Source organism: Episyrphus balteatus, chromosome 4, assembly GCF_945859705.1.
Source record: "Episyrphus balteatus chromosome 4, idEpiBalt1.1, whole genome shotgun sequence".
NCBI lineage: Eukaryota > Metazoa > Arthropoda > Insecta > Diptera > Syrphidae > Episyrphus > Episyrphus balteatus.
In genome coordinates, this window is record NC_079137.1 from 53,120,876 (window position 1) to 53,177,941 (window position 57,066).

A 57,066-nucleotide genomic window follows, 5' to 3' on the forward strand; every position below is an offset into this window, starting at 1 on the left:
AATCGATTTTGAGTGTGCGTTCGCAGGGTGAATCATTTGTTCTTGAGACAAAATTCATCCCAGCGTACATTCTTCCAAAAAGGAAAGCAGATTGCCTTCGAAGGGCATCCTTTCCACAAATCGATTTTGAGTGTGCGTTCGCAGGGTGAATCATTTGTTCTTGAGACAAAATTCATCCCAGCGTACATTCTTCCAAAAAGGAAAGCAGATTGCCTTCGAAGGGCATCCTTTTCACAAATCGATTTTGAGTGTGCGTTCGCAGGGTGAATCATTTGTTCTTGAGACAAAATTCATCCCAGCGTACATTCTTCCAAAAAGGAAAGCAGATTGCCTTCGAAGGGCATCCTTTTCTCAATTCGATTTTGAGTGTGCGTTCGCAGGGTGAATCATTTGTTCTTGAGACAAAATTCATCCCAGCGTACATTCTTCCAAAAAGGAAAGCAGATTGCCTTCGAAGGGCATCCTTTTCACAAATCGATTTTGAGTGTGCGTTCGCAGGGTGAATCATTTGTTCTTGAGACAAAATTCATCCCAGCGTACATTCTTCCAAAAAGGAAAGCAGATTGCCTTCGAAGGGCATCCTTTCACAAATCGATTTTGAGTGTGCGTTCGCAGGGTGAATCATTTGTTCTTGAGACAAAATTCATCCCAGCGTACATTCTTCCAAAAAGAAAAGCAGATTGCCTTCGAAGGACATCCTTTTCTCAATTCCATTTTGAGTGTTCGTCCTTACAAAACGTACATTCTTGCACACAAGTTAATACAAAGGAAAAAGGATAACCTTTTATTTCTTATATATTTTCACTTGGAGTGTACGTTCGCAGGATGAATCATTTGTTCTTGAGACAAAATTCATCCCGGCGTACATTCTAACATGAAACCAAGATGAAGCATTCGTTTAATAGACTAAATTCAATCCAAAAACATCAGTTGAAATCAAATGTTCACCAATACAAAACACCTCAAAAACGTTTGTACATAATAAAAAAAAAATGAGTCTTCCATTAAAACTGCTCAAGAAACGGCAGCTATATCAGATCGATCACATTTTACATCGAATAAACAAAAAACGGTTTAGCAATTGAATAATAATAAATTGAAAAAAATACAAAGTCTTTCATTCACTTTCAAAGCAGATTCATAAAACAAGCTCAATAAATAAACTTAAGCAAACCAAACAAAATCAAGTCATAGAAAAATTTTCAGAGAGTATCATGCAGAACAAAACTGCTAGTACATTTACATCTACATAAATGTATGCATCTTTATTCTTTTTTATTGACTTAAATTTAAATATGATAGATTTATTTTGCAAGAGCAATAAATTTATCTCTATTTTAACTGGGTTTAAAAAAAAAAAAAAGAATACCTTTTTCCAAAATTAGTATATGCAAAATTGAACAACCAGCAATTGCTTATAAACCTTCTAAACTTTAAACCTTTTATTTTGAGTGTGCGTTCTTACAAAACGCACATTCTTTCAGTAAAGCAGATTGCCTACGAAGGGCATCCTTTTCACAGTTCGATTTTGAGTGTGCGTTCGCAGGGTGAATCATTTGTTCTTGAGACAAAATTCATCCCAGCGTACATTCTTTCATGAAAACAATGAATCATTTGTTCAAGAGACAAAGTTCAATTCGAAACCATCAGTTCATATTATAAAACAAAATATTAAATACTCAAAACATACATTATTTCAAACATTCACATAAGGACATTATAATATACATTCCTTGATGTAGGAAGCATGACTAAAAATTATGTTTATTTTCTTTTCTTTCCGAGAATTTCCAACTAGAGAAGTGTCTGGGAACACCAACATCAATCAATTCTCTTGATTCTGTAGAATCAAAGTGGGCAGGGACATCTGTTCATGCGCAGAAAAAACCAAACACGAATGAAACAGTGCAATTGATCAATGCCAGCAAGTAATCATGTCACAACTGTTAACAACAAAAGCAAGAAGCTGGTCTGTCCCAATAGAGCGGCAACTGAAGCATCAGCAAGAGCAGAAAAAACAGCAACACCAGCAAAAGCTGCAAGAACTTCAAGAACGAGAGCACAATAGCAACATGAGGGTGTGACATAAAACATAAACAACCATGTGCACAACAATAATAACCATTGACGAATATAGTTTGCAACGAGCTTTTCCCAGCAGCTCACCACCCTTAATCACCAATTCAAATGCATCAATTTTTCATCAATTTTTCAATACCAAAATTTGAAAATTTAAAAATTTTAAACACTCGCTACGCTCACATTGTTTAGCCGACACTACAAGAAAACAACAGAACATCAAACAAAACATTAGAACATCAATCACAAATAAAGGACCACATCAAATCTCCAAGAGAATCAACAGATTTTTGGTCTGCCAACAGTCAACTATAAGGTCTTGCGAGCAAAGATCCCCTCAGTCAATTCTCTACATATGTATTACCCGAATCGACTTGGTTTTTTCCATTGGCATTTACAAACACTCAGGGGCGCCAATGGTTTTCCCAATGTCCTTGAGCAAATGCTATTCGGAAGAAGCCCCCAACGCATCGAAGATCAACAATCATCAAATATTAAACCGAAGGTTTAAAGTGGGCAGGATGTTAAATAATCCGTGCCTACCTGCAGGAGAAGCCTCTCAACGCACACAACATCTCAAACGAACAGGCGATCAGCGATCAGCGTGTGTGTATCTCCTTTTTCATTCCTTCCTTCATCCTCAACCAAAACTGTCAGTCGCAACAAGATATCTGAGTAAAGAGGACGCGCAGTCCAATTAAGAACAAAAATAACTTTGTGTTTTATTTATTTATTGAAGATAATATTTTTACAGTCCACTTATGTATAGATTATTGTTCACTAATTTTGTAATGCTTAAAAACAATTTCGATTTAAAAAAAAAGTAATTTAAATATTTTTTTTTATCCTACATATATGTATTATTATCAAAGGTTATATATTGGAAATTACGCTCAAATATTCCATGAGAAAAGAAAGTTACTGACTTTTGAGACGCCTAAGGCGATTTTGCCCACTGTGCGCCGATGCACATTGAACCGAATATTACTCGAAGAATCTTTCCTCTGTAAACTATAACAAGCTCACACTATTTTTTATTTTCTTAATTAGTTTTTCTTTAAATCTGGTCAGTGAGATTTTTTGTTGTTACAAATAAAAAAGTTCAAAAAAAAAAAAAAAAAACAGCAAAACAAAGAAAATTGTTACCCTAATGAAACTTTGCCTAAAATGTGCTTTTGGTAGGTACCTATAAGAACCAAGGATCAAAAAAGTCTAAAAAAAATTTGGTCAAAGTGTGTTTTGTTTGTGGAATATAATCATATTGCTGGTCGAGGATTATAAGGTTGCCCTGCAGGCATACAACCCTATAATTCTCAGCCAGCGATATGACACATGTTTTTAAGGTTTTCATACAAAATATTTAGGTGAAAAGGTGTTTTTTCTTTAAGAGACAGTAATATCTCTAATTGGTCCCAAAAAGCCATATCGTCGCCCTAGAATTGAGTTGCCGTATAGGCTATTGAAAACCTATGTATATACGGCAACCCAATTCTAGGGCGACGATATGTTAATCTAATAGACTCTTTAGATTCTTCTTTCTCATATCAAAAGTAACATAATTGCTGAATTTCAATAGGGTACCACTATTATTGCTAAGTTATTCCAAAATACCCACATTTTCTGTACACCTTAAAAAACCATCCTTTCGCATGACAAAAATGTATAGACTAAGCAATTTTATTCGTAATTTTCATGGGAAAGACAAAATTTCGTAAGGGTACTTTTTATACCATTGATTTTATCGAACTTATCGCGGATTTCCCTTATTTAAAAAAAAAAAAACACCCTTTCACTTAAAATGCTTAGATTCTTAGTTTCTGTTATAAATGAAACATTTGTACCAATTTTCATTGGGGTACCATTTACGACCAGTGGCATTAAATACCTGCATATAGGAACTTTTAGAATTTTCGATGTTTATCTCGACGGATCTATTATATTGTTTTGTACGAATTTTAATTTTGTTCCTTTTTACTTGGTTTTTTATTAATTTAAAGACAATTATTAAGCTCATCATCATCTATTTAATTTGAATCCATCGATTAAAACACAAAATTGCTATTTTCTATTTTCTCGTGTTACAATAAATGGATTTTCATCTGTTGGACATTCGAAATGCTGAAAAGCAGGCATCCAATCAATTTGTTTCGTTCCTTCTGGTTGCATCATATTATTCCAAAGAGCATTAGCACCTGCAAAAAAAAAAGAAAAAAAAAGTACAATCATTTATGAAAAGTTAAAACCGTGTTGTTCGATCGTGTAAAAATGTGATATGATATTGATATTAATATCATAAAATATAAGAAAATCTGACAAAAAAAAAAAATAGTTGATAATGGTGTTAGGGTTGGACGTTGGAGTTCTTCTGGTAGTGGGAAGATGTATTGAAATCTTTTATATAGATACCTACTCCTAACCTCTTCACACTACTTTAAACTCGATTCTCCGGATCCATATTATTAAAAGGCTCTCTTTCATGTAACCCAATTTGAGATGAAGAAGATAAATTAATCGAAATAAAAATATAAATTCAAACATTATTACTGATTTAAAAACATTTAAAAGTTCTTGATGTCACAACTCAAAACAATTAACTTCTTTTAAAACAATTATCATTTATATGTTATGTATTTGTCTTTTAAAGATATAAAATACTTAAAAAGAATAAATAGAAAATTAATTTACGCCAATAGACCTTCGTGTAAGAAATTATTTGTATTCCTACGTCATATAGTTTTTCCATTACCTAAGATTAAAAAAAATATACCAATTAAAATAATTGTATCTAAAGTGGCGGCTTTTATATTTGAACTTGTTCAATACAACAAGCATGCTAAAAAAATGTCAAGTCAAAGAACAAAGAATGAAAAACAGTAAAATAAATGAAATTCCGCTTTCCTATAATATTAAGATTTCTTACTTGCTCTTTACCATTGGCAAATTTTGGAATCACAAAAATCGAATACAACCGATTTTTTAATTGATTTTATTTTTTGATTAGGTAAGAAAAATTTATAAAAAAAAAAAAAATAGTTTTTGGAAAAAAAAAATTCAACTTATTCAACTTAACATAAAAACCTTTAAAAAAAACGGCTCCCATAATTTTGAAAATTTGTTGTCATCAAATTGCATAGGTTCCTGGTTTGGAGTTTAAAACTGTTCTAAGAATTCTTCTAGAATTGTTCTAAGAATTGTTTTTGTATACTTTTAAAAAGAAAATAATTAAAGTGCACGACTGGGTCGCACGAACTTGCTTTTGGAGTTCAAGTTGCTTAAATTTTTAAGACTTTTTATATACAAATTTGGGAAATGTCAGGTACAAAAAAAAAAAAAATAAAATAAAATAAAAAAAACATAATATTCGTTAAAAAAAAAAAAAAAATAAAACAAAATCTGAAATCAAATTGCCCTCCAAAACAAGTATGCAGTTTTATTTGATATATTAAGATGCATTTTTAGAAAAAAAATTTCAAAATCGTTAGAGCCGTTTTTTAAAAACCTAATTTTTTATAAATAATTTTTTGAAAAAAAAGTTTTAAAATAAAATTGGTATGCCATTTTGTAGAAATCACTAATCAACATCTAAAAACAACATTTCAAAAAAATACAATGTCCCGTTTTCGAAAATTCTAATTTTCAAAAAATGTTCAATTTTTTTTTTTTTATCCAAAAATTATTTTTTTCGAAATTTTATTTTTGTCTTATATTTGAGTTATATAAGTGCTTCTTCACAAAATTCGTTGAAATCGAATAAGCCGTTTCGGAGAATATTGGATTTAAAAAAACGGTTCTATGGCAGGTACCGAATTTTTTCATTTAAAGATAGACCTTGTCTTAAAACTTACATGTGAATTTTTTAAACAAAATCGTTGAAGCCGTTTTTGAGCAATTTCAACTTTACTAAAATCGATACATGACAAGTACCGTTATTTTTGGTCCAAACAAATTAATTCCAAAAACCCCTCTGGAAAGTCTCCATCCATTTAGGCTGTAGCTCGTTATACAGACAGACAGACGGACTTCCGGGAAAAATGCACTTAGAGCACTTAGAATCTTCTTGGTAGCATCTTGTGCAAAAAAAAAACATTTTAAAAGTAGACATTCTCTAGTCAGAGTGTGTGGTCCCCACCCTTATTAGGAAATATGGAAAGCTTGAGTTTTTTTAAGAAAAGGCGCCAAATACCAACAACTAAATAATATAGATTTTAAATTTTAGAGCAATACCTTGCAAAAAGTAGTGAAATCTCAACAAGAACATAAATGTTAAAAAAGAGCCAATTTCTCCTATATTAAAATAATTATGCTGGCACAAAAGCGTGTTCAAATAAAAATAAACTTACTCGCTGCTTGTCCCAGTTGGCTAAAATGGAAGCAGTCACTTGCAAAATATCGTAAGTCCGTATCTCCATTTGGTAATTCAGGCAAAGTAAAATTTTGTGTAAAAGGCTGTAAGCTCACGGTAAATGTCTGAAAAAGAAAACAACTTTTAAGAAAATCCTAAAAAATAACTATGACGCAAAAGTTTAAAAATGCTAAAGCCATTTTAGTAATTTACTAAGTTTAAAATCAGTCTGCTTTTTGACATAGTAACTTACTAAAATGACTTAAGCATTTTACTAAATCGTTTAAAATTTTGCGCCTATCTTCTTAACTTACTTTAGTATGAAATTCATCCTGGTAAATAATTTCCTTTTGTATTTTTTGCATTTCACGAGCAATATTTCCGTATCTCCTCAACATTTTTGGTGTTGCCCGACTACTGTACATACACCGACATTCAATTCTTTCTGCCATAAAACATTGCATTGGTACATTTTTAAATGTTGTCAATACAACTAGATTTGGCATAAGAACAAAGTTTACTAAAACCCTGGGAATATTGTCCCGTAAAAATCTCAAAGTTTCATAAATATCATCAGCATGTTCCTTGATTAGATCTTCCGGATTTGATAAATCACAAAGTTTTGAGCATAAATCATTGTTACCCAAAAAAATGGTTATCATTTTCCAGTGTGAAGTCATGTTGACTTTTGGATCTCTTTGCATTCGTTTGAGTAAAATTTTTGCTTGAAAGAGCAAATCTTCAAAAAGAGTCATAGGTTCTGCAACGTTAAATCTGAAATTGTCTTCTATCAAATCATTGTTGTTAAATTGACTCGATAACCTCTATAAGGCTTGTTTAATTTGTTAACTCTAACTCACTTGCTAGCACGATCAATCGATAAACTATCTTCAGTTGAATAACCATAAAGATCGTTATTAAATTCTCGCAAAATATTGGGTACCGTTAGATATTTGCGCCACTCAGCGCGTCCACCCGCTGTAAATGACAATCCTCGATTCTCATTGGCCAAACTATGAAGACCAGTTGATATTGCACCATTAGCTGCTGTCAAAGAATCACCAAGTCCAGCAATTATATCGATATCTCCTGGCCGAATTTCGTTGACAGATTCGGGAGGATTTAAACTACGCTTACCAGGTCCATTTTTAGCATCACAAAAGAATTTGCGTGAAGAAGGAACTAGGGGTTGAATTTTCTGGAGATATTTAAAATTAAATATATTAAAAAATACCTACTTTTACAAAATAATAGTTAAAGCTACAGCCATAGAAAATTAAATGCAATATTCTCTTGTAACAAAACGGCTCTCTGGATTTGATCAAGTATTTCACAATTTTTACACACACAGAAAAAAACAAGTTTTGATTTTTAAGAGGTTAGTAATTTGAAAAAGTGTCGGTTATCGAAAAAAAGGTGATGTAATTTGTTGGAATTACTATGGTTATTGGAGAAAGGTCTAAAATGTACTATTCGTGTACTGAAAAAGTAATCCTCACTCACCATTTTATATTTGTAGTTACTTTTGAAAAAGGTTTGGATAAATTTTACTAAACATGTAGCTTTTTTAGGGGCTGCTTTGCCATAGGGGCTGGTTTGCCATACACCAAAAAAATCAACGATTTTTGCACTTGAAAAAATATTTGTGTTTTGTAGTTTTTTATAATGAAATAAAACAAATCGACTTAAGCTTCTTAACAGGAATTTTATATATGAACTACATTCAATCAAGTAAGAATTCTAAGTTTAATAAATAACATTTGAGGCACAATGCCCACACCAATGAAATTACTTTTTCTAAATTATAAATTTAAAAAGGTCACTGTGGTGTATGCGTACTATTTTTTTTTTTGTGAGGTGGATACAAAATAATGCTTCTATAATTTTTAAACTAAGGGTGAATAGCGAAAATATAAGTTCGGTTAACTTTGGGCAAACAAACCACAGTGCAAAACCAACAAAAACAATTTTAACACTGAATAAAAAAAAATTATTTTTTGTGATGTTTGAGGTGAAAAAAAACTAAGAGTGCGCTAACGAAAAAAATCTTGGGCTTTATCCTGGTCAATCGAATCAGGCAGGTTTGAAAAAAAAAAAATAGCATTTGAAATGCCAACTTCACATGTATTTCACCCAATCAAATTAACTAACGCTGCAATACAGGCAGAATTCTTCGGCCTTGAAGTCTTAAACTATTATAAAAAACTGGTTCTAAAGTCGTTTGATTTCGTAATCTTCATATTATTTCGGGTTTATTTCAGCAATAACTTTTTTTGACGTGATAACGTCTTATTAATGGATGAACCATGGCAGCCACCACAAAAAAGTGACGCCATTTTCTCCCGTAGTGCAATTTTTCGCAGTGCGGCAAAAATTTCAATTAAAAATAAACTATTAAAGATACAGATATCTTTTATAGCTTATTTGAAAGATTATAACCTAGAGCTTAATACAAATGAAACATTTTTTAAAATTCCGTCATTTAATAGGGTAAATAGGGGTAAAACAAAATTGCAAAAAATTGGCTATTTTCTAAACGCGACAATGTAAAGAGTTGAATTTTTTTTTAATCGAAAGATAAATTTATTGCAAGACTGACAATGGTACATAGGTATTAAAAAAAAATTTAAAAAAGTTCAAAACCAAGTAATAAATGGTTTTCTAAAACTAAAATATGAGGTAGACCTTTGACAAAATGATGATTATATTTAGGATAAATTTTTTTTCACAATTTGAAAAATGCCATTCGAAAGATAATGATAAAAAAAATTAGGGGTCGAATACGGATTTTTTTTAAAGTCTCTGCTTTTCGAAGTATGAATTACTTTTTTAGGGTTTTTTTTTTGTGGTTTTTTATTTTTAGTAAGTTTTTAAGGATTTTAAAAAATTTCAAATTTATAGGACATATAGATATTTACCATGCGCATGCAAATATGGAATTTTAAAATGATTTTTGACTGAATAACCCCAAGTTTTTTTGGCCGTTTTTAACCGTTTTTTCTTTGTATCTTTTTTTCTTTAACATATAAATGAATGAAATTTATTTTTCAATCGATCTCGTATTTGATTTAGCTTTATTAATATACCTACTATTATACAACATAATACTACCTTTCATTTGATATATCACACATAACGGAACATTTATTACAAGCTACTACCGTAATATCAGTCAGAAATTTCGACATGGTTAAAAAAATAGTTAAAAATGACTTTTTTTTCTGTGTGTGATAGTGAATATTATGGATTTGGATTTATTTTTGACATTTTAATTTCTTTACATCCAGATGTATTTTTTAAACTAGTGAATAATATGGCCGTAAGTTATCGTACTCGAGCCTTGCGTTGATATGAATTTTTCACGAAAAAAAACACGTTTACGGGGGATATCTCGAAAAAAGAAGCTAATCCGATTTTGGTAAAAACGGATTATTATTGCTCAGGCCTTCAGCAACAAAGCCTCATTTTTAGTTTTTGTCGTCATTTTGGGTCAACCTTAAACTTGTTCAGGATCACTGTGAATAATATATAAAGAGATGTACATTTTTCCTGATCACCAGTGTCTTTTTCAATAAATGTTAATTTCATAAATTATTTTAAGAAATAACTTAAAAATTGTTCAATTTGTTAACTTGTAAGCATTTTCGCTGTCGAGTTTGGAGACTTTTCATTTCGCATCAGCTGGGCACTAGGCTGTACCTACTGTGAAAAGAAAGGTACAACGAAACTATTCGTTTATAATTTTGTTGTGTTGTTTTGGTATAGAATTTTACTTTTCACTTCAGCATACTAGTATTTAATGGCAAAAAGGACATAACTCAGGAAAACTCACAGAAACCGTTTTGAGTAACAGACTTGCACATCGTGTTTTTCAGAACTATGGGGACTGTGCATTAAAGAAAGTACTGGTAAAAATTCACATAAAAGAACGAAAAGGATGAAAATTGCTATTATATTAATAAATATCATTCGGTGTTAAAAAATCCCCGTATGAATAGTCAAAATGGCCGTTCAAATATATTTTACTTGTACACGCAGAAAAGAAGTATCCCCTTATGAAACAATTTTTAAATCCACCAGTATTATTATGGTCGTGGATCCTCATGAGGTCATTACAGATATAGTACTTTATAAAGCTTCTTCTTATCTTTGAATTTTATTTAAAAGTCCTTCTATGGCCGCACCTTAAAGTCGTACAATATAAAATATTACCCCCAATTTTTTGTTGAGTCGATAAATACTATTTATCTGATTTTGTGCAGCTGTTAAATTTGCCATAAAATGTCTAAACATTCCGAAAGGTCTTGCCAATTGTCGATCCAGACTGTATTGTTGTCCTTGTGTCTCAGATAACATGAAACACATCAACAGAACAAAACAAACTGCAAATTTGTACATATTTTCCAAAATGTTCCTTAAAATAGACAAAGGAGATTTAAAACCACTTTTATACTTACGTTTTGATGTAAGAATTTTTAGGTTTTTTTTAAAACTATTTTTTAACTTTTTTTTTAAGAACTTTAAAACACATTCAGTACTCACATTCAGTACAAACTTCTAATTAAGGAATCTTTTCACATCAAATCATACAAAAAAATAATAACCGACAAACTTTGTAATTGGTCACGGGGCTCACAGACGTTATAAGATGTTATTTGTACTAGATAGCAGTTACTTCTAAAATGACATTTTTGTTCTTACTCGCATTTTAGCCACCAAGATGCACTCTCATAATATTAAAATATTACTTTTTGATTGAGTGCGCGTCATTAAAGCCAAAACCTTGGACTTAAGCTTGAGCTTGATGCATAACTTGTTGTTATTAGCAAGAAGGTAAGGTCCATGGTTCCACCAGATGTGAATTAACACCACAATATGAAACACAAACAAACAAACAACATTGTAACAAGTTTGTAGAAAAGTTGTAATCAAGGTGAAGTTCAATCATAAAAACTAGTTGTCCGTGTCGCGAATATAAGTGCGGCTGTATGATGTGATGGTGACCTGTCGTTGATGAATGCATCATTTGTACCGGCATCCACGTGTTGAGAGATTGAGACGTACATGACAAGTAAGATGATATTATTTGGATTGTGCGTTGCGCCTTTTTTCACAACTCCTTGGTTATTTTATCACTTTTTAAGATTCTGGGAGTTACACTCTGAATCGAGTGAAAAGGAATTAGATTTTTTTGTATGTCTGTATAAAATAAAAATATGTCATTAAAGAATATTCAGGAAGAAAGGAATACATCAAGACGCTCTTGAAAACAGGGTCGGTCCAAGCTCTAAGATAAATATTTATTATATTAAAACCGTTGGAGTTTTACCATAGTTCGAGGATAGATGGATGATGTTGAATTGTTTTGAACATTTAAAAAAAAGAAACTCCTTAGAACTATTTAAGTCTAGTACCTACGTAGCTGAAGCGAAACGAAAATTTTTCTAAAGTCTCAAAAGTAAATAGCGAAAATGTTAACGAAAAAATACCATCGAGTAATATGTCGAAGTCAAAATAATAAAAATTAAAAAATTTAATTTCATTAATGATTTTGTTGTGCCATTTTCGTTTCGCTTCAGCTGTGTGCTAGACGTAAGAGTGACAACAAAGTAGATGAGTTTGTTGTTCATTTTTTGAGTGCAAGTGTCATTTAATATCGATTTGGAATTAACATTATTTGCACGTTATTCACGTGCACTGTGGCGTATACGTGCTCTTTTTTGTGTTTATTTATTGGATTTTTTTTTAACTGCATGTGATAGAGTGGGTGAAGAGACGACGGTTGATCTAGCTAGATATTTTATGTTCACGTTTTTAAAATTTCGCACAATGATTTTATTTTTCATACGAATAAAGAATCAAAAAAGTCTATTTTAATTTTTCACTTATTTTTTGATAGAATGAGAGGTTTTGCAACTAGTAGCAAAATATCCTATAAATAAAATCAAATATTTGTGAAATGAACTGCAGTTAATAACCAAGAAACAAAAGAGTTCATACAAATATACGAAGTGAAAGAGTGTTTTTTTTTTTAGAGAAATTAAAAGGTTTAAAAGGAATTTTTTTTAATGCTGAGATATATAAAAAACAACTTTTTATTTTCAAGATGCAGAATTTTTAGATTCAAGCCTAGTACGCTGCTGATGCGAAATGAAAAATTTTCAAGTCTCCAAAGTCGACAACGAAAATGCTAACGAAAAAATATCATCCAGTTTTCTGTCAAAGTCAAAATAAAAACATTCATAATTAATTTAAAATCAAGAAAAATCAGCAGAAATAAATTTTTAAAGCAAGAAATAAATTAATTAAGGGCCAATTTATTGAGCCTCCATTAAATTTTTAAATTTGTCGTTTTAGTTAAAAGCTTTGTTAATCTATTGACGTCTTTAAGTTTCCATCATTAAAAATTCATTTAATTCACTCTGCTTTAGTTAAAGTCTTTACTTTTAATGGAAACTTTAAATTTAAAACTCCATTAAAAATATCCCAGGGATTTTTTTATTTGTTGAAAAATTAAACTGTCAAAAGCTACATTTTTGTCAAATAAAATATATTTAAATTTGAAGATTTGAAGGATAAACAATATAAAAACTCAAAAATGATGGCCCTTAAGTATTTTGCAGCTAAAACGCCAGGCAAAAACCCACAGACAGTGTAACGATATACAATATAAACTGAAATATGTATTTTGCAGCACGACAACCGTGTTTTTTGGAGGTGAAGCAGTTGATATTATATGTGACAATTGCCCACGTACATGTTAACGAAAATTGACTAATTATAATAAGTGAATTTTCGTTTTTTTAACCCGCATACCTTCCCTTAATAGAGCCTCGACTCGCAGTTATTTAAAATAATATTACCTTTATGGCATTATTTTGAATATAAACCAATTCTTAGTAAGCAACGGCTCGCATGATAATACCAATATAATCGGCAATAGATTCGCATATTTGCAAGTGCATAGAAGCATAAATTCATGAAGATTTACCCTATTGAACAGCTTTAGCTCCATTAAAATAACATCACAAAATTTAAAATAAAGTTTTAGAATAATTTGGGGTAGGTACTTTTACCAATTACAGTTACCAAACGTTGGTCTTATGATATTGATTGAACACTTTTTCACCATCTCAATATTTCTATATTTATGCATATTTTATTTATTTTTAATTGTCAATTGACACTGAAACTTTTTTTAATAAAATAATAAATGAAATTCCATTTGACGCTAATGGAGAGTGAATAAATAGAAACCCTGTCTAAAACCTCCATTTGCTCTAAAAATCCCTCATAAAAGGTCGAATTTGGTGTTTTAACTAAAACGACTTTTAAATTTAATGATCAATTAGTTAATGATGCCAAACTTCAAAAAAGTCCTTAAAAGAGACTGAATTAAACGAATTTGGTTTTTAATTTTAAAATTCCCTTTTTTAATGGCGATTTAAGTTTAATGGAGAGTCAATAAATTGGGCCTAAAAGTGAAAAAACCGTCAACACTGCTCTTGGAGTCAAGAAAAATGCACAGGACAGTAAAAAGTAAGTGACAAATGACAATTTTTTCTGCTAGAGCTGCGTACTGAAATACGAAATTTTCCGTTCAGGATTTCGTCAACGAAATTTTGTATGGAAAATATCTTTTCGCTTCAGCAGCGTACTAGGCTGTACCAGGAAAATGTTTTAATTAAGTCCGCCATGAAATTTTACACAAAAAAAATAAAATACGAAAATTAAAAATTCACACTTGCCTTACATGGGACATGAACAATTGTTCATCTTAAAAAAACCAACAAGAAATAGGTAAAAATTTTGAAATAAGATGATCTTTCGCTTAAATTAAGTGGGAGATCATCTTATTCGCGAATTCAAGAAATAAAGATGCTTTGCCACCTGAATTTAAGACGGAAGTCATCTTAGCAAAAAACCATGTAGAAATCCGTTTAATTTAAAATGGGATCCACTTAATTTTAGGTTGTCTTCTTTCTCCGTGTATGGTTTCTTTTTGTCCATTCAAAGATGGTTTAAATATTAGTGAAAAACTGTTAAAAATGTCTCTCTGGTACCCCACAAACAATTTTGGTTTTATAAAGCTTTACAGATGCAATTGATGCTTCTGTAAAGCATTATAGAAGCAAAATTGTTAGTAGGGTAGTTATGTAAAATGTAGTGCAAGTGTTGCAGTTGAAACAAAAGAGTTTATGCAAAAATTATATTCTTCTACAAAGAACAAATTTGTATATTTTGTATATTTTCTACGGACAATGGCTTTTCGAGCTAGATTATTCATTAGGGTTAAACATGAGGTCAAAATTCTGTATGTGCCAAAATTAGGTTTTCAAAATTCTGTACTCCCTAATTTTGTATTTTAAAATTCTGTAAGTTCAAAAATCTGTATTTTTTAAATTCTGTAAATTCAAAACTCTGTATTCTAAAATACAAAAAAAAAACAAAATTCTAGATTTCAAAATTCTGTATTCCAAATTCTGTAAATGATAAAGACTGGGTACGCTATGTTCGCGCTAAATTTTAGCCGAGATAAAATTCCCATACAAGTTATCGATAATTTGTATGGGATCCATTTTAGCTGAGATAAGGCTTAGAAGAAAAATTGTTTTGATAATAATAATAAGTGCGCACTTTTTATCACTATCAAAAAAGTGGATATTGAATACAAAATTATGTTCATACAGAATTTTTTACTTGCGATATAGGTACTATATATCAAGTTATGCATTCGTACAAAAAAAAAAGTTGAGATAACATTTTTTCATGACATTACGATGGTAGACAATACCAAAAAAGTGGGTCCCGGAAGTCCGTCTGTCTGTCTGTCTGTCTGTCTGTCTGTCTGTCTGTCTGTCTGTCTGTCTGTATAAGGAGCTACAGCCTACGAATGGACCGATTAATGTCAAACTTGGTATGTAGCGTTATTTGGCGACTCTCCAGAGGGGTTTTTGGAATTAATTTTTTTGGACCAAAAATAACGGTACTTGTCATATACCGATTTAGGTAAAATTGAAATATCTCGAAAACGGCTCCAACGATTTTGTTTAAAAAATTCAAATGTTAGTTTTAAGCAAAGGTCTATCTTTCAATGAAAAAATTTTTTTTTGAAAATCATTATTAACGGTACCTGCCATAGAACGGTTTTTTTCAAATCCGATTATCTCCGAAACTGCTAATTCGATTTCAACGAAACTTTTTGTGAAAAAGCATTTATATAATTAAAATATAAACCAAAAATAAAATTTCCAAAAAAATAATTTTTGGATTTAAAAAAAAATTTGAAAATTTTTGTTTGAAAAATCAAATTTTCGAAAACGGGACATTGAATTTTTTTGAAATTTTGTTTTTTGATGTTGATTAGTGATTTCTACAAAATGGCATACCAATTTTATTTTAAAACTTTTTTTCCAAAAAATTATTTATAAAAAATTAGTTTTTTTAAAAACGGCTCTAACGATTTTGAAATTTTTTTTTTTTAAATGCATGTTAATGTATCAATCAAAACTGCATACTTGTTTTGGAGGGCAATTTAATTTTAGATTTTATTTTATTTTTTTAAAAAACGAATTTTATTTTTTTTTCCAAATTTCTTAAAAATTTAAGCAACTTTAACACTAAGAGCAAGTTCGTGCGACCCAGTCGTGCATTTTATTATTGTTGTTTATCAGTATCAGCCCGGCTGTAATAAAAACACACCTAATATCTCATTTGGGCTCTAGTGTAAGCAGAACATAATGCATGCACATAAATTTGTCTCCACCTTAAAACAGTCCATTAAATTTTTTTCTAATCCACTTTTACTACGCCACCTACCTCACAATTCTTCAACTAATCATCTGATTTTTGAGTATTTTTTTTTTGTGGATACCATCATCAACTACTCCTAACTTCAGTTCGTTTCGTTCATTCTGTCTGTTTTTGTGTGTAGTAAAGTGAAATTTTTCTTCTCAAATCTCAAATAAAATAAAAAAAATCGCACAAAATTGTGCTACAGAGAGTGGCTTTGTGTTTTATTTATAAAAAAAGATTAATTATACACAAAATTAACTTTTTCTTCTATATATCCACAAAAACAAAAAAAAATTCAACAAAACATCAAAATAATAACTGCAAATTGTATTTACCGTGTTTTAAAAAAATTATTTTTTTTCTGTTCAGTAGAGTGAACGCCATTTTATCTCTAAACTTCCTCCGAGTGAGATTTGTGATTGGTTGTCAAAAAAACAACCAAAAAAAACTAATTGGTCCAACTAAAACATGCAACAAAAAAATTAAATAAATTTGGATTTATTTTGATTCATTAAAATCAATTTTATTCAAACAAAATTTGGATGATCTAATTTAGCACATTTTTGTGTGTGCTGAATTTATGTAAATTTGTTTGTTTCTTTTTTTTGAAAATTAAAAAAAAAGGTAAGTAGTGTTTTTTTGTTGTTGGAGATCCAGCAGCTGTGAATAACGATGATGATGAACTGTATTTTTTTTCTAATTAATTCAACATGAACATGATTTCATACTCAAATACAATTACTTTCTCAGTTTGTGACTCATCCAAAAAGTGATGGAATCGGAATCGAAGAAGAAGAGTTTGGAGGAATTGCATATTTTTTTTATTCAAACCAAATTTATGGCAATCATTTTAATGAATTATATTTTTATTATCATTATGGGTTTGCGTATTTTTCAACCTGTACTTTTTCCAAGTCAAGTAGTTTTATAATAGTTTTCCAGACAAAGCAAATGAGGACAAAGCTGTTGTTAGCTTAAAGGTAAATGTCTGAATAAGTGGGAATTCTTTCTTCAAATGCCCCCCCCCCCCCCCCCCCTTTCCGTTTGTTTCTTTTCAATTTGAACAACAAATAAAGTAGGGCTTGCCTAATGGAAACTCAGTGCACTCTGCATTAAACCATTAACGTTAGTTTTATTCTTTTTTATAAAAGAGAAGTTGAAGCTTGAAGCCATCAAAAGTATCTCCTCTCCCACACTATCACCGGGATTGTGCCTACTCGGTGTTATGTTACAGCATTATCCTTTAATTTGCAAAAAGTAACAAAAAAGAGTATATCTTCTTACTGGTTGGTTGGTTATTGCTTTCTTTTTTGAGGGATTTTTTTCTTTTCCAAATTGGGAAAAATCGATTTGTGGTGTTTTTTTTTTAGAATTGGGAAAGGAAAAAAAAAAGAAGTAAGAAGGAGTAACCTTCGAAGTATGTAGATTCAAAATAACATTCTAGAAGGTCAATGATATGTGGAACAAGTTTGTGAAGTGCAAAACTTTTTTTTATATCAGACGAATTTAAAAATGTGCATTAATATTAATTTTTTGCATTTATTAATGCAAAGCTACGAGTATTAATAGTTTTACTCTTAATTGAAAGAAAGATTTAATTCATCCATATTCAAGCTTTGTAGTTATGTTCATTATTGGAGGTTTTATATACTATTTCAAGCACTTAACACAGTGACACGCGTCACAAAGGACTAGATCCTTTAGTTGCACGAGAGGTCGGAATAACAGCCCCTTAGAGAACTGTATTCTGAATATGTCGGAATAGTTTAACATGATTGATACTAATGGTATCATCAAAACCTTATCTATCCTACTATAATGTTAAAAGATTCTTTAGAAATTGATTGTCCTGTGTCTTTGTTCGATAACACAGGTCGACAAAAATAAAAATATTTTTTGTACACTTTTTGGGTTTATGGTAAACCAAAACAATAGATAATCACCCTTTCCCCTCCTAAGATTTGCTTTTGTAGTGTTGGGAGCAAAAATACAATTTTCATACCCTGTGAGCCTAAGTCGAGTCTTATGAGCTATAGTGCAAGAACCGTGCATTGTACAAAAAAAAACTGTAAAGGTTTAAAATGTAGATAATTTAAAGCTCTACATTTTTGCCAAAGCACTTTATTCGACTTAAATTATAAGAAAAAAATTATGATGAATACAAGGGTTTTTTGCTCCGAAAAACCCTGTTTGGTTGAGTTCAAGCTGTAATATTTATGTATGTAACTTCAACTTTGGACATTTTTATACTTTTTTGAAAACTGCAATACTGGGACAAGTTTTAAAAATAATAAACCAGAGTCACACAATACAAATTTGTGCCGTCTTGTTGCTTTGAAATTAAAGTAAGAAATTAAGTTTTTATAAAACTAGGAACTGTTAATTAATTTGCAGAAAAAAGTGGTTTTTATTGTTAGGCAATGGTTTAGTGAAAGAATTGTAAAAAAACAAAAATCAATTATGGGCAGAGGAAGCAAAATACTGTTGCAAAGTAGGGATTTTTCGAAATTTCACAAGAACTGTAAGTATTTTGGATGAACAAGTTATCAAATTCTGAGAGATCTTAAGTTAGCCTATCAGCCCATTTCGTTTAATCCATAACTTTTTAGACACCCTTTTATGTAACAAAATAATAAAAAAAACTATGCAATCAAATTAATTTAACTTTTCAATAAATAGAGAATTTCAATATGAACTAGTTTGGCTACAGTTTGGATACAGTTATTTGTGTAAGCAGTTATTTTTGTATAGTATAGAGTGAATTACCTTTACCATAAATATTGAAAATAGAAGGTATACAAAATTCGTGATAAAAATTCGAACAAAACGAAAATTTCGATTTAATTTTTGTTTTTTTCTTCTTAAATTTCCCTTTTTTTTATTTTTCTAAATATGAATATAAAAACAGCATTAAAATGAAGAAAACAAAAATCAGCCAAATTGGTTAAGACGGCCTCGAGTTTTTGCCAAAATTACTTACGACTATTTTTGTAAAAGACAGATTTACTTAAAAACTGGAAATTGCTCTGCTGACCTCAAAAGCAAATTAAAAAAAAATATATATATATTTTCTAGATGAGTATCAATATATCTATCATAATTTCATAGTCACAACCTAAGCACAAATTTCGTGTTGACCTGTGTAATCAATAATTCATTCAATTCTGTTTTTTTTTTTCCTAAATCATGAAAAGAATCACTTATTCTCCCAAAAAAAAAATAAGAAAGTTTTAAACTGAACAAACTACAGTGATTTTCGGCGCAGGGACATATAAGTCCTCGGAACACAAGTCCCGAATTTTTTTTAGGGGCTAATGTCTCACTTAACTGGGTCATAGTCCTGGATTGAATTAGGGAATTCTGTCCTACCCTACTGAGACAGAAGTCCTAACAAACATCGGAATCGGTTTTTGAGTAAACCAATTGTTCTTTCGACTACATTTCGGGCTCTGGAGTGGGATTTGTTGTAACGCATTTGAGGACTATTTGGTGGCGGAGTCCTAAATGGAGTCATCAACCAAGGCTCTAATGGATAACCTGCATCTCCTAGCAAAAAAAATCAAATTGGCAAAATGTATGGATTTTTGGAAGTAATATACTACATACCTAATACATATTCGTCTCTGACACCGTTTTCATATCTCTGTTTAAAATGAGATCTTTGTGGACTGATATTCCATATATGGGAATCGTGATTTGCCCCTTGGAAATTAGCGTTTAAACCGCGAATCCACATTTTATAATCGCAAATCTAAAGAAATAAAGAAATTTTAATCTACTCTCTATTATTTTTACATAATGCACATTACAATTAGAACATTCAGGGAATAGTATCCCTTTCTGTTATAGAACAAATGTTTGTCATCTCTCGGAGCAACAATTTTGATGTGAGTTCCATCGACGCAAAATTTAACATTTGGAAAACCTGTTCTTGCTTCGACGAAAGACTTGGATTCCTGAATTTGAGCCGGTGACATATCCAAGGATATCCATTTGGCACACAATGTATCTTCGAGTACACATAAAAGTTCTTGGAGAATTTTTGAAAAGGTTGATTGCGCCACAGGTGAGTCGAAGTCTTTGCCAACACCATGCTGATATGTCCCTTCACCGAAAAATCGCAAACATGCAGCTAACTTTTGCTCAGGGGTCAATCCCTCAGATCTTGAAGCAGGTTGAATTTTGGTTTTTATTTCGTTTAAAACGTAATGTAATGCTTCTTTGTTAAGGCGGAAATTTTTTTTAAAACTGTAATAAAATGTTTATTTTTAGAGGTAGGTACATACGTAAAAGCAAAATTGTACTTACGCTGTATCATGCATATGGAAAATATTTGTTGAATTTCTTAAACACATTCTTTTTTGTTTAAGAAGTTCCCTTTCTTCATACATTTCAGCTTCGAGAAAAGCAGCTGCGCTATCCATTTTGATTTTCACTTTAAATGATTCTTTTCACGATAAAAAAAATATTTTTGCAAACTGGTAAATGTCAAATGAGTGCGTTGTTTGACGTCAATTTTTCTTCTTAAATTCGGGTACCGTGAATACAAAAATCTTCCGATCATAGGTCTGACTAAGTAATCCATAAGATCACTTTTTGGTGCAATGAAATAAGCCCAAGTGAAAATTATAATAATTTTCTGAAGAGAAATAAAGCCAATTTTCAACATTTTGGGAAAGAAAGCCAATTGTGTCTCGTTTGGCTTAACTAAAGCGAAATCAGAACCAAAAAGATGTTTATATTAGCTGTGTTTTATTTTCCTCGTGATCCAGATCAGATCATTGTTTTTATTTGCGAGACAATAACAAAACAAAATCCTGATGATCTCATCTGGATCACGAGGAAAATAAATTTTAGTTTGCCAAGGAGTTAAAAAAAACTCAATATTCAAAGAAAATGTTTTGCTAGTTTAATGTTTGTTCCAAAGGTATGCTTGTCTTATAACTCGGAAAGCGCGAAGCGGAAAAAAAATTTGCCCACGGGAAAATCAATTTTTAGGTGTAGAAGAAAAAAAAATACGCGCACCATGCGGATGGCAATGGTGCAGTGGATGTAGTGCTTGACTGCTAACCTAGAGGTGTGGGTTCGAGCCCCACCTCAGGCAGCATTCTTAAATTTATTCCCCAGCTTCAACTGGACGACACCCGTGGAATTATATGAGATAATAATCACCTGATTCTCAATTTCACTGTACCAACGAAAATCTTTCCTATCTTTCTATTCCTTCTAACTAGTGCCGTACAATTTGCATTGAAAAGACCTTAGGTCTTACAGGCATATAGTTAAAAAAAAAAAAAAACTAGAAGTATCACGTTAACATCTTTCAGATGCAACAACACTTAGGAGCAAAAAAATGGAATCAAATTTTGCGTTCTGTAAAAACGATAATTGATAAGGATGTAATTGACATACATGTATATTAATAGTACCATTAAAAAGCTTGAAACAAAAGCTTTAAGTCAATGCTAAGAACTTAGAAATCCGTTCACTTTATAAAGATCCAATTAACATAAATGAAGTATATAAGGAAAAAATTACTGAAATCGAAACAGAGAATATTTGAAAAATTTAACATAAAAAAAATGCAGTGCAATTTATTGTCAGATAAGGCATTTTTATGTTTTTATTAGCAATTCAAAGTAAAAAACTCGAGCTTTAAAATGAGACTGAAAAAAAAAATATTTAATCCATTGCAAATTTTGTTTTTAATATACGAATTTATTTGATTCCGTTTTTTTGCTCCTTAGTGTAGATTGCCAGTTAAACGCGATTTCAAGTATCTATAGGAAACAAATATAATGAGATCCTGAGATTGAACAATCACTCACGTTTGGTCCTTAGAAAGGGCACCTTTGCCTTCCATTACCACCAACCTCTTAATGAAAAAAAAAAAAAAACAGTATTATGCCATCCAACGAAGCTCTTGATCTAAAAACAGCTTCTGCGACCAGTAATTGCCTTCAACTTTCCGGTATTCTGTACTAACTCCAAGACAGCCATGGAGGAACTACAACTGTTCGAGCAAAAGCAAGCAAAAAGAATGTTTTGCACAATTTTAATTTATGTAATGTATGTTAGTATGTTAAATTTAATGTTAAGATCTAAGATTAGTATTTGACGAATTAAATTAATAAATAAATTGACAGAAAAATACTGAGGAGTTTTCTTCGACCGACACAGCGGCAGAAATACTATAGCAACAAGCGACTCTACGAGAAACCAAAAATCATACCATTGGACAATTATCTACTGCAATCGGCGAAAATACTTGTAGGAAATATCGCAAACTACCCCAATCTGAGAGGGTAGTTCATTGACATTCCGAGTCTAGTTAGAGCTCTAGATGTAACTGGATGAGCCCATAATTTCTGTGGAAAACGAGGAAGCAGTTACCTTTTACGCAAGCACTTAGTTGTCATACGACCGTAGCTACGCCAAACCCAATCCGGGTTTGAACACGCTGAGGAAAACCTATTCAGCAGACATGTTAAACTAAGTTTATATTAATTTATATTTTATAACTTAGTCCTTGTATAATGTTAGGCTTAAACAGGTATGCCTAAACGGTTTTATGTCACGATCGGGTTCAGAATAAGTAGTACATAATCCAATAGATTGACGATTTGTAAGGGTATTGAATTTGATAGTAACAACTATTTAGATTTCTGCAAATAATTAAAAATTCACTATTCTCTTTAATTTGAGCTGGCAAACCACAATTTGAAAACCAGCTGTTACAATAAATCCTCTATATTTATGACAACTAAAAAAAAACAAACATGCGTATTCCTCATGATTTACAGGTTTTAATAGTCCCTTTGTATCGAGCCAACATTTTACCGGTATATATATTTTTTTCTTTCTTAATTTGTTGAGAAACCTTTGAACCACCACCAAATGGTTTTGCTTACCCAAACACTTCCCGGTAAAAAATATTTCAACCGAATAATTAATAACTACCCCTTTTTTGTGTTTTTGTTATGTTGTTATTTTTTTTTGTTCCTAAACATTTATCTACCCAAATGAGCAAGTGCGTTTACCCTTAGTATACGGGAGTATAGTAACTTTTGTTTTCGAATTAAAAGCTTTAACTTCGTATTAAAAACATTTGTTTTTGTTGTTTTTGAAAAAATCAATAATTTCCCCTTCGTCGGTTGTTGTTGGTTGGTCTTGGTTCGTTCAAAGTTTTTGGTAGCTAGCTCGCTTCAATTCCAAGGGAGGGTTGATGAATTTTTCATTCCTGGAATTCATTTACACTGCATATAAAGTGCTAAAAGTCGTCCGTCCTGTTTAAAGAAATTAATTTATTTCTATTTTAAAAATCTTTAAAAACTGCTCTAAAAAAACAATAAATAGTATTAGAAATACTTCAATAAAATTGATATTTCAAAAACAGTCGTTTAAGAGATATTTAATAAACTCACAGGATTAAAAAGAATATTTTTGTAAAAAAAAAAAGCGATTGTGTGTGTGTTTGTGTGAAATTTTTTTTATGCGAAGCTTTCACGTTTGTGTCATATTTTTCTCGTCGTCGTCGTCTACCTACAAAATATATATATTCTCAAGCATAGCATAATGGTGACTCATTTTTCTTTTGTTGTTTAATATTTATTTTGATTTCATACTTTCTTTTTCCTTTTTTTGTTGGTTCTCTATCTCTGTGCTGTGCTGTCCCAGTGCTATGCTCTAAAGTCCGATCCGATATACCAACGAGTTTTACTGATTTCTTACTAATTTATTATAGCTTACTTATAAATATTAAAAAACAATATTGAGACAATTTTAATGTTTTCTTATACATAAACGTATATATTTACAAAAAAAACTAACAATAAAATTAATAATATTTAACAAAAAATACAAAAATTATCGTACATAAAAAAATAACCAGTGCTTTGCCTTTAAACTGTTAAATTGAGTGTATTTTAAAAATAATCTACTGCTTAAATTCTATTTAAGAATTAAAAAAACAAAAATAAATTTAAAAACAATGAGTAAACAATAATTACTGAGAACAATAATTAAAAATAGTTAACAAAAAAAAGTATTTAAATTTATTTTTATTAATAAATACTAAAAAATAAAATGATCATTTCAAAGGCCATTAACGATTACAGAATGTAAGTATTTTTTTTGTATTAACTTATTTTTTCAATTTAAAAAATGAATAAAAAAATAGAAAAAAAACTGAAAATTCCTATAAAACACCATGATGAAACTATCAATCAATCAATTTTTTCTCTTGGAATGTGGGTTTTTTTTTTTTGTTCATTCGTCAATTCCTTGAGGTTATAGTTTTCAAAATTTGTTAAAAATCAATAAGAAATTCCCTAGTTGAAAAATTCAAATAACAACAACTGTTTATGGATTCATGACTTCCATTTGTATTTTTTTTTTTTTTGTTTTTACTAAGATCCTTGGTAAAAGTGTTGAAAGCTATTAATTTTGTTTGTATAGTTATGTTAAATGGGGGCAATAAAAAATGTAGAAGTGAGTGTTAAACGATTATAATTTTTTTCTGTTTTTGTTATGGTTATATAGTTTCTTTCTTTCATCATTTAGGTATAAGGAGTTTTTCCGTTTTTTTTAGGGTAGTGACCTGATGTTTGCTTTCACGAAGTTCATAAAATGAAAACATGTTTTTTTTTATAATTATGTACATTTTGTAAAGTTTGAACTGTGAGGTAGGTTTTTGTATACTTTTTTAATGGGCTAACTTAAATTTCTTCACAAAGTCATAGCACTAATACAGGTTCTAGTCATAAATTTAGTACTCAAATTGGTATCAACTCATTTCTTCACTTAAGATTTAAGTACAAGTACTGTTATTTTGGCAACGCGTACTAGCTACGTCCTCAAAATCAACTAGGACTTGGTTATTATACCACTCAAATCGGTACCAAGTTATTTCTTCTCACACAAATACTAAGCCATAGGACTGTCAAATTAGTACTGAGTATAAGTTTCCGCAATCGAACTTGCATCCACAGCTCCTGTTTTAAATACCATAAAATCTGTGAATAATAAAAAGTCATATGGCCCAGATGAAATTTAAATTTCGTTATAAGGAAATCCAAATTAACACTTTTACCGACTATAACAATTATCATTAATGATAGTTGCTTTCCTTTGTCTTGGAAAAATGCGAAATTAATTGTTCAAATTCAGCAAATGTCGAAGACTTTCGACCAATTTCATTATGTATTTCGATTGCAAATAATTCAGCAACCAAACATCCAAGAAAGTCTTGGTTTTCAGCTATAAATAGAGCTTAAAGACAACTTTCTTTTGATGGCTCACTCGATGGATTTAGAGGAATTTTTTAAAAATCCACTTTTTTTACTCAAGGGAACCTTGATTTTTTCTCGAAAATCCGAAAAAAAAATAAATTCGTATTTTTTACATAAATAGATGGGCCTGTTCATTGTGAACACATATCTGTAAACCATAATTTGTTTCTAGACTTTGATCCGAAAATATTTGCTTCCGAAAATAAAAAAAATAAAAAAAAAACAAAAAATACATACTTTTTTATTTAGGAAAAATCCTTTCAAAATTCTTGTTGACAAAATTTTGTATTCACATTTTCTTCAAATAGACCAAAACAGCCTTATCAAAAATAGTGGAAATATTTCAGTTTTCATTTTGGATAACTAAATCATGGCTTCAATACAATTCGGTTTCAGAAAAGTGGCGTGCTAATTGGATCTCAGAAAAGCCTTCCATTCAGTTTGGCACTGGGGTCTTATTTCGAAATTAATTTCACCTAACTTTCCTTCTAGTTTATTAAAATATCAACAACTTTTTGACCAATCGTAATTTGAAAATTCTTTTAAACTCTTCATTCTCAAGGGAAATAAATGTTGATTCAGGCGCATTATTAGAGTCTATATTAGGTCCCTTTCTCTTTAATAATATATATCTTAACGATTTTCCAGCAACTTTTGTTGATTTCATATCCATTCACAATGCAGATATTATAAACCAATAATGAAAGAATTTTTGAAGCTCTGTCTAAAATGAACAATCACTTAGAGCCGTTTGCTCAAACGAAGCTTATCGATTTATGTTCTGCATAAAACCTTATGTGACAGTTTACACAGAGGAAAAAGAAGGGGAATAACAATTTATGTTCTTCATAATTACTTAAGTTTCGTTTCAGAAAATGGCCCTTAGAGCTTTCCCTAAACTACATACTTCAAAGATATCATAAATGTAAAGTAATATGTTTTCGAAACGATTTTCCGAGAGGGAACCATCTAGCGCGATAAAACGGGCAAATATTTTAGTTTTAAAAGATATTAAACTCCAAGGAGTTATACTAAATGAAAAATTAAAAATGTGAGGTAAGCTCTTCAAGAGGGGAAAGTAGCCTCAGCGGATTTTTAAACTTCTCTGATCTAAATTCAAATTATTGAAATTATGTATAAAACATTATACATTTTCTTTCATGGTTTCACATATCCCTGGTGTCAGAAAAACTTCAAAGATTTGAAAGAACGATTATAAGAAAATGTATTGCAAAATCTAGAATTTTAACGAAGTGTATAAGTTTACATTTTCCTTTCTCTTGGTGCATGCATGGAAATTTATATTCTGTGTTGATATTTGGGGAACCCTACTACAAAACAAAAAGCAAGTGCATCAAATTATAGAGGATACCTTACTCCGAAATCCATGTATTTGAAATAATTTATGTATATTTGAAAATATTTTCATCTCTAATCAAAACAATTAAAAACAAAAATTCTTCTTAATCAATTTGCACAAATAAGCTTCAAAAACATTCTTAAGTGATAAAAATTGCAAACCTTTTTATTTTATGATATAGTTAAAATATTGCAATTTTTAATTTCTTGGGTGTTATGTCTTTGATAAATGAATTTTTGTTGATTTTAATAATTTGAAAGATTTTTTAAACACCGAAAATGAAAAATGCTATACCGAAACGAAATTAATGGACACTATTAAACTGCTTGATAAAGAAAGAAGTACCAAAAAGGTATTTCGTTTTTGTTCTATCTTTCGAAAAATGACATTCGAGTCAAGTACCAAAAAGGTATTACGTTTTTGTTCTATCTGTCGAAAAGTGACATTCGAGTCAAGAACACCGATCTTCAAACAAAAAAAAATATAATTTAATATTTGTATTTAAAGATCTTTCGTTATGTTAAAGATGCATTGAATGCAAGTTTTTTTTCAAAAATGTTCAAAACAATTCAAAACTAAAGTAATTGATTCAAGTTTTTGACAAAAGTGCAATGTCGGTCAATTAAGAATGGCAAAACTGCATTCATTGGTCGAACCATCGATAGCGGTTTCTATCTATCTCACTTAAAAAGTTTAATATCTTTCACTTCAAACGTGTTTGGTATCATTAAATCTCAAAACTCACAGCTATTGGATCTTTTTCTAACACCACCATCAATTGAAACGTATTAAAATATTTTTTTTTTCTTTTCTTCATTTTTATAGTCGAAAAATCGAAAACATTGGCAAAATGACACAAATGACACAAGACGAAATCGTCAGCAACACGAAAACAGTCCTTCAAGGTTTGGAGGCCCTGCGTGTTGAACATGTCTCACTTATTGCTGGCATGGGCGAAGCCCATCGTGATAATGAAAAATCTGATATTGTTCAAAAGAATATCGAGCACATTGAATTGGGTGTTAGTGAGGCTCAAGTTATGATGGCTCTAGCATCACATCTTCAAAATATCGAAGCTGAAAAACAAAAACTCAAAACTCAAGTGCGTCGTTTGCATCAGGAGAATGCTTGGCTAAGAGATGAATTAGCCAATACTCAACAAAAGTTTCAAGCTTCTGAGCAATTGGTTGCTCAGCTGGAAGAAGAGAAAAAGCATTTGGAATTTATGGCTTCGGTTAAGAAATATGATGATAATCAAGAACCAGAGGAATGTAATGAGAAATCACGTACTGATCCTGTAGTTGAATTATTCCCAGATGAAGAGCATGAAGAACGAAATAATATGTCACCAACTCCACCTAGCCAGTTTGCAAATCAAACTTCGGGCTATGAAATTCCAGCTAGACTACGCACATTGCACAATTTAGTAATCCAATATGCTTCACAAGGAAGGTAAGTTTGTAATAAGTAATCTCTGCTAGATTTCATGAAATAATCAAAAATTTTACTCATAGGTACGAAGTAGCAGTGCCTTTATGTAAGCAAGCATTGGAAGATTTGGAAAAAACCAGTGGACATGATCATCCAGATGTTGCTACAATGTTGAATATTTTGGCCTTGGTCTATCGTGATCAGGTAAATTCAAAACTCACTAATCTAATCACTAATCATTATTTTAAATCTAAAAAAAAAAATAGAACAAATACAAGGAAGCTGCAAATCTTCTTAACGATGCTCTATCAATTCGAGGCAAAACACTTGGTGAAAATCATCCTGCTGTTGCTGCAACATTAAATAATTTGGCAGTATTGTATGGCAAACGTGGCAAATACAAGGATGCTGAACCCTTGTGTAAACGTGCATTAGAAATTCGTGAAAAGGTTCTTGGCAAGGATCATCCAGATGTGGCTAAGCAATTAAACAATTTAGCCCTTTTGTGCCAAAATCAAGGCAAATACGACGAAGTCGAAAAATACTATCAACGAGCTTTGGAAATTTATGAAACTAAATTAGGCCCAGACGATCCAAATGTAGCAAAAACCAAAAATAATTTAGCCAGTTGTTATTTGAAACAGGGCAAATATTCTGAGGCTGAAATTTTATACAAACAAGTGCTAACAAGAGCCCATGAAAGAGAATTTGGAGCTATTGATAGCAAAAATAAACCAATTTGGCAGGTAAGTTGTTGAAATTATTTGCTTTATTGTATTCATTATGTTTTTTATTTTGTTGTATTTGTATCTCTTTGTCAATTCTTTTAATTTTTACTACATAAAATAGTTGAAAGAATTTTGATTTTTAAATACATAAATCTTCTTAGTACCAAATGTGGTAACAATTTTTAAGCTTATAAGATTTTTTGTTTGTTATTGATGAGTGTCGCTTTTATGTTTCGTTTCAACTTCTTTTTTTTTTTTTTGTTTTTTTCTTCTTACAAAATTATTTGTAATTTAATATTCTTAGTGTAGATTTTAAGTTCAGATCTATAAAGTGGTTTCCATCGGTTTCAACTTAACTAATCACTGCATAGGCATCATGGGCAGCCTATCAAAGAACAACTCATGACATTTAATCAAAAGAAACAATAAAAAACAAAAGACAGAATATTCATAAATGGATGTGTCATCCAAAATTTTGTGATGACTTTTTTTATTATTGCTATCCGAAATGAGACTTCCTATGATGATACTGTGATATGTTGGGTTGTTCCCGTTAAAATATTAATTCAACATTTAAGTTTTGTTTAAGATATTAAATTCTCATTGCGAAATTCAGGCGCAGTTTTCAGTGCGCAATTAGAGTTAATTACGAGGTAGCTCACTACAGATTTATTTAATTATATGACTTTGATAAGTTTTAATGTATTAATTATGGATATCTTCTGAAAAACTGCTTTTTGAGTTTAATTGGGTTTAAATTCATTTATAGGATTGACTAATTGTGAGTTAACTCAGCACTGAAAAACTGGCCCCAGGTATTTTTAATTTAGGTATATGTGAGTTAACTCAGCACTGAAAAACTGGCCCCAGGTATTTTTAATTTAGGTACTATATAGATAGTAATTTAATGATGCGTTACCAGTTATAGTACAAAATATTAAGGTTAAAAGTTTTGTTAGAAAATTATTAAAATTTTTGTATTCTTGAAATTGAAAAGTCTAATGGAGACCATAGACAAGGTCCTGTAATTCCCATATTTAACTTACATTTGGGCCTCAAACAAGAAGCTTTTCCATCCAGTTCCACTCCAATCCTACTGTAAGGCACGTTAAGGTGGTTGAAGTCACCTTCCAATTGCGTGACCCGTCTGCCTTAGAGTGAAGTCAAAAACTGTTGAGGTCGCTCTTGCGTTCCATGCGTAGTTGTATTTTTATCACCATCTTCCAATTCCAGGTGAACCCTAAACTCAAGCGAAGAATTTTTCTCTAAAAATAATCCAACATATGTACTTCAACGGAGTCCATACATCTTCACACCAAAAATCAAGACTGGGGTGATGAAGGCTTTGTAAAGTGAGACTTAAGTTTTTCCAGAAATACTTTATTGTTAGTTGCCTTTTAAGCAGTTTGTATTGCTTTATTCTCTCAAAATTAGTGCTCGCACCTTAAATCGATAATATTTTTAAGTCTTAATGAGGCGCAATATCTACGTAACTTGGCAGGTGGAGTGCGAGTTCGCATTTGAGCGTTTTCAGGTTGTTATAGGAATTTACTAGTGACCTTTCAAATAGTACCTATTAGTTTAAAAACGAATTTGGCAACGTGAGGCCGAGCGTTGTCATGTCGTGAAATCACCTTTTCGTGCCATGCTTGAATTGTGGCCGTTTTGTCGCATAGTGATCCTTTATACATTTATTCACGTTTTCGGTCGTCAACATCGAAATAGCAGTCTTTGAAAAGACGCCGACGGAATCAATCACGGCATTTAATCCTGACAATCAGTTATTTTGTAATTTCAATAAAAGTGCTGTTCAAAATGTGTAATCCATTTCATTATTAATTTATTTAAAACAATATAATTTTGCATGAAAAGAAATTAAAGAGAGAAAAAAAATCCTAGTCATATTCAACTTATTTCATCGTGGTTATTTTATTTTTTTATACAAATAAAAACTATTTTAAAATTCATATTGTTTGTTTATTATTGTTTATTTAATTCATTTTTCGTGTGGTTATTGGTAATACAAATTTATTTCATTTCCTTTACATACAATTATGATCAATTTTTACTTTTTTGTTTTGTTCCTAATTCAGATTTAAGATATTGAACTTTATGAATGGTTTTGATGTTAGGTATTTATTAATTAATAATAATTAAGGTTTAACTTTTTTTGTATGTAAAAAAAAAACAGTCTCTCTATTATAGTCGAAAATAATAGTTAGGTTGGCATATTTGTCTGTGCACAAATTATTTAACTAACAAATTCTACCGTTGGTATTATGGATGATGAAATGCCATACTATAATAATTTCATCAATATTTTGTTCATAAGATCATTCAGATCTAAGCTTTGGCAAGTCATCAAAGTTTAATCAGTCCCTATTGAAGGTGTAGTGCCGGTTTCGTAAGTGCTATGAATTTTTATTATGGAATACACTCTCTTACATTACCTCTCTTTAAGAATAGCAAAAGATGAGCTTCGATTGGCATCTTTCCTTTTCTATACATTTATTAGTTCTGTTATTGAAATCCAATAAAATGAGATCAATTATCGACCAGTCAAAAACTAATACTTGGAATCACATCAAATTGCTTTTTAAAAACTACTTTATTTATACATATGTATGTATGGCAAAATGTTGATTTTATTTGTTTTTGAAATTTAATGTTAACCCATTTAAACGCTTATTGTTTGAGATTTTTATATCTTCATTTTCGCCTCTTTTATTCCGTTATCAAACCATTATTTGGAACCGTCTCCAGTTAAACAAACTCCTTTCTGGGGTACGCTTAGAACAAGGGTAATTACGGCATCGATGTCGAAAATAGTAGGTTGCGTAAGAGCCTAACCTGGTCGGAGATACACTGAGAAAAATTTAATAAACATACTAAGAATCATCAAATAGTCCTCTTTTTATATCCAAGCCGTTTACACTTCTAATACTCTAGAGATTTGTACTATGCCACGGAAAAGAACAAATTGAAGGAAATAAAAACGAAATGAATTTAATAAAGAGCAATTTCTGTATGGAGTGGTGTGCTTTTTTAATATACAATGGTGCACTTTACGATAGAGTTTGACGATTGCGATTATATCAAAAATTTAACAACATCCGTTATGAAGAAACTTACATAATAAACCCAAATGTAGTTTCTCTGCACTAAAATCACGCAGAAGTGTATTTAACTCCATGTTTCTTAAATTTTCTTTTTTACGTTTCAATCTTTACCCTCTAACCCTTAATAAATTTTATTTCGTAAATAAAACAAACAATATAAACTCTACATACGAAATCAAAAAGTGATTCAAATAATATTAAATCGCATTATTTATAAAAGCGACACTTTCTTTACCAAGCGATATCTAAACAAAAAAATAAATAAATTAAAAATGTAGTTATTAACATTAATTGAAATATTAACTGCGTCCTTGTTTACTAACGAAAAAAAATGTTCATTTTCATTAACTGACCAACAAAATTAATTCTGACCTAACACTATTTGTTTTTTTTTTCATGTTTTTATTTTCTTATAGAAAGGTGTAAAGGAAATGTTAAATAAGTTCTTACCGAACAAATCATCATGAGATCACTGCATATAATCTTACCATATAAAAAATAATTAAACAAACAAAATTAAAATTTACAAAAAAAAAAAATTGTTATAAATTAATATCAACAAAAAGTGCTAAAAAAACACTAGTATTTTTTTAACTCTATTTCTCTCAATATTTTCTTACTCCGAAAACAAAATGACACGTCACGACACAGAACGTAGTCGAACCAAGAGCTAAGCAAATTTCTCAATTATTAGATTAACTAGATATTTACCATAATTACGAGCTTAATATTATTGTAAAATAAAAAAAAAAAAAACTAAGGTTTTGCAATAAGTTTAGCATAGGTACAGAACTGTTCTTCCATTGAATATTAAATTAAAAATTGTACGTTTATAGAAGTTAATATTTGTATATTTGAGCATTTTGCTACAAATGAATAAAATAATTTTATAGCGCAAAATATCTATCTTTTACTTTAATTTACTTTATTATTTTTATTTTTTTATTTTTATGTGTGATTTATAGTTGGTGGATGGAAAGTCAATAATGCATTTAGTTCCAAATTGATTAATTAAATTAAATATCAGTTACTTTAACATACACTTCGCTTAAACTGAATAGGTAAAAAATCATTTTAAAGTTGATTATTCGTTTGAAAAGAACAGAAAGTACATAACTCGAACTTCTTTAAGAAGAATATTTCTCAGAGACCAGAAATAACAGTCAACCTTTATTTTCAATCGGTTTATCTGTGAGAGTTACCACATTACTTTAAATAGTTTCGGTTATGGTTTGAGATTTTTTTTTAAATCAAAAATAAAGGTTTTCGGTTGAGATTTATTTTTTATATTTTTAAATATCTCTCAATGATTGAGATTTTTACAAAAAAAAATAAATGGAAAAGGTCAACCTTTAACCCTTTTCGCTGAAAATAAATCAAAAATGGTCAATTCAAAGGAAAATGTCGAATATGTCAAGAATGTCTTTATTTTACAAAAATAAATATGAAAAGGATGTTTTTTCTAAGTTTCTGTATTAAATAATGTATGAACTAAATAGACTCTCAAAGTTCTTTCTAATTGATACATTTACAGATGAGATTTATTTTTTTCTCTAAGCGATAAATCTCACTGGTTGACCGAAACATAAAAAAATACCAAATAAAGGTTTCTCTCAGACCTTGACCGAAATTTTTCTTTTTTAAAAATAAAGGTTATTTTATGACCTGTATTGAAAATGGCAACAAATAAGAGTTATTAAGAAACCTTTCAAAAGGTTGAGATTTATTTCTGATCTCTGATTTTTCTCTATAACTCGAAGTTTGAATGGGTGAATCTCCAGGGGAATTTGGTTTTCTCGGAATATTTATCTCCCGCAATTTGTTTTGCAATCGTGAATCTCTTTTGGAATTTCTTTCACGACAAAAATTATGATAGTCCCCCATTCCAAATTAAAGCATAAAAAATGTGTTTTGATATAAAACTTATTTTGAAATTTGGCAATAATATGGGCATAAGAACGCTATAGGTCTTACTGTTTTTTTTTTTTTTTCAATGTAATTAATGAAATTAAAACTCTGCCCACAATTAAAATATAATGAAACAAAACGTCAACGAACGATTCCGGACTTGATTTTTAATTTGTATGAGATTGTGTTTCTTAAAAGTACCTTTATATTTTATAATATAAATAAAACAATTAACTTATAATAGACCGACAGCTCACAGCAAATTTTGGGAGTGTAGGTATGACCAAAATGTGAGTATGCAGTTTTATAGCCTTATTTACTAAAACTCACGTTATGAATCATGCACAGTCATTTTCCCTAAGCCTTGAAGATGAGGTCAATATTACTCAAGATATAAGCTGTTTAAGCTTAGATTTTTCGTATTCCAATGTGAAACTTTGATTTAAAGAAGTTTTCCAATACATACGAGAAATGTATCAAAGCATTTTAAAATATTTTGAAACGGAGACCTTTTTTTAACTCGCCATTTTGATAATTAAACTACTAAAAATAAAATAGGGATTTATTTTGAAATTTGCGTAAAAATTACTTAATTAGTGAGCATTTGTCAAACCGAATCAATGCATTGTAGAGCTTACATGTGAATGAGTACTTACCAGTACTTTGAACAACGATTTACTGTGCATACACCATGTTAGCTTTACAATTAATTGATTCGATTTAAAAATGTTAAGCAATTGAGTAATTTTTGAAAAATTTCAAAATAAATCCTGGATGGGCCCTATTTTTTTTTGAGTAGTTTATTATCATAGAATTCTATGAGAAGATGAAATGCGAAATTCAGTTTAGTCATTAACAACTTCGTCACTTAACTTTTCAGTGCGTTATTGATTGTGCCTTCGATACAAAAGGAATTTTCAAGAGTGCCCTCTATTATGTAGAGAGCATTCCAGACAAGAGTAATATCTAGTATATCTTAGCGATTTCTGGTTATGAATATTCTTGATTTTTACTGAATTATATGTTGATACCTGGAGTATCTAATTCATAGCTGAAAGATCATTACCACTGGCAGGATCCTCCCCCTGAGGATATGCTGCGTTATGTTTGAGGTGCGATTCTCAATAATTCTTTATCTTTTTTATATGCCGTGGTGATAAATTCCACACTTCCGCATTAGAGTTAGTGTCAAGGCTGTATATTATTCCCCAATTACGAGTCTTTCTTTTATGTTTTTTTTTTTTTTTTTTGAGAATTTGGATGTTATTATTATCACTGGTGACAACGCCAATTTTGGAACAAGCCCTTAAATGTATATCCCCGTTCGATTTTCTTCCGTTTATTGCTTTGACTTATTTAAGTTCTATTGTTCTGCAGCTGAATATGCTCTTCTAAGACGACAGAATCAGCTCATATGGGTAGCAAAAAAAAGTTTCGACACCAACCTAAATAATTATAATCTATAATAACTTTCTTAAAATATTAAAAAACAGTTAACAATACAAAATTGTGAGTTGATTATGAACCGTCTAAAGATTTTGCACCCATCCAGCTGAAGCGGAGTGTATCTGTATTAACATTTCATTTGAAACTGAATTAACAAAATAAAAAGGTATTCGTCCTTAACTAAAATATATTATTCGCATGATTCAGATTAAATTGGAGAACTCTAGGCGAAAAAAAAAATGTTTAAAATTAGGAACTGGTGCACCATAAATTATATTTTTTTATATTTACCCAAGTTTAATATTTTTTTTAAGCATATACAAAAAAAACAAGTATTATTTTTAGTTTTTGGTTAAAAAATAAAGAAAGAAAACAAAAAAAGAAAAGAAAAAAACAAGAAACAAACGATTCAAACAAATTTTCAGGTTGCTGAAGAACGAGAAGAACACAAGTACGACAATCGTGAGAATACACCATATGGCGAGTATGGTGGTTGGCATAAGGCTGCCAAAGTCGACTCACCGACTGTAACAACAACTCTGAAAAATCTAGGTGCTCTTTATCGGCGACAAGGAATGTTTGAAGCTGCCGAAACCCTTGAAGATTGTGCATTGCGAAGCAAGAAAGAGGCCCTTGATTTGGCTAAACAAACAAAAGTCGCTCAATTACTGAATAGTGGAGATAAGAGGCGATCTCGACATTTGAAGGATGATACTGAGCCAACTGAAAAAGAAGAAGTATGTGATTATAAAAATAATATTTATATTAATATCTAACTGTTTTGTATTTTTTTAGAAACGTTTTTCGAAGCCTTAAAATACTTTTCTTAACATCCTTCAAGCTGTTGTTGGTGGACGTTTCCAAAAATCATAAACAAAACAAAACAAAAAAAGTTATAAAATAAAAACAAATTGAACAAAAATTGTTGCAATATGGCGATGGTCCTGCAAAATAATTCTTATTTTAATTTCACAGAAATAAAATTAAAAACAAAAAGAATTAAAATAAAAGTAAAAAAATATTATATGTTTAATTTAAAAATTTAATTATTTGTTCAACTCAATTTTATTGTTTCTTTTTTTAACATAATGTCTTTATACTGTGTTTGAGCAAAAAAATATTATTATTTAAATAAATTACATTTATACATACATACCTAAAAAAAAAAACCCCAACCTTAATATTAAGATATAATTATTATTAAAACAAAAATTATATATGTATTTTTTTTTATAAATTAATTTATCGGCTTCATTAAAAAAAAAACTTTGTTAGCAAAATATTAAGCGAGTGTTGATTCATTTCTTTTATTCTATTTTCATCTCGTATTCTCAATGTGAAATGATGTTAATAATAGGAAGCAGAAATGGCTGAAAATCTAGACAGAGAAGTTGATATTCTAAAAATTTGAATTTTGAAGTCAATCCTTTACATAGCGGGTCGCAAATATTAATTGGCTATACCTAGTTAAGGTCATGGCACATGGCTTCGAATTGGCGAATTGAAAAGGCTTTAAAATATTTCTCCCAAACTGACTCTAAAAAAAGCCAACTAAAAACGTGGAACGACAAGAATAAACTAGTATGTAGTAATCAGGAAAAAAAATGTTAAACCCAGATGTTACCGCTGAAGTATCGAGAATGGATTTTAATCTGATATTCCGCTTTAAAATATTTTATTTTGAAAACTATTCCAAGTCGATACAAAATTAGTAAATTGAAGTTTTAGTCATTTGAAATGCTATACAGATATCTTTTGTGTTAACCTTCTAATCCAACCACACACTTTCAAAACTGAGCATGTCCCTTTTATTTTAGTTTTTAGTATTCTTATTTATTATTATTATGTTATTATTGCTTTGCTTTTTGTTTTGACATATTATATGTCAAAAAAAATATGTTGGAGGATGGAAGGTTAAGTTACAACCTTCGGAGTTAGAGCTCCGACATTATATAAAATATTAATTCATGCGGGCCTGCATTAATTGAAGTAAACACAATCACTACTACAGACCATGGATTTTTGAATTGAATTCTATTTCAAAAAACTTATGAGGTAATTTTCTCGTTTTTCTTGGTTCTCGAGTTATAATGGTTTTATGTTTTTTTCTTTAAAACTAAGTCCAGTTTACTAATTTCAAGTGATTTTAAAAATTTCAGTTTTACTCAAATAGTCTATTGAATAGACCCTTTTGGATGGAACAAATTCGTTCAAGAGTTTTTATTGGCGATTATGATTCCTTGGCATACAAGAATACTCCAGCCAAAAGTGCTACTAAATCCATTGGTGCATTTCTGAGAAAACGGCAACACTGGTCGGTTTTCAGTTTTTTTGATTTAACTCGAAAACCAAGCCTGACTTTGAAATGGTTCAAAGACACTTTTCATAGCAAATTAAATTTTCTGTCAAGTTAAGATGGTTAAAAAATTTTAAAAATTATTTTTGTCTAAAATTCTAACCTAAAATCAAAGAAAAAAAAGTTAAAAAATTGACAATTTTATTTTTTTTTACTAAATCAAGGGGCATTTTGTGTATGTAGCCGGGACGTCCAAACTTTGTACTAATGAAATAAAGAAGAGGTAAAATCCTTTGATAATATGCAATTTTTAATTTTTTTTGTCAAGAAACAACTTAAATGTACCTATTCAAAAATTAGCACTTTTTCTAAATTTTTGACTTTTTTAGTTAAAAGCAAGTTTTTAAAACTCGATAAAATCGTATTAATTGGTAACTTTTAGACTTTTAAAGTAAACATACTTCGAGGGATTGATTTAATATAAACTAAATATGACAAACAAAAAAATTTATTTGCATCCTTATGGCCTTTTGTGCAATTTTGTGTATGTGCATTTTTATAAATTCGGGTCGAATGGATGGACAGAGAGCCATTAGCTTTGGTCTATTGCATAGAAGAACATTTAATACCAACTCTTTTACTGTTTTCAATGGCCTGAAAAACAATTCTTGTAAAATCCGCGACCAACGAAAAGTTTCTCTTGAAAAACGAATAAAATACTCTAATGAGTTTGAAACAAAATAGCTCAGGGAAATTAGTAAATCAAATTGCACTTTTCGCGGGACAAATTTTTTTCATGGAACGTATTTAGGTGAATGTCCTTACCGTAAAAGTGAATTTTTTGGGATGATAAGATATCGGGAACAGCCGCCATCTTGGAAAAGAGGTCGGTGCCGTTTTTATTTTATAACTCCATTTTTACTCATTTAAACCAAAAATGTCCCAGAGTAGACTTATTATCAATTAAATTATCTAAAAAATGATATACAAATGAATTCCGTGAGTTAGTTAAATTCAATTTTATAGTCGGTCAAAGTCCGGGTTCTTCTCGCAAGGTTAAGACAATATGACATTTTTTCAAATATCTGAAGAACTTTTGATTTGTTGGGGATTTTCTTAAAGTATGAATTATAGCACTTTGAATTATCTATGAAATGAGCCCTTTATCGTTACTGTAACCAACATAATGTATAAGCCATCTAACGTCGAAGTTCACATTCTACTATCCAAAAGTGAGAAAATAACAAGTTTTCTTCTATTAGACCGAGCAAATTTTTGAAGTGGAGGTATAACCAAAATATAAGTAAACAGTTTTTTAACTATATTCGTCTAAATATTGAATTCAAAGTTTGAAATCTTTAATGTTAACCTTTATATGGTTTCCGAGGTTTTAAATGAAGTGAATTTTCCAATTAATGTGAATAAGCTCAAGTGACACTATTTAAAATTCTAAATATAAGAACTGATACCCTGTCATTTTTCCTAAACATGAACACCTCAATCTCAGCATTACGATAAGTATAACTCAAGATATGAGGTGTGTAAGCCGTTATGTTTTCGAGACTATTGTGTTTAATTTTTGATTGTTTATTTGAACTATTGAAATCCCAAATATGTTCAGTTAAAAAATCGTATATCATGACTTCGACGTTTGGTTGCCTCTACAATGTGATGGTTACAAAAACAATAAAGGGTTCATTTCATAGATAATTAAAAGTGCTATAATTCATTCTTTAAGAAAATCCCAAACAAATCAAAAGTTCTTCAGATATTTGAAAAAATGTCATATTGTCTTAACCTTGCGAGAAGAACCCGGACTTTGACCGACTATAAAATTGAATTTAACTAACTCACGGAATTCATTTGTATATCATTTTTTAGATAATTTAATTGATAATAAGTCTACCCTCGGACATTTATGGTTTAAATGAGTAAAATGAGTTATAAAATAAAAACGGCACCGACCTCTTTTCCAAGATGGCGGCTGTTCCCGATATCTTATCATCCCAAAAAATTCACTCTTACGATAAGGACATTCACCTAAATACGTTCCATGAAAAAAATTTGTCCCGCGAAAAGTGCAATTTGATTTACTAATTTCCCTGAGCTATTTTGTTTCAAACTCATTAGAGTATTTTTTTCGTTTTTCAAGAGAAACTTTTCGTTGGTCGCGGATTTTACAAGAATTGTTTTTCAGGCCATTGAAAACAGTAAAAGAGTTGGTATTAAATGTTCTTCTATGCAATAGACCAAAGCTAATGGCTCTCTGTCCATCCATTCGACCCAAATTTATAAAAATGCACATACACAAAATTGCACAAAAGGCCATAAGGATGCAAATAAATTTTTTTGTTTGTCATATTTAGTTTATATTAAATCAATCCCTCGAAGTATGTTTACTTTAAAAGTCTAAAAGTTACCAATTAATACGATTTTATCGAGTTTTAAAAACTTGCTTTTAACTAAAAAAGTCAAAAATTTAGAAAAAGTGCTAATTTTTGAATAGGTACATTTAAGTTGTTTCTTGACAAAAAAAATTAAAAATTGCATATTATCAAAGGATTTTACCTCTTCTTTATTTCATTAGTACAAAGTTTGGACGTCCCGGCTACATACACAAAATGCCCCTTGATTTAGTAAAAAAAAATAAAATTGTCAATTTTTTAACTTTTTTTTCTTTGATTTTAGGTTAGAATTTTAGACAAAAATAATTTTTAAAATTTTTTAACCATCTTAACTTGACAGAAAATTTAATTTGCTATGAAAAGTGTCTTTGAACCATTTCAAAGTCAGGCTTGGTTTTCGAGTTAAATCAAAAAAACTGAAAACCGACCAGTGTTGCCGTTTTCTCAGAAATGCACCAATGGATTTAGTAGCACTTTTGGCTGGAGTATTCTTGTATGCCAAGGAATCATAATCGCCAATAAAAAGTCTTGAACGAATTTGTTCTATTTTTGCTCTGGAGCTCGGGTCTATTAAATAGACTAAAAGAAGAACTTATAATTATGTATGTTTGTCTCTCAATTTTTATTTTTCCTCGTCATCTAATATTAGGACCGTTTACCCGAATTTGTTTATAAAATAGTATTCCAATAATTTTTGAGCGTTTTTGACATCAGTTTATTACCTCGGGAACCCATGGTTTTCTTTTGTGGCGGTGACTGTTTTATCTTGTATTATCAATGATTTTTCCAGTGACGTTTTTTGTTCTAATCCTATGAGGTTTATAGATATGAGTTCACAGTGAACCTTACGGTCTATTTTAAATTGGTGACAACCGTCGGAAAAAGAAGAATAATTTTATCAGGAATTCTTATTCTGGTGAAAAGCTAATGTTTTGGAGGTAAGGTATTTTCATGCCACAAAAAATGTTGCGATGCAAAGGTAGTGATGCGTTCATGAATTCTTTACTGCACTAGCATGACTTATGGTACAATGAGCGACTAGCTAGTGACTTGCTTAAGATGCTAGGTATTTTGTTTCCTGAAATGAAATATCAAAATACGTAAAAATCAACTTGATATCCTCTTCTAATTTTTTATTTTACAAAATACCTCAGTACAGAGTTTCTTACAATCTACAATTAAATTAATATTTAAAGACCCGGCATTATGTAAGCAATATTATCCATGGTCGCATGTAGATTATCACTCAGACCTTTTCTATTTTCCATACCCGGTATTTGTGTGGTCAAGCAAACTAACGGAACAATCGAACACAGAAGACTATCTAAAAGCACCGAGAGGCTACCCGACACAGTTATTTGTCCCTCATGCTCCTTCAGTCGTTCGCCAATAATCGACAAACTGTCTCCAAGGAGCTTTAAATGAGCAGCCACATCGATTGGTTCAATACCAGTTACTTTAAATGCTCCTGGCTGAGTCATCGTATTGCTTCCAATTTTAATTGTTGAAGCAAATATTGAATTCGGTGGCGATTGAGTTGGTGAACTCAATTTGCCACCAGAATGAACACCACCTGCACCCGCTGAGGATGCTTGTTGAGCGATCTTCTTCGTGCGACTTGTCGTGGCTCGGTTAATAAAAGATGGAACAGACTTAGTAGTATTGCTCCCTTGACCATCGTCATTTTGTTTTGTTTTTTTAGCAAGTCGCTTTGCCCTTCTTCTCCACATACTCTTCTCATTTGCAGGAACATTAGCCCACATCTCTCCTAATTTGCGAGTGGCTAATTCTGTGGATGCAAAAAGATGCAATAAAAGTTAAACAGTTTTATATTAAAGCTACTATACCACCACTACCCTGGCAGTTGTTTTTATTGTTCAAGACAGTCCTTCTGGCATCTCGTACCCACAGCATGTAAGCTGTAAATCTTGATTTGCCCTTATCCTTTCGTTGGGCTTTTTCCATTACAACCTGCAACGGAAAGAAACAACACATCAGTTAAGGTATATCACAATAAAAACATCAATGTAAAAAAAACCCAAGTTCTCGTATGTTAAAATTATGCTGGCACAAAAAGTACTGAGATGTAAAAGTGTACCAAGTTCTTAAGTTTGGTTTTAGATTTGTGTCAATTAAATTTTTATAAAATAAATAAGCAATACAAGTTATTCATTCGTAAAAAAAGTTGAGATAACATTTTTCCATGATATTACGATGATAGAGAATGCGAAAAAAGTGGGTCTCGAAAGTTCGTCTGCCTGTCAGGATGTCTGTCGGTCTGTATAAAGAGCTACGGCCTAAACAGTATGTATGGTATGTAGCAGTTTTTGGGTCTTGTGCAGAGGGGTTTTTTGGAAATAATTTTTTTTAGACCAAAAATAACGGTACCTGTCATATACCAATTTTGGAAAAGTTTAATTTTTTTAAAAATAGCTCCTACGATTTTCATCAAAAAAATCAAGTATTAGTTTTGAAAAAAGTTTTTTTTTTTCAAAAACGGTTATTAACGGTACCTCTCATAGAACTGTATTTTTTAAATCTGATTCTCTCCCAAACGATTTGCTTAATTTCAGCGAAAATTTTTACACAAAAGCAATTACATAGTTTTTATATAAATCCAAAATAAAATTTTGAAAAATTTTTGTTTGAAAAATCGAATTTTCGAAAACGGCATATTGAATTTTTTTTTTGAAATTTGTTCTAGTTTTATTTTAAAACTTTTTTTTCAAAAAAAAAAAAACGGCTCTAACGATGTTTAATTTTTTTTTCGAAAAATGCATCTCTATAAAAGATTTACGATGTTGTTTTTTTTTTTTTTTTATTTCAATAACAAATTTTATGTTTTTACTTGCTCTATCTATAGTGCAAGTATTGGTTTCGTGTCAAAAAAAAAAAATGTCGATGTTTTAATCAAAACTAACATTACGATGATGGAGAAGTACAAAAAAGTGGGTTATGTCATGACGTCCGTCGGTCTGTGCGTCCATCTGTACAAGTAGCTACAGCCTTAATGGGTTGACGGATTTTCTTGAAATTTGGTATGGATGTTTTTTTCGTAATTTCCAAGGTTATTTTTTTTGTTTGTTTTTTAATATCTCGCTTAGAACGTATACCTCCGATACAAAATTTTAGAGTTATTGCAATTTTCTCGGAAACGACTCTAACGATTTTGATTAAATTTAACACACGTAATGCTGTACATTAGACTGATTTTTTTGTTCAAAGCATTGTTGAAAATATTGTTGGAAATGACGAAAAAAAAAAACTATAAAAGTACCGCCGCATCGCAAATTTCTATTTCCCATACGATTTGTATGGGAAAGATTGTGTATTTGTGTTTAGAATTTTTTATCTTTTTAATGGTTCATCAAAAAGGCTAGATTTAATCATTTTCTTGTATAAAATTGAACGCTCTACAAAATTGAATTTATAAAATTAAAAAAAAACGGACGCGAAAAATTAATTAAAATAATTTTTAGTTGAAAAAATGAATAATTCGAATTTATTAAAGAAATCTAATATGATAGTATTAGGGGTTTGAGAGTTATATAAAAGGATCTGTGAAACCAAAACACAATATAGAATACAAATATTCGAAAATTTTGCCAAATTTTTTGAAAAACCTAATAATTTCGTCAAAAAAATCGGAAAAAAAATAAGAAAAAATTACTTTTTATATTTTAAAGTTGAATAACTTCGAAACGCGGGGGTAAATCAAAAAAATTAATTTGAGCTTTTTTGTAGAGCGGCCAATTTTATAAAAGAAATGATTTTGTCAAGCCTTTTGGATGAACCATTAAAAAGATAAAAAATTCTAAACACAAATACACACAGCCCTATCGGCAATCTCCCGTGAGAAATTTTCCTGGGAGTAGATTTTCTCTCCCGGAAATTTTTCTCCATATCGGGAATCTCCATCGGAATTTCGTTTTCGGGAGAGAAATACAGCCAACTTAACAAAACAAAAAATCCTTCGAACATATTTTTTCGAACATTTTGACAGCTCCAATTTTGATTGTATTTCATTCAAAGAGTCGATACCCAGTTTTAAAAACCTAGTTACTTCCTCTTCCTCCAGCAAAAGTTTGCATTTGTTTTTTGTGGGGTGAACTCGACATAAATAAATAATAATAATTTAAAATTTGTTACAGATTATTTTCAAAGAAAAACACTGACATTTTTGCTTCAGAAGATCTGTTCCCTATCAAATCAGAGATAGAAATACTTCGGGGGAAAAACTTCATTGCCGATAGGTATTTTTATAGGGGAAATTTTTCCTAGGAAGTTTTTCTATTAAAAAATTATCTAAAGTCAACCATGTCGAATTTCCAGACTGAGATTACGGTACTTCCTACACTGGTAGCTGGTCATCGCCAACAGATCTCCACAGGTCTTTTGAGGTATTTTTAAAATTTTTTTAAATTTAAGATTGTGTAACTTGTAGAGCACGTAACGTTATGTGTGATATATCAAATAAAAGGTTATGTTATCAGCATGCGTATTAAAGTTAAATCAAATTTGTATGTGCACTAGATCAAAAGACATAACGTATGTTGGAAAAGAACATCTTTTTACCGTTATCTCCGAATTTTGAATATGAAATTAATTGAAATTTTGTACAATTAGAATTTATTTAATTACCTATCTACAGTACAAATTTCATTCATCTATCTATTAAAACAAAAAAGTTATAACAAGTAGAAGTCGTGTCGCGTTTTCGTTTCATCTTGTTTCAAATCACTACGATACTAAAGAAGTTTTCACTTCAAAAATTATTTTTAACAAACAAACAAATTTCTGAAATATTTATATAGAGACAGCTCTCAGACTCTACAGGTATCCTAACATAAAAGTGCTCTGAACTGCAAGAGCAAGTACGTGCGATCCAGTCGTGCATTTAATTTTTTTTTTCATCTTACATTTACCAAATTTGTATAAAAATAGTAACTAATTTAATAATAAAGAGTTCTAAGAGAAAGTACGTGCGACCCAGTCGCGTAGTGCCAAAGTTGCTAGAGAACTTGGCTGATTTTGTCTTGTTTTCTTGCCTCACCTTTCCATCCTTTAATATTCTCTTTTTGTTGGACTTTTCACTCATGTATAAACTCTGTTGAACAACTGGATCTTCAGAGTGTTCGTCAGCAGACTCATCATCAACTGGAACGTCAACATCTAAATCCTCGTCTGTGTCAGTGTTATCATCGAGTGTCTGATCGATAGCTGCTTCTGCATCAAAATCTTCATCAGATTCGGCTGCTTCGTAATCTGATTTGGGTGCCATGTTGTCTGGAGATGTTTTTGATGATTGATTTTTTGCCAATTTTGCAGCAGTTTTCTTTGATTTGGGTTCGATTTCATCGGGTGAACGGAAATCAAGGAGTTTGGAGGATTTTTTGCGGACTCGTCCGCTTCTTGATACACCGGTTATTTCAAATTCTATAAATTTTATTGTTATAAGAAGAATACTTGTGCATTAAAAAAGAAAGAACTTTTACCCTTTGAACTATTTGGGGATTCCATTTTATTGTAACTTTATTTATTTATTTTTTTTTGTTTTATGTTTTTACAAAAATAAAAATAAACGTAAAATGTCAGATTGAAAAGTGCATTTTGATTAAAAAAAAAAAATACAACAAGGAATGTTGAACTTTCCAATAAGACTTCCAAGTTCCAATGGGTATGCACAACAAAACACTGGAAATATTTTACAGTAGAAACAACTTAATTAAAGTACGGACAAAAATTATATAATGTGTAAAATGATGCAAATACCATGTCTATCTATTGGATTTTTAAAGCAAGAAATAAATGAATTAGAAGTGAAAAGCCGTCAACAGTGCTCTTGGAGTCAAGAAAAATGCACAGGAAAGTAAAAAAGTAAGTGACAAATGAGTGAAAAATCTCCAATTTTTCGCTAGAGCTGCCTACTAAGGCCTAGTACGCTGCATGATGCGAAACGAAAAATTTTCAAGTCTTCAAAGTCAACAGCGGACATGTTAACGAAAAAATACCATCAGGTAGCCAAATAAAAATAATATAAATATAAATAAAAAAATTCCAGAAAAAACATCCGAAAATAAAGCAAAAACAAAACAAATTTAATAAGATTTCGTTATAGAAATATTGTGTGGACATTTTCTTTTCGCTTCAGCTGCGTACTAGGCTCATTTTGTGCAAAAACTTTCATAATTATGTGAAGTTTGTTTTCACGCCGACGACATTTCGAAATGAATATGAAAATGAAAAAGCGAAAAGAAAATTAAAAAAAAAAAGAAAACCAAATTCATTAAATTCAAAACAAATACACAAACCAAAATGTACCGACAGTAGGAACTCTGTTACTTAGTCACTAATGTAGTTTTTGGGTCAATACTAGACTACGGGAATTCATGAAACGATGTAAAAACTATGGGTAAATTTGTCAAAAATTTGTATGGATTTGACAGCTCGTTTAACACTTATTAGGTGTGTTTTTTATTACCACCGGTCTTAAGGCTTGGCCACACTGGAGGGTATGCGGTAGCGGTACGGGTAGAGGTGAGGGTACTTGTATGAAAAAAATTCCAAACTGACACATCAACGTTCAGGTGTGGAATTTTTTTAGTACAAATATCGTTACCGTTATACCGCATACCCTCCGGTGTGGCCAAGCCTTTAAAGGCTTGGCCACACCGGAGGGTATGCGGTAGCGGTACGGGTAGAGGTAACGGTACTTGTATGAAAAAAATTCCAAACTGACATATCAACGTTCAGATGTGGAATTTTTTTCATACAAATATCGTTACCGCTACCCGTACCTCTACCGCATACCCTCCGGTGTGGCCAAGCCTTAACTGGATAAAAAAAACGCCTCGGGTCTTACCGAGAAAAATTGGCAGCACTGCATATTAAATGTTCCGAAATCAGCTGACACAAAAAAATAAAGAGTTGTCATATTTTTCGCTTTTAGGTTTTCTTTTGTGTTTTTGAAAAAAAAAGTTTAACTAACTATTAAATAAATATTTAAAATAATAATTGTCATTCCAAACATCAGTTTTGATGTTTTTAAACAAATTCTAAACAAGCAACGAACAAGTTAATTTGGTAGCACAGATTTAAATCTGTTGAAAAAGTTAAGCCCAGAAAATTCTCCGGGCTAAAGTGATGTTGCATTTAACTTGTAAATTGCTTAGCCCCGACTGCGTTTTTTTTTTGTCCAGTTAAGACCGGTGGTAATAAAAAATACACCTATTATCGTTTTACCAGGTTTACCAAGAGTTTACGCCGTTGCATGAATACCCTTATTATTTGATTTTTTTGTATTCACAGAACGAGAATCGCTTTTTCAGATCAAATGAACCGAAAAAGTGAAACCAATGCGTGAAAGCGAAATATTTTTTTTGATTCAGTTATTCACATGTCACTCTACTCGACGAGCTTTTGAATGGAATCTCAGCTGATTGTTGGTATGTCATTTATTTCAGAAAAAAATAATAAAATATTAGGGGTATTTATGAAACTGTATATACCCAGCAAACGCAGAACTACAGAAAAAACCGGTGAAATATGTACGTAAAAGAAGTACTTCTTTTCCACTGAAAAAAGATAGGAGCCCGGGAAAAAACTCAGTTATATACTTTCTGTATATAAGAATACGTGAAGCAGCTATCTCTTTCTTGCATGCAAGATGAAATAAATTTCCCCTCCATTAATAGTACAGACAAATGTACTTCAAAAGTGCATCAGCGAAGCACTTCTGGAAGTGGTTCTGATGTACATTTTGCAGTACTTTTTTACCTACAGAAAAAGCACTGAAACTTGTACTTTTAAAGTACTTATTTGGAGCACTTTCATCGGTTTATATCCGTACTGCTAAAATCTATATTTTAATTTCATCTGAAAATAAAAAAATCTTCAAAACAAACAAACAATTTTTTTAAACAACTATTCTTTAATATTTTATTGGAAAAACACAAAATAGTTTAAAAAAAAAAAAAAAAAAAAATAAATAAAAAAAAGAGATCCTTGGGTACGCGACTGTAGCCTGGCCAGTTAAGAAAAATGAAAAAGAAAAAAATACTCTGCAGTCTGCACTTTGGTGGTAGTTTTTTTATCTTGTTTTGATTTTTTTTTTGTAAATGCTCAATGTTGAAGCTGCTGTTAACTCAGTCAATGATGTCTGGAATTGATCGCCACTAAAAGACATAAAAATCAACAACTTTATAATTTATCAATTTTATAATCAGCATACCTTTATTTTCCAAATCAATTGGTGGTTGTTTTTGTGTCATTTTTTTTCTAAATGCACAAGGCTGAGGCTGTGCATTTTGATGGTGGAAATGGTGGTGGAATTTATGTGGCGTGCCGAAGAATTTGTGCGGTAGATTGTTTTTTTTTTAGAAAATAGTTTTCACAAAGAACACTGAGAAGATTTTATTTATTTTTTAAGTTAAATTGTTCTATTTATCTATCAAATGGAGCACAGAAATGTTTTTTTTCTTAACGAATATGTTGCTGCGGCTATCAAGGTTTCACTAGAAAATATAAAATGCAGGAAAGGTCAAATCAATGGCGCGCCGCCATTACAAAAGAGACAAAACTTTGTGCATTGCATACATCGCTCTCTTTTCCTCCCATTTACCAAAGAGTTTATTTTTTTCAGGAGAAACAAAACTACAATATTTTGAGGGGAGAGATTTTGGTAAATAAGGAAACACATACACCTACAAAGTATAGACTTTGTTGGTGGTTGTAATTTCCCCTAAACTACTGAGGTTTGGTTTGCAGGGTAAGCTCTGGGTAAATATGGTAATTGTGGTAAAGTGGTAAATGTGTCAAAATTTTGTATGAGTTTGACAGTTCGTTTTTTTTTTTACCATTTTACCAGGTTTACTCAAAGTTTACACCGTTGCATGAAAATCCCCCAACTAGCACAACAGCTTCTATAAATTGAGATCTCGCAGGTCCTGCTTTGTATACAGCTTGTATTAAGCTTGCTTCAGAATTTAATCGCTTATAGAAGTTCGGACTTGTTTAATAACTTCTAATAAGTTGTATAATATCAGGTCAAAGGATAAAATTCATGATTTAAAACCTGCTACAAAAGAATTCTTTTTTGTTTTTGTAGTTCTTTTTTTTTTTTAATTTCGATAAGACATGTATTAAAGAGCTATACAAGCTGTTCCGAAGCTATCTGTCAAATCTCAAATCTTCGGTAGAGCTTCGGTAAAGCTTCGTTTAAGATCCTTATAGAGAGTCAAACTTGTATAACGTTCTCCTTTTTCCATGCCCAACAACCTTACTAAAGTTTAAAAGAAGCTGAAATGTAGCTTTTGTAATACCTTAACCGAAGCTGAAATGTTAGTTGGGCCCTCTTCGATTTGTTGTTAATCAAAAATGAATTTTATTGAAATGCATCATTTTGCAGAGATTTTTGTTCTGAAAATGAAATTTAACTATGCATGAGAATGTTGTTGCTGTTTCTTCTATTATTTTTCCACAAGCAAGAAAGAGAAATGACAAAGATAAATGCGTAAAAACTCCAATAGTGACACTTTATGGCCTTTGTGTGAATTGGGTGTGAGAAGAAGAAGAACAGAGTTTTCCAGTAGAATGAAATAACGCAGCCACTTAAACATAAAATCATCATTGCAAAAAATCGTCAAATGTAAACTCCGACTAATGATAATGTAGATTTTCTGTCACAATATCCAGTCGAAACGCCTCATTATGTTCTGACCTTAATAACACCACTGTCACTTTCATCTCAACAGGTAGAAATTTACCGACACATTTTTTTTTTCAAATTGAAGTTTGTTTTGTATTTGGGCGCCAAAACTGATGCATTTGCAAATAATTGTTAATTTTTGTGTGTTTAATTTGCTGATAGAAAGAAAAAACTAAAAAACAATTATGTTAATTTTTGTGTGTTTAATTTGCTGATAGAAAGAAAAAACTAAAAAACAATTATGTTGGATCAAAAGCATTTATTTATTAAAACAACTATATGAAAAAGTAAACTATTCACTTGAGCGTTGTTTCAATAATTTGCATGTGAATTTATTTGACTAAAGCATTCGCTTTTTTGGACAAAAAAAAAAAACAAAGTAAAACTTTTCACAATGGCTTCACCTCGCAACACAAGAATAGCCTTATCCGAAATCCCCGATCGTTTGGAACTCCTCCGAGTGGCAACAACACCAACTAACCCCGAAGCCGATGAACCAACTCCGGCCAATATTCTCAATCAAACAATCTTCGATAATGCCATTAATAACATGTCCTTGGAACATGAGTCTCCAATTGCTTCACCTGATGAAATTGTTATCAAACAAAGGGGACGACGTCGTTTTACGTTGACATGGTCCCCAGACAAGTTTTCAACACAGAGTCCCTTTCAGAAAACTCCAACTAAAATAGCTACTCATATGACATTGAGAAGTTCCCCGCGCAAAAGGCTTTTAATGACTGAAACGCCTTTTAACAAATCATCACCAATTGACTCGAGTGTTGGGGATAGTATTCCAAAGCTATCTGGGTTTAGGTCGCCGTGTAATATGACTCCAATTGTTAAAAGGCTAAAACTTGACGAAACTCCGGTGGCTCAAACTAATCGCAACATCAATTTGAATTTGATGTTGAAAGGACTCAGTCACAATCAACTTGTCGACATGATTGGCAATCTAGTGGCTAAAGATTCGAGGCTAGAAGAGGTGATTCGAAGTGATTTTCCAATGCCAGATATTGGGTAAGTAATGAATTCATTAGGGTGCGCCTTATATTGGGTAAATTTTTTTTTTGTAAATTTTGGGCTCAACTTTCCTTTAGGGTCGCACGAATTTTAATACGCGAATAATTTTATGTGAAAGATTAATGACTAAAAGTAATAAAAATAACAATTTTAAAGTTAGGAAACGTGTATTTATATTTTTAATTAATTTTTTAAAGTTCATTTTTTCATACAAATGCATGCAAATGACGACCGCGAAGAAAAAAAAAATTTTTTTGAAGTTCTTTTTACATACCCAAACTTGTCCCCACCTCAAATCCTATAGTGAGCCCAAGCAGGGGGGTTGCAGGGGGGCAGCATGCCCCCCCATACGCATCTCAACTTTTATACGCCTCAAACTTCAAATTCTTCTTGGTCGTTATTGCATACATTTTGTATGAAAAATTTAAATATTTATTTTTTAATCATACTTAGGGCCAATTTTTCAATAGTCAGATAAACCTCAGATAGAGCTTATTACTAGGAATAAAAGTTTTTTTTATATTGACATTTATTTCTCTGATAGTCTAACTGACGATTGAAAAATCAGGGCTTAGGGGTGTTTCCTAACCTTAATATTTTAGAGGTATTCTATTGAAACCCTAAGCTCACTGTAAAAAATAAAATCACAACTCTTTGCGTGCGACCCTAATGGAAAGTCGCCCCAAATTTTGTTCTGTGTCGTGTGATAAAAATGGTCTGAAAAATTTGTAAAAATTGAATAATATCACTGGTCCACTAGGACATCCTCCTTTTAATACACTCCTTTTCATCAGAATAGGTACACAACTTTTCAAATGTTCAGTATTCCTTTTTTCCTTACAGTGTAGGAAAAATAATAATTGCTTCTCTTTGGCAAAGCATTTCATATCGAAAAACTGAGTTATTTTTTTGTTTCATCAGAATAGGTACACATAGAGAATGATGTCAAAGTGGTCCATGAAATGAATTTGAATCAAGTTCTTCTTAAAAATGAATTTTAATTATTTTAATTTTTGTATAGTGGCGTTTTTATTCATAAAAAATAACGAAACTGTCCAGGAATTGCATTGTTAAATCTCTCTATGCAATCTATCTGAATCTCTTCCCTAAATTGTTAAATGGTGGGTTAGGGAATATTTTTGTCTTAAAATCGACTCTCACAAAATTCATCAGTACGGGCTAGCCATTTCCAAACATTTTCAACAAGGTTCAGGGTTGTTTTCTATGGTAGATACTCAAGTACTTTCTAAATTAGCACTTCCTCCCAATATTTTACAGAGCATTTTTTGTGGTAGGAGGCGTGGTCCTGTTAAAAAATTCAGAATACTGGTTCACAAATACTAGAGAATTAAGGAAAAGTTTCTTGAATATGCATTTACAAATAATTGTGACCATTCTTCACGTTTAAAATTCATTATTTGTATTATCGTAGAAGATTACTTTCTTCCATGCCTTAACACTTCTTTTTTAACAATGAAGTTGGTCTCAAAATGGTTTCTCCTTTCGCAGAATGTTAAACTGATAGTTTAACTCACCAAGGACATCAAAATTAAATGTTCGTTGATCCAAAAATAACAGAAATACCACTCAACTTTTCATGTGGTAAAGGATTTCAAAAACCTTAAACGCATACAATTCTGTTCTTGGTGTAGTAATGGTGTCTTTTCAAAATTCAGCCATTTTAGAAGATTGGGACTAATGACCATTCTATTTACTGTCCTAAAATTACAAATAACAACTGTTTTTCACTTTTATTCTTGTCGTTAATCCACCAAAACTGGTAGCACATGTAAAAATTTACTCGTCTAAGAGTGTTTTTTTTTGCATTTTTGTACAACCATTCATTTTTTTACCCCCAGAATGTTTTTATCTGAAGTCGAAATTTTTTTTAACCATACCAGTATTGGTGGATCCTTCTTTGTTTGTTTTATTTCTTAAGGTGTTTTCGCCAAAATTTAGCGATTTTAACCCACCCATGCTTTTCAATATGGTAGTATGATTATTAAATTACACTTAGGAAAGTCCAGTTATTTCTTTTAATGGTAAATTTGCCCGAAATCCACAAAAACATTATATATAACAAGGGTGTACCTATTCTGATGAAGAAAGAAATAAGTTAATTTTTCCTCAAAAAATACTTTAGGGTAATTCCATGAAAAAGTGGACACGAATTTTGAACAAATTATGCAGTCTTTTTTACTTTTTTTATTAGCAAATTTCTATTTACAAACGTCAACTCTTTTTGCAAGTTGCAAGAAGAGATTCTTTGTTGTATTCCCTTATGGATAGACATCAAATTCAGGGAGTTTAAATAATCTTAAAGCATTTTTATAGCATAAGCTTGCCAACAACAGAAGAATTTCAGATGAAAATGACGGAAAAACAAGGAAACTAAAAACATGATGAGTCTAATAGTGACGATGACAACACCCCCTCGTTATTGGTAAAATAAATTAACATTTAAGCAAGCTTCGTTACACAATATTCGATTTAAAAAAAAATTGAGTGAAAATGCATCTTTTCTTTACATTTACAACTACAAATCACAGGTAACATGAGTTACCAAAATAATGTAACGTGAGTTACCTAAATATTTTAAAAATTTTCCTCGAAATATTGAAAAAATGTTTCGTTTTGTCACTTATATTAAAAGCTTGTATTTTTTTATGTATGGAATCTTCTTTAAAAACAAATAAAGATTCTTAATTTCACATAAAAACTTCATACTGTCGGACTCTTAAAATTCGTGTCCGATTTTTGTAACGTGAGTTACCATCAAACTTTTATTTTTCCCAAGCAAATGTTAAAAATAAAGTAAATTTTTTTAGTTAATTATGAAAGTAATAGTTATGCTCTATTCATGGATAGTAATTTCGTATCAATTTACATTAAAATTGACAAAAAAAAAATTATTTATGTGTTGGAAATTTTTGTGAATGTAACGTGAGTTACCATGGAATTGCCCTTTACCAGAAAAACAATGGGAAAGTTATGGTTCATTTTGAAATAGTTTTAGCCTTTGCTTTACCTTACATCTTAAACTACCAAAAAACAATAAAACCTTATTAGGTCACGCACCACTATTGGCGACAAACGATGAATGAAAATTTGAAAAGTTGTGTACCTATTCTGATGAAAAGGAGTGTAAAACTATACTTTTCTATAGTATTTTTGTAGGTATGTCGATTCCGAATCCGAAGACAGAATTGGCACGTCACGTTTTTAAGATATTCCCGTTAGAAAATCTCAAAAACCCATTTTTGTTTGCTGTTTCGAAGATATATGTATTTAGGCATATGGTTATCTTTTTCAACTAAATTTGTTACGGTTTATAAAAGAACTTGTTTTTTTTTTCTTTCAAATTCAGTTTCAATCTTCTCAATATCTTATTTCTTCTCAGAGATATCTAAATTTAAGTAAGTTTAGTAGGTTTAGCATGTAATCTTTAAAAAATCATATTTCTTTCTCCCATGAACAAAAGTATAATTTTTCTAATGGATTTTAGTATGCTGATTTTGAATCCGAATTCAAAAAATTTCGGTCAGCTCTCGTTTTTGAGATATGTATAGTAGTTTTCTTGAGATTTAAAAAAAAACTTATTTTGTGATCCTTTAATGTGTATATCTTAAAGTCCTGACCTGATAGAATTTTTTTGACTTTAGATTCGAACTCAGCACATCAAAAACCATAACAAACAAAATGAAATCAAAACTCTCTAAACATTTTGGAAGGAATATTGAAAAATTTTGTACAAGTGGCACGAGATTCTCAAAGAAGTTTATTAGTGATTGTTGAAGATTCACTAATATAGTTCTTGCTATTTGGGCTGACCAGGTTAATTTTCAAAGCCCGGTAGCGACCTCTTAATTTTATCGGATTTAGAAATTATTTTTTGCCATTCTTTTTCATGTGATGAAACCAGTTGATTTGTTGGGAGAATGTAATTTCAAAAGTTTTAAAATAAGGCGCACCTTAGAATCTATCATCATTACTTGATTTAACTTAATTTCTTGTTTTTCTTTGATTTGAAGGTATTTGGAAGATGAATTGATTTTGTGTAAACGCAATATCTTCAAAAGTCTCCCTACATCACGTTTATGCAAGAAGACAGATAGCACTGCTTATGCTAAAGCTGTAATGCATGTATCAGCTTTTAAGACAGCCTTGATGAGCCACACACGCAAACTACACGATTCATCACACTGGGATGCTCTACTCGACTATGTTCTGATGGCTTGGAACTATGTTCGAGCCACACCCATTTGGGATAATAATTCGCACAATGCTATTCGGAGGCAATGTTTTAAAATTTTAACTTGCCATTGTGTAGCTGCACTCAAACATGGTGGACTTAGAGTTGGCACTCAAAGACTCAATAATTTGGAAAGAAATTTAGCGGAATGGTCCAAGGATCATGAGGATGTTTTGTCGTGTGTGAATGCTCTTAATAAAACATTTAATTTCCGAACGAGTATGTAGATTTTATTTTGAATAGGTATTACAATAGACAGTCTCTGGAATGTATTCTTCTTTGAGAATCTAATTTTACAATTTAAGCAAAATTACTACTAACTACAATTTATATATCATAATTTAAGCTTTATCTGTTGTTTGTCCAAATAGAATAAATATATAAAATAAACATTATATACCGTACATTTTATGTAATTTGTATTTGAACTTTAAGATGGTTGGTTGGCGGTGTTTGTAACAAGTTTTTTTGACGATTGCACAAGCTAGTTTTGAGATGGTTTACACAGTCACATGGGAAAACTACTTTATATTATGATAGGTCTCTGAAACTGCCTCAGCTCCCGGAAAAAAAAAATAGAAATACAATTTATAAGAATAATCTTTTTTAAGCGGTGAAACACCGCCGCGTGAGTTTTGGCAGAAAATTGCACGCTGCGTGTTTTGATCGTCTGAGCTGGTGTTTCGGCCAAACAAGAGTTTTGATCGTAATTCGGAACTCCAAAATTTTTGCAGCAGTGCTTTGGCGGTGACGAAGTTCATTTTTACTCGGTATTGTAAGTTATTTTGTGTTTTGAACGTGTACCTACCTCCCATAATGTTTTTTTTTGAGTAAATGCGATTTCCTCTAAAATGGCTCTAACGTTTTTGATTAAATATAGTATGCCTAATGTTGTACCTTAGTGATTCTACTAAAAATACACTTTTAGTGTTTCTCAAAAAATGCGGATAGTGGAAATATGAAATTCTATCACCACGTTTTTAAGATATTTCAGTTCAAATGAAAAATTGCCGTTTTTAACAGTTTTTGAGGTTTTATCCTTTTCTAAAATATGTAATTAAATTAAACTAAATAGCAAAAAGTTGCTGGGTCAGAAATGTATTAATACAATTTACAAGTCCGGAAAATATGGTATTTTTTCTTGCTTAAAACATATTAAAATAAAATAAATAACCACTCTGTAAGACATAACCTCAAAAAATGTTAAAATTGCATTTTTGATTTTCTAACAGGAATATCTCAAAAAGGTAGTTTGAGCTCAGCACACCAAAAACCTTTAGAAAAGTAAAATTTGGTCTCTGTTACAAAAAACTTTCTGACCAGTGTTATAAAAACTTCTTATATGCAGGCAGATGCATTGCTTTGTTGATAACATTGGTCAACAAGAACCAAAATATACTTTTCTATAAGTTTTTGATGTGCTGAACTCGTATCTGAAGTCAGAAAATGTATTGGCCTCCCTTATTGAAATATTACCGTTAGAAAATGCCAAAAAACGTCATTTTGGCTGTTTTCGAGGTTATGTTTTTATTTGGGGTAGTTCATTATGAATAAATTTGTAACGGTGCTTTTAAGAACTGGTTTTCCAAAAAATATTTAAATCTTTCCGATATCTCTTTTACTGCCCGAGATATTTAAAATTTAAGTAGCGGAATCCGCAATCAGAAAAATTCTTTTAGTCTTGAAATATTACCGTTATAAAAAAACGATAATATTTCAAGAACAAATGCTAATAGAATTTTTATAATAAAGGATTCGAGTTGAGCAACCCAAAAACCCCTAGGAAAGAATATTTTGGTTCTTGTGGCAAAAATTCTATGACCAGTGACTTAAACTTTAGATTAAGTTTAGTTTCTCTTTTGCTTATTAACTGAAACTTTGGATAT

General features: G+C 30.8%; 5 protein-coding genes and 1 long non-coding RNA gene across 8 annotated transcripts; 3 read left to right on the plus strand and 3 right to left on the minus strand.

The window, feature by feature from the left end:
• Window positions 1-3,651: 3,651 nt before the first annotated feature.
• Window positions 3,652-11,108, minus strand: LOC129919013 (phospholipase B1, membrane-associated-like). The gene is made up of 6 exons (XM_055999812.1): window positions 10,964-11,108; window positions 10,634-10,835; window positions 7,282-7,619; window positions 6,736-7,195; window positions 6,420-6,546; window positions 3,652-4,271 (listed from the first exon to the last, which is right to left on the minus strand). Coding segments are annotated over exons 1-6 (1,263 nt in total). The 5' UTR covers window positions 10,966-11,108; the 3' UTR covers window positions 3,652-4,137.
• Window positions 11,109-13,897: 2,789 nt separating this feature from the next.
• Window positions 13,898-16,803, plus strand: LOC129919016 (uncharacterized). Its single transcript, XR_008773038.1, has 2 exons — window positions 13,898-13,960; window positions 16,586-16,803. It is a non-coding gene; the product is annotated as an uncharacterized LOC129919016 (long non-coding RNA).
• A 2,783-nt stretch (window positions 16,804-19,586) lies between these two features.
• LOC129919260 (putative nuclease HARBI1) lies at window positions 19,587-20,640 on the minus strand. Its single transcript, XM_056000114.1, has 4 exons — window positions 20,525-20,640; window positions 20,026-20,380; window positions 19,823-19,967; window positions 19,587-19,762 (listed from the first exon to the last, which is right to left on the minus strand). Exons 1-4 carry the CDS (start codon window positions 20,638-20,640, stop codon window positions 19,587-19,589), a joined length of 792 nt encoding a protein of 263 aa, XP_055856089.1.
• A 3,580-nt stretch (window positions 20,641-24,220) lies between these two features.
• Window positions 24,221-36,669, plus strand: LOC129919015 (kinesin light chain). 2 transcript variants are annotated; one of them, XM_055999813.1, is made up of 6 exons: window positions 24,223-24,336; window positions 27,692-28,318; window positions 28,381-28,501; window positions 28,564-29,043; window positions 35,924-36,235; window positions 36,294-36,669. In XM_055999813.1, the coding sequence occupies exons 1-6, from the start codon at window positions 24,302-24,304 to the stop codon at window positions 36,312-36,314; spliced, it is 1,596 nt and encodes a 531-aa protein (XP_055855788.1). In that variant the 5' UTR covers window positions 24,223-24,301; the 3' UTR covers window positions 36,315-36,669. The 2 variants fall into 2 exon arrangements, with proteins under 2 accessions (XP_055855789.1, XP_055855788.1); XM_055999814.1 differs by lacking the exons at window positions 35,924-36,235; window positions 36,294-36,669 and adding an exon at window positions 32,561-33,018 and having other exon boundaries at window positions 24,221-24,336.
• Window positions 36,670-41,306: 4,637 nt separating this feature from the next.
• LOC129919017 (HMG box-containing protein 4) lies at window positions 41,307-45,825 on the minus strand. 2 transcript variants are annotated; one of them, XM_055999816.1, is made up of 4 exons: window positions 45,695-45,825; window positions 45,253-45,635; window positions 42,056-42,170; window positions 41,307-41,988 (listed from the first exon to the last, which is right to left on the minus strand). In XM_055999816.1, the coding sequence occupies exons 1-4, from the start codon at window positions 45,717-45,719 to the stop codon at window positions 41,390-41,392; spliced, it is 1,122 nt and encodes a 373-aa protein (XP_055855791.1). In that variant the 5' UTR covers window positions 45,720-45,825; the 3' UTR covers window positions 41,307-41,389. The 2 variants fall into 2 exon arrangements, with proteins under 2 accessions (XP_055855791.1, XP_055855790.1); XM_055999815.1 differs by having other exon boundaries at window positions 42,047-42,170.
• Window positions 45,826-50,097: 4,272 nt separating this feature from the next.
• LOC129919018 (uncharacterized) lies at window positions 50,098-55,584 on the plus strand. The gene is made up of 2 exons (XM_055999817.1): window positions 50,098-50,925; window positions 54,960-55,584. The coding sequence occupies exons 1-2, from the start codon at window positions 50,300-50,302 to the stop codon at window positions 55,405-55,407; spliced, it is 1,074 nt and encodes a 357-aa protein (XP_055855792.1). The 5' UTR covers window positions 50,098-50,299; the 3' UTR covers window positions 55,408-55,584.
• The last annotated feature ends 1,482 nt before the right edge of the window (window positions 55,585-57,066 follow it).

Excerpts from the sequence above, each read along its gene's own strand:
- LOC129919013 (XM_055999812.1), bottom strand. Across the intron at positions 7,620-10,633 it reads GACTCAACAAAAAATTGGGG|AAAATTCAACCCCTAGTTCC; the intron begins GTAATATTTTAT and ends AAATATCTCCAG. Across the intron at positions 6,547-6,735 it reads AGGATGAATTTCATACTAAA|ACATTTACCGTGAGCTTACA; the intron begins GTAAGTTAAGAA and ends TTTCTTTTTCAG.
- LOC129919260 (XM_056000114.1), bottom strand. The coding sequence starts at position 20,640 with ATGGATAGCGCAGCTGCTTTTCTCGAAGCTGAAATGTATGAAGAAAGG. Across the intron at positions 20,381-20,524 it reads TTCCATATGCATGATACAGC|ATCTGAGGGATTGACCCCTG; the intron begins GTAAGTACAATT and ends ACCTGCTTCAAG. Across the intron at positions 19,968-20,025 it reads ATTCCCTGAATGTTCTAATT|ATTTGCGATTATAAAATGTG; the intron begins GTAATGTGCATT and ends TTATTTCTTTAG.
- LOC129919015 (XM_055999813.1), top strand. The coding sequence starts at position 24,302 with ATGATCATTTCAAAGGCCATTAACGATTACAGAAT. Across the intron at positions 24,337-27,691 it reads GCCATTAACGATTACAGAAT|TCGAAAAATCGAAAACATTG; the intron begins GTAAGTATTTTT and ends TCATTTTTATAG. Across the intron at positions 36,236-36,293 it reads AGCCAACTGAAAAAGAAGAA|AAACGTTTTTCGAAGCCTTA; the intron begins GTATGTGATTAT and ends GTATTTTTTTAG.
- LOC129919017 (XM_055999815.1), bottom strand. The coding sequence starts at position 45,719 with ATGGAATCCCCAAATAGTTCAAAGG. Across the intron at positions 45,636-45,694 it reads ATCCCCAAATAGTTCAAAGG|AATTTGAAATAACCGGTGTA; the intron begins GTAAAAGTTCTT and ends TAAAATTTATAG. Across the intron at positions 41,989-42,046 it reads CAACTGCCAGGGTAGTGGTG|AATTAGCCACTCGCAAATTA; the intron begins GTATAGTAGCTT and ends TTGCATCCACAG.
- LOC129919018 (XM_055999817.1), top strand. The coding sequence starts at position 50,300 with ATGGCTTCACCTCGCAACACAAGAATAGCCTTATCCGAAATCCCCGAT. Across the intron at positions 50,926-54,959 it reads TTTCCAATGCCAGATATTGG|GTATTTGGAAGATGAATTGA; the intron begins GTAAGTAATGAA and ends TTTGATTTGAAG.